We start from the raw sequence: 72,089 nt of genomic DNA on the forward strand, positions 1-72,089 counted from the left end.
GCCATGCCCTCCTCCAGGGGATCTTCCCAACCCAAGGATCGAACCCAGGTCTCCCGCATTCCTTGCAGATTCTTTACCATCTGAGCCACCAGGGAAGCCCATATATGTGTTGCTGCTACTGCTGCTGCTGCTAAGTCGCTTCAGTCGTGTCCAACTCTGTGTGACCCCATAGACTGAAGCCCACCAGGCTCCCCTGTCCCTGGGATTCTCCAGGCAAGAACACTGGAGTGGGTTGCCATTTCCTTCTCCAAAGCATGAAAGTGAAAAAATAAAGTGAAGTCGCTCAGTCGTGTCCGATTCCTAGCGACCCCATGGACTGCAGCCCACCAGGCCCCTCCTTCCATGGGAATTTTCAGGCAAGAGTACTGGAGTGGGGTGCCATTGCCTTCTCCGATCTATATGTTACTCTATGTTATACACATATATGGGTGTATGTGTGTGTGTGTGTATACATATATACATATATATATATATAATCTATATTATAATCTCAAATCCTGAAACACAACTCATCCTAATCCTGGTTGATTCTGTCTTCTTTATTTTACAAAAGTGAAAATGAGGTTAGAATAGTGAGGATGTCCTACTGACAGGTGTTGGACTTGGGATTCAAACCCGGTCCCACTGGCTCAGAGCCAGAGCTTCTGCACTATAGTGTACTGCTCCACTGTCTCCATCCAGGGGTCATCTCTTCATGATCCAAACCAAGGCAGAACTGGTGCCTGTTGCACCTCAGCTGAGAATGTGCACAACAGGGCAACTTTGCACATATCTGAGAATAACTAACCAGGAAAGCACAGAGAGTGTTGATTTGGGGGTTACAAACAATTTAGTGAGTAGGCGAATTCACAAACAAGGAACTCCCAAATAATGAGCACTGACTGTATATATACACAACATCACGGTTCAAAAGCATCAATTCTTCAGCGCTTAGCTTTCTTTATAGTCCAACTCTCACATCCATACTTGACTACTGGAGAAACCATGTGAGAGTTAGACTATAAAGAAAGTTGAGTGCCGAAGAATTGATGCTTTTGAACTGTGGTGTTGGAGGAGACTCTTCAGAGTCCCTTAGACTGCAAGGAGATCCAACCAGTCCATTCTAAAGGAGATCAGTCCTGGGTGTTCATTGGAAGGACTGATGTTGAAGCTGAAACTCCAATGCTTTGGGCACCTGATGCGAAGAGCTGACTCATTTGAAAAGACCCTGACATTGGGAAAGATTGAGGGCAGGAGGAGAAGGGGACGACAGAGGATGAGATGGTTGGATGGCATCACCGTCTCAATGGACATGAGTTTGGGTAGACTCCTGGAGTTGGTGATGAACAGGGAGGCCTGGCATGCTGCAGTTCATGGGATCATCAAGAGTCGGACACGACTGAGCAACTGAACTGAACTGATACTCTTTTATATGTTTTTGTAAAATATCAGCTTTTATTCATAAACATGTATGTAAAAGTATGTCTATATATGTATATATACTTTTGGAAGTATATTTTTGGAAGTATCAATAGAACCCCCATTCTCTGGAGAAAATAACAACAGGATCCAGACTAACAACAGAGGATTTAGCTGGTGCAATCCAAGCTGAATAAGTAATGAGGAACATTCAAAAAGGACTGTCAAATTGATACTCCAAGATTTTTGAAACATCAGTAGCAATTTCTTCATGATTAAACAAGTGATTCATTCAGAAATTCAGAAATTCATTGCATGTACAATGAGTTGGGCTTCCTGGGTGGCACAGTGGTAAAGAATCTGCCGGCCAGTGCATATTCCTGCACAGGGTTCAATCCTTGCATCGGGAAGATGCAACCCACTCCCATATGGCAACCCACTCCAGTATTCTTGCCTGGAAAATTCCATAGACAGAGAAGACAAGTGAGTGGGCTATAGAGCAAAGAGTCGGACATGACTGAACTAGAGAACATGCAAATGAGATAAATTGTCTCCCTAACCAATTTTTACAACTTTCTCTAACATTAATTTACTTTTACTGTTTTTGATTTGCCTTGTAACTATTTTTGCTTTATTAGAACTAAAATTGGAAGTGCATACCATCTTTTGTGTTGGCTTCTGTGAAATGACAATCAATCAATTTTCAATACAATTGGCATTCAGCTATAGGCAGAAGTGTCATTGCCCGTGAAGTGTGATTTAAGGGGCACAACTAGACCCCACCTTCTCCAAAACGTCTCTCTCAGCCTCTGATGTTCCCGCTGAAATGAGAGGTACTCATAGATTAGCAAGCCTGGCAAGGCTGTTTTAGAAGGATCTTCCCCCGCTTTCTTTATTCCTGGCCATCTCTTAAATGAGACAGTTGTGAAGTCTCAGTGTCCAGGAGGCCATCATGAAAACTCTCCACCCAAAACTCAGCCTTGGGATAGGTGTCTGACGCAGGTCCCCCTGCTTTGCAGCAGCCCCTTCTTGTCACTCTCCATGAGCTTATCATTGTGTATGGTTCCTATCTGTTCACAGTAAATCTCTCTTTCCAGACCCTGAGCTTTCCTAGAATGGAGACTGCGTCTCTCATAACAGTGAGCCCTGAACTTAGCACAGTGCTGTAGACCTACCTCGGCTGCTTATAAATGTTCTGTGTCTCTCTCCAAACCATCTCTCTCTTTCCATTTTTTAAGATTCTATATACAAGTGATATCATATGATATTTGCTTTCTCTGATTTACTTCACTTAGTATAATAAGCTCTAGGTCCATCCAAGTTGTTGCAAATGGCATGATTTCATTTTTTATGGCTGAGTAATATTTGCGTGTGTGTGTGTGTGTGTGTGTATACCACTTCTTTATCCATTCATTCTTGCATCCAGTGCAAAGGAACACAGTTACCTGGGACTGTCGTGCCAAAGTAATTCTGGAAAAGACCTAATTCCATGGGTTCAACCAAGGTTCAACCCTAATTCCATGCCTTGGTTAAGACTAAAGCCCTCCTCCAATTTTCTGCCAATTCCTGGAGGAGTATGGGAAAGAATGACATTCTCAAGATCTTCACTGTGTCCTGGCTCTGTTTACATGGATGCAGTTTCCCAAGTCACGTCAGCCTAAACTGAAACTGATCTCCAAAAATATTCCCAGAAATCCTATCTGTTGAAAATATCCTAGTGCCGTTGACATTTCTGAGGACTTGGGCGCCACTGAAAGGGTTCATATCACACACCAGAGCGCAACCAACTTTAAAGTACAAAATGGCAATTTCTGCTTTGAAAAGTGTCTCAGTCTCCCTGCTTGTGGGGCTTTCCATGTGGCGATAGTGGAAATGAAAAAGTGGTAGCCACTCAGTTGTGTCCAACTTTTTGTGACCCCATGGACTGTTGACTGTCAGGCTCCTCTATCCATGGAATTCTCCAGGCAAGAATATTGGAGTGGGTGGCCATCCCCTTCTCCAGGGTATCTTCCCAACCCAGGGATCGAACCTGGGTCTCCTGCATTCCATGCACATTCTTTACAGTCTGAGCCACCAGGGAACCACCTGCCAAAGCCAGAGATGTAAGAGACGTGGGTTCAATCCCTGGGTTAGGAAGATGCCCTGGAGGAGGGCATGGCAATCCACTCTAGTATGCTTGCTTGGAGAATCCCATTGGTCAGCAGAGCCTGCTGGGCTACAGTCCATAGGTTGCAAGGAATCAGACACAACTGAAGTGACTTAGCATGCACCCCGCTTTTAAGTGTTGCCTTTAAACCCATATTATGTCCTAGCTTCTCCCAGCTCACACTCTCCTCCTCCTAAGGGAAATAAAAAGTAAAATAAAATAATAATTCTTCCTCTTCTTGACATATACAAGGCTTTCAGGTATCCACATTTGTTACCTTGGTTACTGCCCACACCAAATCCTCAGCCTTTCATTGACACAGCATGTAGTCTTACCAAAATATTTCCTTGAACAATGACAGTAAATCCTAAAACCAGCAGTTAAAATATTCCATTATATTCTTATCACATTATTCTTATAATAGTTTATAAAGCACTTTCACATCAATTATCTCATTCAACCTTAACAGCCTTGTGTGGTAGGCTGGGTGTCATCATTAGCCTCACTCTACAAATTGAGGCTCAAACAGATTAGGTCAGAAAAATGCATGACTCAAATCTGCATGTTTGGATGATGTAGCGGGTTTCATCGTGCTCCATGAAAATGCATGTCTACCCAGAATCTCACAGTGTGGGCTTATTTGGAAATAGAGTCTTTGCAGATGTAATTAGTTAAAGAATTTGAAATGAAGTCATACCAAATTTAGGGTGAACCCCGGATCTAACAACTGGTGTCTTTATCAGAGAAAGGAGAAGGGGATTTGGACATAGAGGCACTGGGAAGAAAGTTTGTGAAGACAGGAGCAAATTTGTCCAGCCACAAGCCAAGAAATGCCTAGCGTTACCAGAAACTGAGAGAGGCGAGGAAGGCTTCCCCCTAGAAGGAAGTGTGGCCTTAAGGGCGTCTTGATTTTATCTGTTCCCCAGGGCTGTGGGACAATAAATTTCTTCTGTTTAAAGCTTATGGTTTCTGGGACTTCCCTGGTGGTCCGGTGGTTGAGACTTCTCCTTCCAATTCAGGGGGTGTGAGTTCAACCCGTGGTTGAGGAGTTAAGATCCCACATGCCTCACAATCGAAAAACTCAAATATAAAACAGAAGCAATGTTGTAGCAAATTCAATAAAGACTTTTACAAATGGTCCACATAAAAAAAAAAAATCTTTAGAAAAATAAATAAAATTAACTAATAGTTCCCAAAGGTTAAGGGGGTAGAGGAGGGATAAACTAACACTTTGAGACTGATAGGTACACATCGTGTGCGTGCTAAGTCACTTCAGTTGTGTCCGACTCTCTGTCACACTATGGACTGCAGCCTGCCAGGCTCCTCTGTCCATGGAATTTTTCAGGCAATACTGGAGTGGGTTGTCGTGCCCTCCTGCAGGGGCCCAACCCAGGGATCAAACCCACGTCTCTTATGTCCACCTGCATTGACAGGTAGGTTCTTTACTACTAGCGCCACCTGGGAAGCCCAAGTGCATATTATTACATATAAAATAGATAAACAATAAGGACCTACAGGGAACTATAGTCAGTATTTTTTAATAACCTATAATGGAAAAGAAATCTGAATCACTTTGCTGTACATCTGAAACTAACACAATATTGTAAAATGACTGTGCTATGGCTGTGTTAAGTTACTTCAGTTGTGTCCAGCTCTTTGTGACCCTAAGGACCACAGCCCACCAGGCTCCTTTGTCCATGGGATTTATACTTCAATAAAAAGTAATAATAATTTCTGTTGTTTTAAGGCACCAAATTTGTCGTAATTTGTTGTAACAGCCACAGGAAAATACACAGATGTCATAAATGGAGATTTTCCTTTACACATTGATTCCTCCCTATAGGAATGGTGGCCATAGCTCAGAGATGTTCTAAATAACCACTGCCATGAAGAATGAGGCACAGACTCCAGCTGTGGCTTCTCCAGCTTTGGAAGAAATCACTTCTACTGTCCCAGCCACAGATAATGGGGCCGATCTGCTGAGGCTTCTCTAGAAAACACACCAATGCCACCTCAGCCTCTGGTTAAATGGACAAGAGTTGCAACCTTGCCCAAGAATTCTTACACCTACATGGTTGACACTTTTGAGAAACTTTCATTGGCCAAGAAACGACATTTTCTTCAGTATTCTTTTCATAGTACTACATCTACAGTGACCAGAATTTTCATAACTCTATGAGCAGAAAAATGCCCTACAAGAGCAGTTTGGTGTTGAAGCTGGGACCACACTGAGGGCACAGATGCAGGCTGGGGCTTAGTTGGTGTAGACTGAACATGGAACCCTGTTCAGTGGAATTACCAACTTTGAGAAAAGTTTAATGTGTGTAATTCTCACTGCAAGGTGTGAAGAAATCTTGTAGTTCTCAAGCAGGAAACACATGTTTTCTGAGCCAGTGGCTATAAAATTGACTCATGTCTGCATCTTAATGCATTTTACACATTCTGTTCTTCAGTTCAGTTCAGTCGCTCAGTCGTGTCCAACTCTTTGCGACCCCATGAATCGCAGCATGCCAGGCCTCCCTGTCCATCACCAACTCCTGGAGTTCACTCAGACTCACGTCCATCGAGTCAGTGATGCCATCCAGCCATCTCATCCTCTGTCGTCCCCTTCTCCTCCTGCCCCCAATCCCTCCCAGCATCAGGGTCTTTTCCAATGAGTCAACTCTTTGCATGAGGTGGCCAAAGTACCGGAATTTCAGCTTTAGCATCATTCCTTCCAAAGAACACCCAGGGCTGATCTCCTTTAGAATGGACTGGTTGGATCTCCTTGCAGTCCAAGGGACTCTCAGGAGTCTTCTCCAGCACCACAGTTCAAAAGCATCAATTCTTCGGCGCTCAGCTTTCTTCACAGTCCAACTCTCACATCCATATGTGACCACTGGAAAAACCATAGCCTTGACTAGACGGACCTTTGTTGGCAAAGTAATATCTCTGCTTTTCAATATGCTATCTAGGTTGGTCATAATTCTGTGCTTAACTGCTTATTAATATCAAGGCACAAGATGAATATGATTTGAGAGGCTCCCAGAGTCCTTGCTTGGAAGATTTCTTTTTGAGGAGTCTTCATCCAGCTCTCCACAGCCCTTGGGGCTGGTTTTCTTTGCACATTCTGATGTTAAGTAGAAAATACAATGCTTCCCACTGGACTTTCTGATAATATTGATGTCAGGTGGCCTCATGCAGCAATAGCTTGAAGCAGGACTTCAATTCCTTGGCCAGATATTGAAGTCCAGTCATGGCGGTGAGAGCACAAAATACTAACTGCTAGAGCAGTGGTCAGTGCCCTGGCCCTTCAGCTTTGCAGAAAAAGAATTCCCTCCAAGATGGAAATTAGTGAAACAAGTAAAGTGTTTATTAGGAGGGGAAAAAGTACAATACGTGTGAATAGACTCAGAGAGAGTCGAGCCCTTGCGGCAGCTTAAATTACTCATAATGGGACATTTCTTCCAGGTTTCCTTTGGCCAATCATTTTGATTTGCCTGGTTTACAGCCCATATTTAGTATATCTCGGGATCCTCACATGTGTGTTATGCATCTCTTAGCCAAGATGGATTCCACTGAAGAGACCTACGGGTAGTGAACTCTGATTAGCATAACTCCCCTTTTGACCCCCAAGGAACCTTTCTGCACGTGTGTAGTCAGAGACGTCTCCTGACTTAGAGAATGAGAAATATGTGATCTCTTATCTTCTACCTGGGCAGAGTCCAGCCTCCCCTGTCAATTGTCCTGCTGTTCTAGTCTTGGAGTATCAGCGCACAGGGGATGAATTTCCAATTGCCTTTACCTGGGGGTGGGGGGGCACCTACCTCCTGCCTTAATATGGTGAGCTTTCCCCCTACCTCATCCCTGCCTGCCTATGTACATGAAAGCCGTAGCATGGCTACATCCACCACAGAGGATGGAAACTAGAAGGGGAATTTGCCCCTCCCCCATCTAGATACACAACATGCCAACACGGAAACTTAGGAAAGATAAATTAGAGGGTAGGCATTTGCTTTGCACAAGGAGTCTCCAGCAGATCTATCTAAGGAATAAGCTTCCTGCAACAACTTATGACCCCAACTATGCAGAGTTGGGCCAAATTTCTTGAGTGAAGGGCACAGTCCTCCACAAGACTACCCTTGCTTCTGACACCAGCTGCCAGTTTGGGGCCCTCAGTTTTGCTCTCCCTTCTGATCAGCTGGCTATAAATTCAGGGATTCCAATGAGTCCCTTTAGGTTCAATAATTCGTTACAGTGATTCACAGAACTCAGGAAACTGCTGTACTCACAATTACAATCTTACAATAGCGAAAGGATACCAATCAGAACCAGCCAGAGAGAGAAACACACAGAGTTCTGAAAGAGTCCCAGACACGAAGCTTCCAGTCATCCTCTCTCCATGGAGTCCTGGACAGCACTGCCTTCTCCTGGCTATGACAATATTCAAGAAACCAACCAGGGAAGCTCATCTAATCTGTTGTGCACAGAGTTTTATTGGAGTTTCATTACTAAGGCATGATTGATAGAATGACTGGCTGGGCAAAAGAACTCAATCTTCAGCCCTCTTCCCTCCATGAAGGTTGGGTTGATATCACAGGGCTTGAAGCCCCAACCCTCTAATCACAGGGTTGGTCTTTCTGGCTGGCCAGCCCCCTGGCATCATCTCATCAGCACATGCTGTCTAGGGGCCACCATGAGTCGCCTCACTGGTAGGCACATGGTAGGCAGCCCACCATGAGTAACAAAGACACTCCTATCACTCAGGGCAACTCCAAGGGTTTAGAAATTTCCTCCCAGAAATGGTGGACAAAGGCCAGTCAAATTATTTATTATGTACTCAGATTCTTGCCTGGGAAATCCCATGGACAGAGAAGGCTGGTAGGCTACAGTCCCTGGGGTTGCAAAGAGTCAGACACGACTGAGCACACACTTATGCATACCCAGAAAACTCACCTCTAAATGTGAATAATAGTGTCTCTTGCAAGGGTTTTTTTTTTTTTTTAAATAAGGATTAAATAAAAAATAAATATGCTTCTAGTGTACAGCACTCATTCAGTGAAAGTTAGCTACTTTACCAAATTTGTCACCACTGACCTTCTAAAAATACATCCACTGCTAACTCTGTTTTAAGTTCCCTGAGGGTAGGGGAAATACTTGACTCACTTTGATATGCTTCACAGTAACTAGTTGTGTCTTGCACAAAAGGTTTCCAATCCATATTTACAGATTTAATATAAAAACCTACCTTTCTTTAAGATATTTTCTTTCCTAAGGCTATCTACCTTTCTTCAAGATTAATATTTATTTGAACTTATTTGCTTTAAATACCAGAATTCAGTCATAGGAGGGATCAGAGGAGCAGCAGAAACTGCACTGAAACAAAACAGTAGGCGTCTCCCAGGGTCACTGCAAACATCGTTGAGTGCATCTGACTTCTGGGTGAAAGGGACATTTATGGATATTTCTCCTCATTCTCTCAAAGCTGTCAGGGAAGAGAAATTTCCCCCTTTCCCTTTTGGTTCTTTTCAGCTGGTCGAAGAATGAAATTGACCCAGGACAGATTAACAGGAGAAAAACAAATTTAATTTATTATACATACAGAAACTCATAGAAATATGAGAACCAAAGAAGTAACCAAAGCACTTTTATACCTTTTAGACAAAGAAACAATACATTTGTGAAGAACTGACAAGACAGAAATTTACGCTTGGGTACTAATTTGAAGAATTGATGCTTTTGAACTGTGGTCTTGGAGAAGACTCTTGGGAGTCCCTTGGACTGCAAGGAGATTCAACCAGTCAATCCTAAAGGAAATCAGTCCTGAATGTTCACTGGAAGGACTGATGCTGAAGCTAAAACTCTAATACTTTGGCCACCTGATGCAAAAAACTGACTAATTTGAAAAGACCCTGATGCTGGTAAAGTTTGAAGGCAGGAAGAGAAGGGGATGACAAAGGATGAGATGGTTGGATGGCATCACCGACTTAATGGTGTTAAGACATGAGTTTGAGTAAGATCCAGGAGTTGGTGATGGCCAGGGAAGCCTAGTGTGCTGCAGTCCATGGGGTAGCAAAGAGTTGGACACGACTGAGTGACTGAACTGAACTGAACTGATTAGAAGAATCTAAGCAAAGCTATTGTTTACACAAACTCCTCAGCCCTGAATTCCCTCTCTCTGGAAGTAAGGATGTCTCTTTATCTGTTTGTGTGGGGCAAAGGAGTACCTTTCACAAGGAAGATTTATTTCCTGCTCTTAGGAGGGCAAAAGAAGGTCAGAGTGCCCCTCTTAGACTGATTGTTCTTAAGGAATTTTGATTCAAAATAATCAAGATGGCAATGTGGCATATTTGGGGCAGTCTGCCCTGAACCCCATCAAAGCTTTTTTCTCAGCACTGAAAAGAGAAAGTCTTCTTCACATAGGAAACTTCTGTCATGAAAAAGGTTTTTTTTAAATACGATGCTTTTCTATACACCTGTATTCAACAATTGCAAAGTAACTTCATAATGGTAACAAAATTATAAAATATTTTGAATAAGGTTATCAAGATATGAAAGACCCTTTTAGAGAAAACTATAAAATATTCAGAAAAGCATATCTGGTTGTGAACCAGAAAATTCCACTTAATACTCCACAAATTAATCTGTAAATTTAATGCAATCATGATAAAAAAGATCTCCCAATTACTTTTTATATAATTTGGAAAGAGCGTACTAAAATTCGTGTGAACAGTTCAATGAAAAGCAGCCATCAAGGTAACTTTGTAAGTGAAGAACAAATTCTGGGACTTTTCATTTCTTATATCAAGTTTTAAACAAACTATAGGAACTTACCAGGTGGCACTAGCAGTAAAGAACTCGCCTGCCAATGCAGGAGGCGCAAGAGATGCAGGTTCGGTCCCTGGGTCGGGAAGATCCCCTGAAGAAGGAAACAGCAACCCACTCCAGTACCCTTGCTTGGAAAATCCCATGGACAGAAGAGCCTGGTGGACTACAGTCAACAGGGTTGCAAAGAGTCGGACACAACGGAAGTGACTTGGCACACACACCACAGCAACTTAAGAGACACAGGAAGTCCCTTAGATATGAACCTTCGAGTTGGAACTTTCACAGATGTGAATGTGCATTTGCATGTTGAATCACGTAAGTTAGTTCATGTGTCTGGAGTACACTGTCATGTGCATCCATCCCTGTCATTTTGCTTTTGTGTACTTCACTGTACAGTACTGTATAGCATACAGTAGTACAATATCTTTATTTCAAGCTCAGGATGTGAGTGAGTGAAACTGAAGCTTGCCCTCTGTCTCCTATTGCTGATGATCCTTCATCTCTACCATCTCTGATCTCCTCTCTCTCCTCCAGTCAGTAACTCTTCTTGCCCCTTCACTCGATGCCAGCCCCTGTATGCCAACTGCTGTACTGTACTGCTGCACTTTTCAACCAGTCGTGTCCGACTCTTTGTGACCCCATGAACTATAGCTCACCAGGCTCCTCTGTCTATGGGATTTTCCAGGCAAGGATACTGGAATGGGTTGCCATTTCCTTCTCCAGGAGATCTTCCCAACCCAAGGATCAAACCCAAGTCTCCTGCATTGCAGGCGAATGCTTTACAGTCTGAGCTATTTATTTGTGTGAAAGCATTATAAACCTATTACAGTACAGTACTACATAACCAATTGTGTTCCTGGGATACCTATACCAACTTTGTTGGTCTTCTGCACAAATTGTACTGTGCTCTCAGAACAGAACTCGTTCATATGTAGGGGACTTACTGTATAGTATTGAAACAAGAGTAAAGTGGTCTTTGGACTAGAATAGAAATTCCACATATAAATTCCATAATACTTGGAAATTAAGTATATGCTAAAGTAACATTTCAAATCAGTGGGTCAATATCAATATGCCAGCAAATTTGGAAGACTCAGCAGTGGCCACAGGACTGGAAAATGGCAGTTTTCATTCCAATCCCAAAGATAAGCAATGCCAAAGAACATTCAAACTACCACACAATTGTACTCATTTCACACGCTAGTAAAGTAATGCTCAGAATTCTCCAAGCTAAGCTTTAACGTACATGAACTGAGAACTTCCAGATGACCAAGCTGGATTTAGAAAAGACAGAGGAGCCAGAGATCAAATTGCCAACATCCATTGGATCATAGAAAATGCAAGAGTTCGAGAAAAATATCTACTTCTGCTTCATTGACTAAAGCCTTTGACTGTATGGATTACAATAAATTGTGGGAAATTCTTACAGAGATGTGACTACCAGACCACCTTACCTGCCTCCTGAGAAACCTGTATGCAAGTCAAGAAACCAGAGTTAGAACTGGACATAGAACAACGGACTGGTTCCAAACTGGGAAAGGAGTATGTCAAGCCTGTGTATTGTCACCCTGCTTATTTAACTTATATGCAGAGTACGTCATGTGAAAGGCTGGGCTGGATGAAGCACAAGCTGGAATCAAGATTGCCAGAAAAATATCAATAACCTCAGATATGCAGATGATACCACCCTTGTGGCAGAAAGCGAAAAGGAACTAAAGAGCCTACTGATAAGAGTGAAAGAGGAGAGTGAAAAAGCTGGATTAAAACTCAACATTCAGAAAACTAAGATCATGGCATCTGGTCTCATCACTTCATGGCAAATAGATAGGAAACAGTGGAAACAGTGACAGACTTTATTTTCTTGGGCTCCAAAATCATTGCAGATGGTGACTACAGCCACGAAATTAAAAGATGCTTGCTTCTTAGAAGAAAAGCTATGACAAACTTATACAGCATATTAAAAAGCAGAGATATTACTTTGCCAACAAAGGTCCATCTAGTCAAAGCTATGGTTTTTCCAGTAGTCATGTATGAATGTGAGAGTTGGACCATAAAGAAGACTGAGGGCCAAGAAATTGATGATTTTGAACTGTGGTGTTGGACAAGACTCTTGAGAATCCCTTGGACTGCAAGGAGATGAAACCAGTCAATGCTAAAGGAAATCAGTCCTGAATGTTCATTGGAAGGACTGGTGCTGAAGCTAAAGCTCCAGTACTTTGGCCACCTGATGCAAAGAGCTGACTAATCGGAAAAGACCCAGATACTGGGAAAGACTGAAGGCAAGAGGAGAAGGGGATGACAGAGGATGAGATGGTTGGATGGCATCACTGACTTGATGGACATGAGTTTGAACAAGCTCTGGGAGATGGTGAAGGACAGGGAAGCCTGGCATGCTGCAATCCATGGGATCGCAGAGTCGCACGGTACTGAGTGACTGAACAACAACAACAAAGTCACATTTCAAATCAGTGGGTAGATTATTTAATAAATGGTATTAGGTTAACTAGATATCAACTGGTAAAAAATAAGACACATGTTAATTTCATGCTGGTTACAAGATAAACTCCAATTTTACTAAAATGCTAAAGATAAGATAAATCCCATGGATGGAGGAGCCTGGTAGGCTGCAGTATATGGGGTCGCGAAGAGTCTGACACGACTGAGCAACTTCACTTTCGCTTTTCACTTTCACGCATTGGAGAAGGAAATGGCAACCCACTCCAGTGTTCTTGCCTGGAGAATCCCAGGGACGGGGGAGCCTGGTGGGCTGCAGTCTATGGGGTCACACAGAGTCGGGCACGACTGAAGCGACTTAGCAGCAGCAGCAAGATAAAAATCATTAAAATATTCAAAATAAATAAATGAAAATGCATGCATGACCTTGGGTGGGTAGGGCCTTCTTGTTGCTGTTCAGTTGTTAAGTCATATCCTTTGCAACATTTCGCATCAGGTGGCCAAAGTATTGGAGCTTCAGCTTCAGCACCAGTCCTTCCAAAGAATATTCAGGGTTGATTTCCTTTAGGATTGACTGGTCTGATCTCCTTGCAGTCCAAGGAACTCTCAAGAGTCTTCTCCAACCACAGTTCAAAAGCATCAGTTCTTTGGCACTCAGCCTTCTTTATGGTCCAGCTCTCACATTCATACATGACTACTGGAAATTCATAGCTTTGACTACATAGACTTTTGCAAAGTGATGCCTCTGCTTCTTAATACACTGTTTAGGTTTGTTATAGCTATTCTTCCAAGGAGCAAGTGTCTTTTAATTTCATGGCTGTAGTCTCTGTATCCAGTGATGTTGGAGCCCAAGAAAATGAAATCTGACACTGCTTCTGCATTTCCCCCATCTATTTGCCATGAAATGATAGGACTGGATGCCATGCTCTTCATTTTTTGAATGTTGAGTTTTAAGCCAGCTTTCTCACTCTCCTCTTTCACCTCAGGTACTTCAAGATTAAAACCTTTATATGACAAATTATACCATGCAGAAAAAGTTTTTTTTTTAATGATGTAGTAGGAGAAAGATACTTCAACACATGTGAAGATAAAAGATTGCTTTCTGGAATACAAAAGGAAAAATGTCTAAAAATGGGAGTACAAGCAATCCATTGTAAAAACACCTGCCCCACCATTTCCGCCCCCGCACCCCCACCACCAAAATGCAACAGGCAATTCACAGAAGCAAAATATAAACAGGGCATCAAGCACCGGAAAACCAATGCTCAATTCCATTAAAAATCAAGAAAATAAAAACAATGAAATACCATTTTTAACCCATCAAACTGACAAAAAAGTAAATGTTTGATGATATCAACTCTAAGTAGTAGAGTGTAGGTAAATATGAGCTCTGATCTCTAGCTAACAGAATTTATGTATTCATATATTTTGGTTGTACTGGTCTTCATCGCTGCATGGACTTTTCTCTAGTTGCTGAGAGAGGGAACTACTCTGTAGTTGCGGTGCGCTGGCTTCTCACTTCCGTGGCTTCTCTCGTTGCGGTCACGGGCTACTGGGGGCACAGGCTTCAGTAGTTGCAGCTTGTGGGCTCAGTAGTTGTGGCACATGGGCTTAGCAGCTCCACCGCATGTGGGATCCTCCCAGACCAGGAATTGAACCCTTGTCTCCTTCACTGGCAGGCAGATTCTTTACCACTGAGCCACCAGGGGAGCCCCTCTAGCTAACAGAATTCTAAATGGTACATGTCTTATGTCCCAGTAAATTTTTTAATATCTTCCCTAAAGTAACAATTTTCACATATGACCAAGAAAGCATATTCAAGATACCTGAGAGTAAAATTGAAAATACCATAAATGTCCTTCAGTAGGGCAATGGTCAAATAACCTAAGCCTGTCTTCACTGTGGTATATTATGCCTCAGTTAAAAAACAAAAACAGCTGAGACTTATGCCTGCAATTTGAGATGTGTACTATCTGAAATAACGTTGGACATATTGTGTTGTTAATGGGGAAAAAAGTTGCCAAACTACACATATAGAATTTATCATTTTTTCTTTTAAAAGATATGCTTACCAAAACAATAATATATATTTTCTCCAGGTAACAAAAGAATATACACAAAACTATGCTGAGCACAGAGGATGTGGGTAGTAGGACAAGAACTTAACCTCTGCTTCCCAGGTGGTGCTAGCAGTAAAGAATCCACCTGCCAATGCAGGATACGTAAAAGACAAGATTCGATCCCTAGGTTGGGAAGATTCCCTGGAGAAGGACATGGCAACCGACTCCAGTATTCTTGCCTGGAGAATCCCATGGACAGGGGAACCCAGTGGGCTACAGCCCATAGGGTCACACAGAGTCGGACATGACTGACACGACTTAGCACGCACACACTCACATAACATTTTTAATTTTTATGAGGTGGAGGATTAACCTATTACATCTGTGAAAGCAATAATTGGAAAAAATTTATCCAAACTCCTCCCTAGACTTTAGGGCTTTGTTTTCAGCATCCTTGGTTCATTGAATCTTAAATATTTAAGCACTCTATGAACTCAGTTCTACAATTCTCCTTTACTGATAACCGGATATTGGATTATATTAGGCTTCACTTTTCCCAATTCCATTCTCTCTCCATCACACTAAGATATTCCATAAGGGATTGTGTATCTATCACTCTGTTTTAGGAAGAAAGAATAACAGAAGTTTTTAATGCCTAATTTTTTCCTCAGCTTGAGTTCACCTGAATTATTCTCTCTCTCTCTCTTGTGTTGCAATCCTAATGGATTTATCTTGAGAAATATAATCTTGAGGAAAAAGAAAATATTATCTGCATTTCAAGAGACTTCAGCAGAAGGATCATTGTTTTGCTGTTTTCTCTCATGCTTATATTTGTACCTCAAATATTTCACAGCTGTCTTCAGAAACACTGTGTACCTTAAGGACTTAGAAAATACATTCTTTTAAAAAAAAAAATTAGAGTCATCAACCAGTTTGCTTCCACTCTAGACACAGGTGAAATCTTTCTATGCTGATGTTCTAGAAATTGGGACCCTTCTGGTGAAGATATAATTTCTCCATTAGTTTTCTTTTTCATTCCTCATGTTTACTTTCCTGCTTTTGTTGCTGTAGAGAGCTGTCTTGAATCAGAGAAAGCTCCATTTTTTATATATCTGAAAAAGACAGGCATATAATTGAACTCTACTGACAGGTTCAGAAAAAAATAAACCCACAAATTTAAGCATATCTGGGAAAAGGATGGGAAATGGGTGTTTCTCCTTATTTTAAGAAATAAAGCTTTAAGCAGCATGTGAAACTGATCTGAGAGGTGATGTACTAATACATGTAGACCGATAGCCAGTGGGAACTTGCTGTATGACTCAGGCAACTCAAACTGAGGCTCTGTAATAACCTAGAGGAGTAAAAATGGGTGGGAAGTGGGAGGGAGATTCAAGGGGGATGGGACGTATGTACACCTGTGGTTAATGCATGTTGAATATGATAGAAATCAAACCAATGTTGTAAACCAATCATCAATCAATTAAAAATAAATATTAAAAAAGAATGAAGACCTTCCAGCTCAAAAGGTCTTCCTCACCTCCCTGCCATGGAGCTAAAAAAAAAAAGAAGAAAAGAAAATGAGGAGAGGGAGATAGATAGATAAGGTCTGAATCATCCCCAAGGCCATTTACCTCCGGGGGCAGGCTGCACACATCTCCGGACTCTGCCCCTCCACGTAGGGGCTATGAGAAGATGACTGTTCACCCACCGGGAAACAGCACCACGAGCACCAAGTGCCCACCGACACTCTATGATGGTGGATCTTCTGTCCTCCTTCCCCACCAGGGCCCTAATGCTTTGAACCCTAACAGAGTGCTGGGCTTGTACACCTTAATCCTACTCACAGGCTTCTTCACAGCCACCTCAGCATCTGTCACCCACCAATGTTCTTTGTATTCTGTTACAAGGATGACTGGATGCAGTGGTAAAATGCCTTTCTCCCTCTCAGTGTGACCCAGGGTCTCAGATCTGTTCACGTTCTATGTCAAAATGGAAATGGGGGCGGGGAAAGGAATTTGGACAAAAGATAGAGGCCACAATAGCAGAAATTCTCCTTAAGCAGGAAACCTCCAAATGAACTCACCACCCTCCAAACATGCCTTGGAGTTCACTTCTTCCAAGCCTAGGCTTCATTGGAGTCAGAAATATACAGTTCTGTCATCCTGTACCCTTGGCTAAAGCAGGCATCACCAATTGATTGCAGCACACTCTTTCCCTTGTCAAAGTGGCTGGTGCTCCCTCTAACTTAATACTAGAACAATTCCTCTGCCCAAATGCTCTGTCCCAGCTCCACCTACCTGTTCCACTGCTTTAACCTGCCACTATTCTACCTCCTATTGAAAAATCCAAACAACCCCAAGAATGATATTGAGCTTCTGTTCACCTTTAATGAGTTTTATAGCCATGAAGGAGTTAGTCTCTAAGAGGGCAGTTAAAGAGCACTGCTCCCCTTCCTGCCAGGACCCAGGAAGTACAAGCCTACCTGGGTTCAGTAAAGAACCCCACATGGTCATGACACTGGAAGGAGACTGGTACTGGAGAGATCTGGCAAGGTGAGGGAGCAAGGGGGAGAAGTGAAGAGAGGAAAGGATGAGAGTGCTGAAGAAGGCATACAGTTTGGGCCAAGATTAGCCCAGTAAAAGAACAGAGAGAGGTCCTCCCACAGGAAAGGAGTTTTGGGAGGTTATGTCCAAGAGGCACTGCAGAGCTTTAAAGTCAGACAGTGCTGGGTTTAGTTCCAACTCAGTCTCTTACTAGCTCATTAACTCTATAGACTGCAACCCTGTAAAAAATAATAACTCTCCCCACCTCTGGGAGCAGTGAGGAAGACTGAAAAGTGGACAAGGGGGCTGGTACAAGGTCCAGTTCAGTTCAGTTGCTCAGTGGTGTCTGACTCTTTGGGACCCCATGGACTGCAGCACACCAGGCTTCCCTGGCCATCACCAACCCTGGAGCTTGCTCAAACTCATGTTCATCGAGTCAGTGACATCATCCAGCCATCTCATCCTCTGTTGTCCCTTTCTCCTCCTGCCTTCAATCTTTCCCAGCATCAGGGTCTTTTCAAATGAGTCATTTCTTCCCATCAGGTGGCCAAAATATTGGAGCTTCAGCTTCAGCATTAATCCTTCCAATGATTATTCAAGACTGATTTCCTTTAGGATTGACTGGTTTTATCTCCTCGGTCCAGTCCTCAGTAAAATCCTTATCACTACTGACACCTTAGAGTATTTCTACTGTGATGAGAGAAAGAGATTTCAGAGGGTCTCGCTGAAAGATGGAGCCAACATAAATGACCTTACCAGATTCCCCATATCTTCTCATTTGTGTGCTAACAAACTTGATCATTTTAGGTCAGCTTATCCTTGAGAATCTTTTAAATCAGTAGCACATTATCAGACTTTAAACATTGTATTATGGGAGCTTGCTTCAATCAATACACAGAGAATCTTTATTAATAGCAACACATTCTTTGTAACTTAAAAGGAGCATTCTGATCTTAAATACAGATAGTAGTTTAAGCAAGGACTGTTCTCTATTCCAGTTTCTGAGAAAACCATCATCTTTTCATGAATTAGGCCAGGGAGTGACTCATCTTTCAGCACATTTCTGCAAACAAGAGAAAAGAAAGGTCATGGGAAACAGTTACAGAGCACTATTTGTGGTAATAAAATATTAATGATGGCTGGATACATGACTGTAGTGGCTGGATACATGACTGAAGTTGCTGAAGAATCTTTGAAAAGATAGGGTAGAGAAAAGGGAGAGAAGGACAAGGAAAACATTGTAAGGACAGAGGAAATTTGTTGAGGATGGAATGTTTATATCCCTCCAATTTGGTTGGAAACAAATAGTAATGAGACCTTTTGGGGATCACTGGCCAAGAGGTTTTGAATCTACTATGTTGAATTAAAGTCTTGGTACATGTTTTTCACATAAAATGAATGTAATACTAATGAATACACAGATTCTTATAACAGCATCTTCATATACATTTATTCTTATCTCACAACAGTCTTATGATGCTCATTTTACAGAGAAGGAAACTGAGGCTCAGAAATTTTAAATGACATGGTGAAAGTATGTGAATGTCTTTCTGTCTTATAACACTACATAGTGCTCTACAAGTGACTTAAGTATGCAGCTTGTTATGTAAATAGAGTTGTTAGGCTGCGAGGCTGTCATCAAGTTGTCAAAAGAGTCTAAAGATATTCCCAGAATGCTTTGCTCTAAGACAGAAGCTCATAACAGAATCAGTAATGAAATTCAACCTCTGTTAGCTTTATGGCCTTGTGTTGTCATTTTTTTCTATCATGTCTGTTTCTAAAGAATTGATTTAGCAAAAAAACAGTGAACATTTTGTACATTTGTATAACACATTACAATATGCAGACAAGTGGGCTCTGCAGTGCTCAGGTCTCTGTTTGTGGGTGCTGTATGGATCTAGAAACTTTCGTAATCTCATGCTTTGGGATCCTACTATAATTCTTCTGAAGAGAAGAGGCCTTTATCTTTCATGTGTGTTTGTGCATGCGTACTCAGTCACGTCCGACTCTGAAACACTATGGACTATAATCCACCAGGCTCCTCTGTCTGTGGAATTTTCCAGGCAAGAATAGTGGAGTGGGTTGCCATTGCATTCTCCAGGGTATCTTCGCAACTCAGAGATCATATTCTGGTATTAACCAAGGTTTCATTACTGTAGACACATCATTCCCTGCTATGGCTAAAATCCTACACATAAAAACTAAAAACAATGGGAAATTATTTTAAATAGTAGAAAGCAGAATATGATGGAATTCAACATGAAAGTAGCCTAATAATTACACCTTTTCTTTTGAACTTCAAAGCCTACAAATGACATACAAAATAAGAGCAAAGCTATCCCTTCTCCAAAATAGGATACTAAAATATAAAGAAGCCCTTACAGATTGTTTTGTTTTAGCTCTTTATTTGGGAGGCAGTATAGCACCTTTGAGAAGGCAATGGCACCCCACTCCACTACTCTTGCCTGGAAAATCCCATGGACGGAGGAGCCTGGTAGGCTGCAGTCCATGGGGTCGCTAAGAGTAGGACACGACTGAGCGACTTCACTTTCACTTTTCACTTTCATGCATTGGAGACGGAAATGGCAACCCACTCCAGTGTTCTTGCCTGGAGAATCCCAGGGCCAGGGGAGCCTGGTGGGCTGCCGTCTCTGGGGTCGCACAGAGTCGGACACGACTGAAGTGACTTAGCAGCAGCAGCAGCAGCATAGCACCTTAGTCAAGAATGTAGAGGAGGAGGTCCTAACATGGCAGAGGAATAGGATGGGGAGACCACTTTCTCCCCCACAAATTCATCAAAAGAACATTTGAACGCTGAGCAAATTCCACAAAACAACTTCTGAATGCTGGCAGAGCACATCAGGCACCCAGAAAGGTAGCCCATTGTCTTCAAAAGGAGATAGGACAAAATATAAAAGATAAAAAGAGAGACAAAAGAGGTAGGGATGGAGATCTGTCCCGGGAAGGGAGTCTTAAAAGAGAAGTTTCCAAACACCAGGAAACACTCTCTCTGGTGGGTCTGTGGCAAGCCTTGGAATCTCAAAGGGCAAAATAACTAGGAAGAAAAATAAATAAATAATTTAACCCCACAGATTACGTGCCCAACAGTAACTCCCAATGGAGAAGCAGCATAAACGACTGCATCTGCCACTAGCAAGTGGGGGCTGGACAGGGAGGCGTGGGCTGCATTGCTTAGAGTAAGGACTGGGCCTGAATGCCCCGAGGGCAATCTGAGGGAACTAGCTTGAGATAGCAACCCAGACTGTGGGATAGCTATCCTGGGAAAAGCCCTAACCTAAGACACTGCCAGGCCTGCTCACAGAACAAAGGACTGAGCAGAACTAACCAGCTGCAGACCAGCCCATCCCCCGCCAGAGACAGGCAGGCGAGGGCAGCCAGAGCCGGAAGGGGACAATCATGGCCCCAGACAGGCATCTTGTACCAAACTGCAAGCAGAGTTCATTGCTAACCAAGACTTCTTGGGATTCTGGACAGTCAACATCCACCAGGAAGGTCGCAGCCAGAGATCAGCTCCCCAGAAGAGACACACAGCACACCTGAGAAGGCGTGCCCGTTGTACACCCAGAAAACCAAGCGGCTGGGGCAGGGGAGGTGATAAGTCACAGCCTTCAACTGGGTGTGACCGTGCTCACCAAGCACCTGGTCACCTGAGCTGCTCAGACCTGGGACAGGCACAACCAAGCCTGCACCTTCATAGAGTACCTAAGAACCTGAACCTGAGCGGCTTAGACCTGGGGAGTGCAAGCAACCCAGGGCCAGCATCAGACAGTTCCCGGCAGAGCAACCTAGAGCCTGAACCGTGCAGACTGGGAAAGCACATACACTGTAAGTGGGGGCAAACCCAGTGTGGCTGAATCACTGTGAGCACACACCAGTGGTATTTGTTTGCAGTGTTCCTCCCTCCCCACAGCACGACTGAACAAGTGAGCCTAAAAAAAGTGACCACCACCACTCCCCTTTTGTCAGGGCAGAAATTAGACACTGAAGAGACCAGCAAACAGAAGAAGCTAAAATAAACAGAGGGAACCACTTTGGAAGTGACAGGTGCAATAGATTAAAACCCTGTACTTAGCACCGACTACATAGGAAGGGGCCTACAGATCTTGAGAAGTACAAGCTGGACCAAGGAACTATTTGAAAATGAACTGACCTCATACTGTCCACAATAGCTCCAGAGAAAGTCTTAGACATACTTTTACTATTATCATTTTTTAAATTAAAAAAAATTTTTTTTCAAGTCCCCTATTACTCTTTTAATATTCATTTTAATAACCTACTATTACCTTGCAAGGTAACTAAAATGGACTGGAATGGGTGAATTTAACTCAGATGACCATTATATCTACTACTGTGGGCAGGAATCCCTCAGAAGAAATGGAGTGGCCATCATGGTCAAAAAAGAGTCCAAAATGCAGTACTTGGATGCAATCTCATAAATGACAGAATGATCTCTGTTAGTTTCCAAAGCAAACCATTCAATATCACAGTAATCCAAGTCTATGCCCCAACCAGTAATGCTGAAGAAGCTGTAGTTGAATGGTTCTATAAAGACCTACAAGACCTTTTAGAACTAACACTCATAAAAGATGTCCTTTTCATTATAGGGGACTGGAATGCAAAAGTAGGAAGTCAAGAAACACCTGGAGTAACAGGCAAATTTGGCCTTGGAATATGGAATGAAGCAGGGCAAAGACTAATAGAGTTTTGCCAAGAGAATGCACTGGTCATAGCAAACACCCTCTTCCAACAACACAAGAGAAGACTCTACACATGGACATGATAAATGGTCAACACCGAAATCAGATTGATTATATTCTTTGCAGCCAAAGATGGAGAAGCTCTATACAATCAACAAAAACAAGACCAGGAGCTGACTGTGGCTCAGACCATGAACTTCTTATTGCCAAATTCAGACTTAAATTGAAGAAAGTAGGGAAAACCACTAGACCTTTCAGGTATGACCTAAATCAAATCCCTTATGACTATACAGTGGAAGTGAGAAATAGATTTAAGAGCCTAGATCTGATAGATAGAGTGCCTGATGAACTATGGACTGAGGTTCGTGACATTGTACATGAGACAGGGATCAAGACCATCCCCATGGAAAATAAATGCAAAAAAAGCAAAATGTCTGTCTGAGGAGACCTTCGGAGAAGGCAATGGCAAGCCATTCAAGTACTCTTGCCTAGAAAATCCCATGGATGGAGGAGCCTGGTGGGCTACAGTCCATGGGGTCGCTATGAGTGGTCGCGACTGAGTGACTTCACTTTCACTTTTCACTTTCACGCAATGGAGAAGGAAATGGCAACCCACTCCAATGTTCTTGCCTGGAGAATCCCAGGGATGGCAGAGCCTGGCGGGCTGCTGTCTATGGGGTCGCACAGACTCGGACACGACTGAAGTGACTTAGCAGCAGCAGCACCAGAGGAGACCTTACAAAAAGCTGTGAAAAGAAGAGAAGCGAAAAGCAAAGGAGAAAAGGAAAGATATAAACATCTGAATGCAGAGTTCCAAAGAATAGCAAGGAGAGATAAGAAAGCCTTCCTCAGCGACCAATGCAAAGAAATAGAGAAAAACAACAGAATGGGAAAGACTAGAGATCTCTTCAAGAAAATTAGAGATACCAATGGAACATTTCATGCAAAGATGGGCTCGATAAAGGACAAGAATGGTATGGACCTAACAGAAGCAGAAGATATTAAGAAGAGGTGGCAGGAATACACAGAAGAACTGTACAAAAAAGATCTTCATGACCCAGATAATCACGATGGTATGATCACTCAACTAGAGCCAGACATCCGGGACTGTGAAGTCAAGTGGGCGTTAGAAAGCATCACTACGAACAAAGCTAGTGGAGGTGATGGAATTCCAGTTGAGCTATTTCAAATCCTGAAAGATGATGCTGTGAAAGTGCTGCACTCAATATGCCAGCAAGCTTGGAAAACTCAGCAGTGGCCACAGGACTGGAAAAGGTCAGTTTTCATTCCAATCTCAAAGAAAGGGAAAGCCAAAGGATGCTCAAACTACTGCACAATTGCACTCATCTCACACACTAGTAAAGTAATGCTCAAAATTCTCCAAGCCAGGCTTCAGCAGTACATGAACCGTGAACTTCCTGATGTTCAAGCTTGTTTTAGAAAAGGCAGAGGAACCAGAGATCAAATTGCCAACATCCGCTGGATCATCAAAAAAGCAAGAGAGTTCCAGAAAAACATCTATTTCTGCTTTATTGACTATGTCAAAGCCTTTGACTGTGTGGATGACAACAAACTGTGGAAAATTCTGAAAGAGATGGGAATACCAGACCACCTGACCTGCCTCTTGAGAAACCTGTATGCAGGTCAGGAAGCAACAGTTAGAACTGGACGTGGAACAACAGACTGGTTCCAAATAGGAAAAGGAGTACGTCAAGGCTGTATATTGTCACCCTGCTTATTTAACTTCTATGCAGAGTATATCATGAGAAATGCTGGGCTGGAAGAAGCACAAGCTGGAATCAAGATTGCTGGGAGAAATATCAATAACCTCAGATATGCAGATGATACCACCCTTGTGGCAGAAAGTAAAGAGGAACTAAAAAGTCTCTTGATGAAAGTGAAAGCAGAGAGTGAAAAAGTTGGCTTATATCAACATTCAGAAAACGAAGATCATGGCATCTGGTCCCATCACTTCTTGGGAAATAGATGGGGAAACAGTGGAAACAGTGTCACACTTAATTTTGGGGGGCTCCAAAATCACTGCAGATGGTGACTGCAGCCATGAAATTAAAAGACGCTTACTCCTTGGAAGAAAAGTTATGACCAACCTAGACAGCATATTGAAAAGCAGAGACATTACTTTGCCAACAAAGGTTCGTCTAGTCAAGGCTATGGTTTTTCCAGTGGTCATGTATGGATGTGAGAGTTGGACTGTGAAGAAAGCTGAGCACTGAAGAATTGATGCTTTTGAAGTGTGATGTTGGATAAGACCCTCGAGAGTCCCTTGGACTGCAAGGAGATCCAACCAGTCCATTCTGAAGGAGATCAACCCTGGGATTTCTTTGGAAGGAATGATGCTAAAGCTGAAACTCAAGTACTTTGACCACCTCATGCGAAGAGTTGACTCATTGGAAAAGACTCTGATGCTGGGAGGGATTGGGGGCAGGAGGAGAAGGGGAGGACAGAGGATGATATGGCTGGATGGCATCACTGACTTGATGGACGTGAGTCTGAGTGAACTCCGGGAGTTGGTGATGGACAGGGAGGCCTGGCATGCTGTGATTCACGGGGTTGCAAAGAGTTGGACATGACTGAACGACTGAACTGAACTGAACTGATTACCTTGCAAAAAAAAGACCCTATTTTTAAAGCAAATTTCATATATATATATTTTATAATTTTTGTGACTTTTTTTTTAATATTGTATTTTTGAGAATCTAACCTCTACTCTTAGAGAAGGCAATGTGTCTATAAACAGGCTGCCCAAAGTCACACCAAACCCACTAACCTCTCAAAACTCATTATCGGACACTTCATTACACTCCAGAGAGAAGAAATCCAGCTCCACCCACCAGAACACCAACACAAGCTTCCCTAACCAGGAAACATTGACAAGCCACCCGTGCAACCCCACCCACAGTGAGGAACCCCCACAATAAAGAGGAGCCACAAACTGCCAGAATACAGAAAGGCCACCCCAAACACAGCAATATAAACAAGACGAAAAGGCAGAGAAATAGTCTCCCACTATTAGTCTCCCAGAAATAGTCTCCCACTCCCAGAAATAGTCTCCCACTAGGTAAAGGAACAGGATAAATGCCCACCAAACCAAACAAAAGAGGAAGAGATAGGGAATCTACCTGATAAAGAACTCCAAATAATGATAGTGTAAATGATCCAAAACCTTGAAAACAAATTGGAGTTACAGATAAATACCTGTAGACAAGGATCAAGAAGATGCAAGAAAGGTTTAACAAGGACCTAGAAGAAATTAAAAAAGAGTCAATATATAATGAATAATGCAATAAATGAGATCAAAAACACTCTGGAGGGAACCAACAGTAGAATAACAGAGGCAGAAGATAGGATAAGTGAGGTAGAAGATAGAATGGTTGAAATAAATGAAACAGAGAGGAAAAAAGAAAAAGGAATTAAAAGAAATGAGGACAACCTCAGAGACCTCTGGGACAATTTTAAATGTCCAAACATTCGAATCATAGGAGTACCAGAAGAAGACAAAAAGAAAGACCATGAGAAAATACTTGAGGAGATAATAGTTGAAAACTTCCCTAAAATGGGGAAGGAAATAATCACCCAAGTTCAAGAAACCCAGACAGTCCCAAACAGGATAAACCCAAGGCCAAACACCACAAGACATATATTAATCAAATTAACAAAGATCCAACACAAAGAACAAATATTAAAAGCAGCAAGGGAAAAACAACAAATAACACACAAGGGTATTCCCATAAGGAATAGCTGATCTTTCAATAGAAACTCTTCAGGCCAGGAGGGAATGGTAGGACATACTTAAAGTGATGAAAGAAAATAACCTACAGCCCAGATTACTGTACCCAGCAAGGATCTCATTCAGATATGAAGGGGAAATCAAAAGCTTTACAGACAAGCAAAAGCTGATAGAATTCAGCTCCACCAAACCAGCTCTCCAACAAATGCTAAAGGATCTTCTCTAGACAGGAAACACAGAAAGGGTGTATAAACTCGAACCCAAAACAACATAGTAAATGGCAATGGGATCATACGTATCAATAATTACCTTAAACGTAAATGGGTTGAATGCCCCAACCAAAAGACAAAGACTAGCTGAATGGATACAAAAACAAGACCCCTGTATATGTTGTCTACAAGAGACCCACCTCAAAACAGGGGACACATACAGACTGAAAGTGAAGGGCTGGAAAAAGATATTCCATGCAAATAGAGACCAAAAGAAAGCAGGAGTAGCAATACTCATATCAGATAAAATAGACTTTAAAACAAAGACTATGAAAAGAGACAAAGATGGATACTACATGATGATCAAAGGATCAATCCAAGAAGAAGATATAACAATCATAAATATATATGCACCCAACATAGGAGCAGCACAATATGTAAGATGAATGCTAACAAGTATGAAAGGGGAAATTAACAATAACACAATAATAGTGGGAGACTTTAATACCCCACTCACACCTATGGATAGATCAACTAAACAGAAAATTAACAAGAAAACACAAACTTTAAATGATACAACAGACCAGTTAGACCTAATTGATATCTATAGGACATTTCACCCCAAAACAATGAATTTCACCTTTTTCTCAAGTGCACACAGAACCTTCTCCAGGATAGATCACATCCTGGGCCATAAATCTAGCCTTGGTAAATTCAAAAAAATTGAAATCATTCCAAGCATCTTTTCTGACCACAATGCAATAAGATTAGATCTCAATTACAGGAGAAAAACTATTAAAAATCCCAACATATGGAGGCTGAACAATACGCTGCTAAATAACCAACAAATCACAGAAGAAATCAAAAAAGAAATTAAAATGAGCATAGAAACAAATGAAAATGAAAACGCAACAACCCCAAACCTGTGGGACACTGTAAAAGCAGTGCTAAGGGGAAGGTTCATAGCAATACAGGCTTACCTCAAGAAACAAGAAAAAAGTCAAATAAATAACCTAACTCTACACCTAAAGCAACTAAAAAAGGAAGAAATGAAGAACCCCAGGGTTAGTAGAAGGAAAGAAATCTTAAAAATTAAGGCAGAAATAAATGCAAAAGAAACAAAAGAGACCATAGCAAAAATCAACAAAGCTAAAAGCTGGTTCTTTGAGAAGATAAATAAAATTGACAAACCATTAGCCAGACTCATCAAGAAACAAAGGGAGAAAAATCAAATCAACAAAATTAGAAATGAAAATGGAGATATCAACACAGAAATACAAAGGATCATAAGAGACTATTATCAGCAACTACATGCAAATAAAATGGACAACTTGGAAGAAATGGACAAATTCTTAGAAAAGTACAACTTTCCAAAACTGAACCAGGAAGAAATAGAAAATCTTAACAGACCCATCACATGCACAGAAATTGAAACTGTAATCAGAAATCTTCCAACAAACAAAAGCCCCGGACCAGACAGCTTCACAGCTGAATTCTACCAAAAATTTAGAGAAGAGGTAACACCTATCCTACTCAAACTCTCCCAGAAAATTATAGAGGAAGGCAAACTTCCAAACTCATTCTATGAGGCCACTATCACCCTAATACCAAAACCTGACAAAGATGCCACAAAAAAAGAAAACTACAGGCCAATATCACTGATGAACATAGATGCAAAAATCCTTAACAAAATTCTAGCAAACAGAATTCACAACATACTAAAAAGATTATACATCATGACCAAGTGGGCTTTATCCCAGGGATGCAAGGATTCTTCAGTATCCACAAATCAATCAATGTAATACACCACATTAACAAATTGAAAAATAAAAACCATATGATTATCTCAATAGATGCAGAGAAAGCCTTTGACAAAATTCAACATCCATTTATGATAAAAACCCTCCAGAAAGCAGGAATAGAAAGAATATACCTCAACATAATAAAAACTATATATGACAAACCCACAGAAAACATTATCCTCGTGGTGAAAAATTGAAAGCATTTCCCCTAAAGTCAGGAACAAGACAAGGGTGCCCACTCTCACCACTACTATTCAACATAGTTTTGGAAGTTTTGGCCACAGCAATCAGAGCAGAAAAAGAAATAAAAGGAATCCAAATTGGAAAAGAAGAAGTAAAACTCTCACTGCTTGCAGATGACATGATCCTCTACGTAGAAAACCCTAAAGACTCCACCAGAAAATTACTAGAGCTAATCAATGACTATAGTAAATTTGCAGGATATAAAATCAACACACAGAAATTCCTTGCATTCCTATACACTAACAATGAGAAAACAGAGAAATTAAGGAAACAATTCCATTCACCATTGCAATGAAAATAATAAAATAGTTAAGAATATATCTACCTAAAGAAACAAAAGACCTATATATAGAAAACTATAAACACTGGTGAAAGAAATCAAAGAGGACACTAATAGATAGAGAAATATACCGTGTTCCTGGATCAGAAGAATCATTATAGTGAAAATGAGTATACTTCCCAAAGCAATCTATAGATTCAATGCAATCCCTATCAAGCTACCAACCGTATTTTTCAGAGAACTAGAATAAATAATTTCACAATTTGTATGGAAATACAAAAAACCTCGAATAACCAAAGCAATCTTGAGAAAGAAGAATGGAACTGGAGGAATCAACCTGCCTGACTTCAGTCTCTACTACGAAGCCACAGTCATCAAGACAGTCATCAAAGACAGAAGTATAGATCAATGGAACAAAATAGAAAGCCCAAAGATAAATCCACACACCTATAGACACCTTATCTTTGAAAAAGGAGGCAAGAATATACAATGGAGAAAAGACAATCTCTTTAACAAGTGGTGCTGGGAAAACTGGTCAACCCCTTGTAAAAGACTGAAACTAGAACCCTTTCTAACACCATACACAAAAATAAACTCAAAAGGGATTAAAGATCTAAACATAAGACCAGAAACTATTAAACTCCTAGAGGGAAACATAGGCAAAACACTCTCCGACATAAACCACAGCAGGATCCTCTATGACCCACCTCCCAGAATATTGGAAATAAAAGCAAAAATAAACAAATTGGACCTAATTAAAATTAAAAGCTTCTGCACAACAAAGAAAACTATAAGCAAGGTGAAAAGACAGCCTTCAGAATGGGAGAAAATAATAGCAAACGAAGCACCAGACAAAGAATTAATCTCAAAAATATATAAGCAACTCCTGCAGCTCAATTCCAGAAAGATAAACGACCCAATCAAAAAGTGGGCCAAAGGACTAAACAGACATTTCTCCAAAGAAGACATACAGATGGCTAACAAACATATGAAAAGATGCTCAACATCATTCATTATCAGAGAAATGCAAATCAAAATCACAATGAGGTACCATTTCACGCCAGTCAGAATGACTGCTCTCCAAAAGTCTACAAGCAATAAGTGCTGGAGAGGGTGTGGAGAAAAGGGAACCCTCTTACACTGTTGGTGGGAATGCAAACTAGTACAGCCACTATGGAGAACGGTGTGGAGATTCCTTAAAAAAACTGGAAATAGAACTGCCATACGAACCAGCAATCCCACTGCTGGGCACACACACCAAGGAAACCAGAATTGAAAGAGACACGTGTACCCCAATGTTCATCGCAGCACTGTTTATAATAGCCAGGACATGGAAGCAACCTAGATGTCCATCAGCAGATGAATGGATAAGAAAGCTGTGTACATATACACAATGGAATATTACTCAGCCATTAAAAAGAATACATTTGAATCAGTTCTAATGAGGTGGATGAAACTGGAGCCTATTATATAGAGTGAAGTAAGCCAGAAAGAAAAACACCAATACAGTATACTGACGCATATATACATGAAATTTAGAAAGATGGTAACGATAACCCTGTATGTGAGACAGCAAAAGAGACACAGATGTACAGAACAGTTTTTTTGGACTCTGTGGGAGAGGGTGAGGGCAGAATGATATGGGAGAATGGCATTGAAACATGTAAATTATCACATGTGAAACGAATCGCCAGTCCAGGTTTGATGCATGATACAGGGTGCTGGGGGTGGTGCACTGGGATGACCCAGAGGGATGGGGTGGGGAAGGAGGTGGGAGGGGGGGTTCAGGATGGGGAACACATGTATACCCATGGCAGATTCATGTCAATGTATGGCGAAACCAATACAATATTATAAAGTAAAAATAAATAAATAAATAAAACTGAGATTAAAAAAAAAGAATGTAGACCCTTGGTTAAGAATCTAAGCTGCCTGGATTCAAATTGCAGCTTTACCATTTAAATATCCACCTGGGCAAGTTATTTCAGCCATTTAAATCCAGTTTATTCATCTGTAGCATGAGCATCAAGGCAGTGTTCTCCTCATAGAGTCACATGCAGAATTTTAAAACTTCATCTGTGAAGAGATATTGACTTACTTCCTGGACTGTGTAGGTTCTGTTCATGTCATTGTGTGTTGAAGCATTTAAGCAATCAAAAAGAAATTTGGGAAGAAAGAATCATATTAGCTGAGCAGGAAGTTGTAAACCTGTCCTTTTCTTGCACGTCACAGACTTTTATCTCTGTGTTGCTTTCTAGAGAAGGAGGAAAGAAGCTGTTCCTGCCTTTCCATAAGTGGATGTAGTTTATTTAACTTAATGAACTTGCCAGTGTGATTCTTGTTTGTTTGTTTTCCCTAGATTCAGCCAGGAAGAATAAGTCTTCTTAATTCTTGCCTGAAATGTTCTATAGAAGTTGTGTAGAACATTCTTCCTTAGAGCACAGAGCCTGAATGTGTGCTTAGTTGCTCAGTCGTGTCTGACTCTTCATGACCCCATGAACTGTAGCCCATCAGGCTCCTCTGTCCATGGGATTTTCCAGGCAAGAATACTGGAATGGGTTGCCATGTCCTCCTCCAGGGGATCTTCCTCATTCAGGGACTGAACCTGAGTCTCTTATGTCTCCTGCATTGGCAAGTGGGTTCTTTACCGCTAGCGCCACCTGGGAAGCCCCTAATGCACAGTAGGCTTTCTGTCAGATGTGCATGAAAATGAGATTTTTAATATCTTGATTTTATTATATACAAAATCAGTTTGATTTTTCAATATATAACAAAACATTTCAAAATGTAGAGGCTTAAAAATAATTATGTATTAGTTCAAAATTCTGTAAGTCAGCATTTGGGTTGGACTTGTTTAAGTGGTTTCTCCACTGGTCTTACGTAGGCTCACTCATGTGGTTGCTGTCTCTTATGTGGTGGACTAGCTGGGGGCTAGCTGGTGCTTGATGGCTCGCTTGCATATCTGGTGGTTGGCTGGGGCAACAGAGTAGCTGGGTCACATGTCTCCAGTGTCCACCAGGCTACTCTGGGCTTTTTCACACGGTAGCTGGGTTCCAAAAACAGCAAGACAGAGGACAACTCCTGGTGAACAAGCATTTGTCAAGCCTCTGCTTATGCCATGCTTGCTACTGTCCTGTTGGCCAAAATAAATCATATGACCAAACCAAGATTCAAAGCATGGAGAAATAGACTCCATCTCTTGATGGTAAAAACTGCAAAATAATGTTGCCATTTTTTCCTTAGTATTGAATTATAATCCTCCTCAGGAAAAACTAAATCCACTTGATTGCAAATAGCATGGAACATAAAAATTGAACTATAAAGACTGAAATTATTACCTGTAATTTTTGACTAAAGTGAAGAGACTCATATAAGATATGAGATAAGGATAGAGAGTGGAATCAGTCAATGGTTATGCATGTTGTACCTACCAAGCTAGGGTAGTATACATAATTTAATAGTAGAGGAAAGGGCTTTGTTCAGTTCACATAAGTCATATTCCCCTCACTCAAGGATATTGTAGTCAGCTGATTTCAGAGATGCAGAAGGCCACACCACAAGGTAGTTTGTGATAACATTATGGGAATGACGCAGCTAAGAAGTATTGAAGTTCCGTGGAATGTGCATTTAAGGGGTAGAAAATCTCCTAGGAGGAGGAAGTAAGGCTTCAGTTCAGTTCAGTCACTCAGTTGTGTCCGACTCTTTGTGACCCCATGGACTGCAGCATGCCAGGCCTCCCCCTCCATCACCAACTCCCAGAGTTTACTCAAACTCATGTGCATTGAATCGGTGATGCCATCCAAATATCTCATCCTCTGTCGTCCCCTTCTCCTTCCACCTTCAATCTTTCCCAGCATCAGGGTCTTTTACAATGAGTCAGTTCTTTGCATCAGGTGGCCAAAGTATTGGAGTTTCAGCTTCAGCATCAGTTCTACCAATGAATATTCAGGACTGATTTCCTTTAGGATGGACTGGTTGGATCTCCTTTCTGTCCAAGGGACAGTTTAAACACCACAGTTTAAAAGTATCAATTCTTTGGTGCTCAGCTTTCTTTATAGTCCAACTCTCGCAACCATATATGACTACTGGAAAAAACATAGCTTTGATTAGATGGACCTTTATTGGCAAAGTAATGTCTCTGCTTTTTAATATGCTGTCTAGGTTGGTCATAACTTTTCTTCTAAGGAACAAGCGTCTTTTAATTTCATGGCTGCAGTCATGCCAAGTGAGGCTTAAACAAAGCTAAAGATATGTTCGAATTTGCAAATAAAACAATAATGCCTTCCAAGGAATAACTGTCAAGAAATGGGTGCTAGCATGGGAATGAATTCTGCATATTAAAACAGTAAGGATCTCTAAAGGGCTGGAAGAGATGATACAGCAACTTGGATTTATAATACATAGTAGGTCAATTGCTTTCCATGCCAAAATTGAATCTAGCACTGAAATTAAGGATTTCAGGTCTCTAAAGGCCAGATTTGTCTTCCTAAAATACTGTTCCCACCCCCATTCCTCTTTTGCTCATTGCAAATCTTTGATGGCTACCCTTGGTACATAAGAATGAGTTTGTACTGCAGAGCTTAGCATTAAACAAACTCTTGCAATATGCCTCAAATCACATTTTCAGTCTTCTCTCTCACTCCTCCTCTATTACATTTTAAATTTTTCTCTGGATCTGTAACCATTAAATATTGTATGAAATCTCTCTTTACCCAGCTTAAAAATTCTTAGGCTTTTTAGATTTTCAAACTTAATGTTGGGTTTTGAATAATAACAATAGTGAATTCTAGGCCCTTACAAGCAGAATTTGAAACGAAATTACAAATGTTCTTTAAGAATAGTAATCACAGGAATCTCTACCATGTAGCTTTTAGTTTAAATTTCAGGTATTTTCCTAAAATATTTCTTTTACTACATAGGTTCTAGCAAAGGATGGTTACCATCAATCAATATTATTTCCCACTGAGTACCCAGCACAGTCAGGAGCTATTTTAAAATCCTATCTATCTCCTATTTGGGTCGTGAAGATCTTTTTTGTACAGTTCTTCTGTGTTTTCTTGCCACCTCTTCTTAATATCTTCTGCTTCTGTTAGGTTCATACCATTTCTGTCCTTTATTGAGCCCATCTTTGCATGAAATGTTCCCTTGGTATGTCTAATTTTCTTGAAGAGATCTCTGCTGCTGCTAAGTCACTTCAGTAGTGTCCGACTCTGTGTGACCCCATAGACAGCAGCCCACCAGGCTCCCCCATCCCTGGGATTCTCCAGGCAAGAACACTGGAGTGGGTTGCCATTTCCTTCTCCAAAAGAGATCTCTAGTCTCTCCCATTCTGTTGTTTTCCTCTATTTCTTTGCATTGATCGCTGAGGAAGGCTTTCTTATCTCTCCTTGCTATTCTTTGGAACTCTGCATTCAGATGCTTATATCTTTCCTTTTCTCCTTTGCTTTTCGCTTCTCTTCTTTTCACAGCTATTTGTAAGGCCTCCCCAGACAGCCATTTTGCTTTTTTGCATTTCTTTTCCATGGGGATGGTCTTGATCCCTGTCTCCTGTACAATGTCACGAACCTCAGTCCATAGTTCATCAGGCACTCTGTCTATCAGATCTAGTCCCTTAAATCTATTTCTCATTTCCACTCTATAATCATAAGGGATTTGATTCAGGTCATACCTGAATGGTCTAGTGGTTTTCCCCACTTTCTTCAATTTAAGTCTGAATTTGGCAATAAGGAGTTCATGATCTGAGCCACAGTCAGCTCCCGGTCTTGTTTCTGCTGCCTGTATAGAGCTTCTCCATCTTTGGCTGCAAAAAATATAATCAATCTGATTTCGGTGTTGACCATCCAGTGATGTCCATGTATAGAGTCTTCTCTTGTGTTGTTGGAAGAGAGTGTTTGCTATGACCAGTGCGTTTTCTTGTCAAAACTCTATTAGCCTTAGCCTTGCTTCATTCCGTATTCCAAGGCCAAATTTGCCTGTTACTCCAAGTGTTTCTTGAGTTCCTACTTTTGCATTCCAGTCCCCTATAATGAAAATGACATCTTTTTTGGGTGTTAGTTCTAAAAGGTCTTGTAGGTCTTCATAGAACCGTTCAACTTCAGCTTCTTCAGCATTACTGGTTGGGGCATAGGCTTGGAATACCATGGTATTAAATGGTTTGCCTTGGAAACGAACAGAGATCATTCTGTTGCTTTTGAGATTGCATCCAAGTACTGCATTTCAGAGTCTTTTGTTGACCATGATGGCTACTCCATTTCTTCTAAGGGATTCCTGCCCACAGTAGTAGATATAATGGTCATCTGAGTTAAATTCACCCATTCTAGTCCATTTTAGTTCGCTGATTCCTAGAATGTCGACGTTCACTCTTGCCATCTCCTGTATGACCACTTCCAATTTGCCTTGATTCATGGACATTCCAGGTTCCTATGCAATACTGCTCTTTACAGCATTGGACCTTGCTTCCATCACCAGTCACATCCACAACTGGGTATTGTTTATGCTTTGGCTCCATCCCTTCATTCTTTCTGGAGTTATTTCTCCACTGATCTCCAGTAGTATATTGGGCACCTACTGACCCGGCGAGTTCCCCTTTCAGTATCCTATCATTTTGCCTTTTCATACTGTTACTCCTTGGAAGGAAAGTTATGACCAACCTAGATAGCATATTGAAAAGCAGAGACATTACTTTGCCAACAAAGGTCCGTCTAGTCAAGGCTATGGTTTTTCCAGTGGTCACGTATGGATGTGAGAGTTGGACTGTGAAGAAAGCTGAGTGCCGAAGAATTGATGCTTTTGAACTGTGATGTTGGAGAAGACTCTTGAGAGTCCCTTGGACTTCAAGGAGATCCAACCAGTCCATCCGAAAGGAGATCAGTCCTGGGTGTTCATTGGAAGGACTGATGCTGAAGCTGAAACTCCAGTACTTTGGCCACCTCATGCGAAGAGTTGACTCATTGGAAAAGACCCTGATGCTGGGAGGGATTGGGGGCAGGAGAAGAAGGGTACGACAGAGGATGAGATGGCTGGATGGCATCACCGACTCGATGGACATGAGTTTGAGTGAACTCCAGGAGCTGGTGATGGACAGGGAGGCCTGGCGTGCTGTGATCCATGGGGTCGAAAAGAGTTGGACATGACTGAGCAACTGAACTGAACTGAACTGATCTCCTATTTGGCCTGGACTATCTAAACCTTTTATTGCATTTTTTTTTTTTTTAAGAAGAAGTGTATCTTTCACTGTTCCAGAGATATACCCCATGAACCAAATATGAGTTTTGTGTACTTACCTTAGTATTTAGGCTGTGAGTGGCAGGACATATCTCCTTCACTATATACTTTCTAAACCAAGCAGTAAAGCAAAAGGAATTTTTTTTAATGTTCAGATTTGTGAGATATTTCAAGATGGACAATGTTCAATTTTAAAAAATAACAAAATCATCTTTACCCATGATGGAAAGCAAAGTTTGATAAAGCAGTTTCTCAAACTGTCTAGGAATTTGGTAGTGAAATTTTTTGGTGTAAAATCATTAAAATAATGTAATTTATTTTTGATGACTTCTCAAAATTCTTGAAAGGGATAGCTTTAATGTAATTTTAGATTCCCTCACTATTTTTGACCAAAACACATCAGCACAAATCAAGAACCATCTTCTGGATTTCCCTGATGGTACAGTGGATAAGAATCTGCCTGCTAATGCAGGGGACACAGATTCAAATCTTGATCCAGAAAGATCCCACGTGCCATGGAGCAGCTAAGCCTGTGCATCGCAACTATTGAGCCTGGGCTCTGGAGCCCAAGAGACACAGCTAGTGACGCCCAAGTGCTGCAACTATTGAAGCCCACAAGCCTAGAGCCTGTACTCCACAACAAGAGAAGCCACACAGTGAGAAGCCCCCACCTACTGCAACTAGTCCGAACAAAGCAACAAAGCCCAGGATAGCCAGAAATTAATTTTTTTTTTTTTTTTTAAGAACGATTTTCGGCCCAGGACGGGGCGGGGCCTCCTGAAAGGTCCTGCTCCTGTCTTCTTGAGAAGACTAAGGCTTAAAGGAGATTCTGGGTTTCTCTGGTAAGGTAGGACATCTGTCCCTATTAGGTATAATACTGCCTGCCGCACCCCGAGGATTCCCTCTGTGTAAAAGGCAGATGGTCTAGCCCAACGGCGGAGATTGCCGCGGGCTTCCCGCAGAGAAGCCTGTGGCGGGAAGGGCAGATGGCGCACGCACGCGCAGAGGCTCAGCTTGGGGGTGCGAGCCGCTGAGCTGCGTCTGAGATCATTGCTAGGGAAGAACTCGGGGTACCATAAGGAACACAACGTATGTGATGATGGCTCAGATCTTAAGACCTCATCTGAGAAGTGCTTCAGTGATTCCTAATCGAATGAAAATGGGTCCATATCTTGGTGTCATAAGAACTAGAATGATGTCAACTCATAAATCCAAAAGGAATATAAGAGAATATTATGGGCTGCTGAATCTGGATGAAGGCTGTTCTGCCGATGATGTCAGGGAATCTTTTCGTAAGCTTACCAAACAATACCATCCAGACGGTGGCTCTAGTACTGCTGATTCTACAACGATTATAAGGATTGAATAAGCTTACAGGAAGGTACTTTCCCACGTGATAGAACAGACAAATCCCAGACAGAGTAAAGTTGAAGACATAGAAGAAGAAGAAGAACAATTCAAATATAAAACACCCCAACACCGGCCTTACTTAGGTTTTGAGGGTATTTGTTTGGGGACTCCGAGTCAACGAGAGAAGCAGTACAGGCAGTTTAGAGCAGACCGTGCAACTGAACAAGTGATGGAATACCAAAAGCAGAAACTACAAAGCCAGTATTTCACTGATAGTGTCACTGTTAAAGATGTAAGACACAGTAAGGAACAAAGATAACTCAGGCAATAGAGCGTTTGGTGGAGGATCTCATTCAGGAATCAATGGCAAAAGGAGACTTTGACAATCTCAGCGGGAAAGGAGAACCTCTGAAAAAATTTTCTGGCTGTTCATATATTGATCCTATGACTCACAACCTGAACAGAATATTGATAGATAATGGATACCAACCAGAATGGATCCTAATGCAAAAGGAAATAAAGGATACCACTGATCAACTCAGAGAGGCAGTTTTAGTGTCGAGGAAAAAAACTTGGGAATCCAATGACATCAGCGGAACAGAAACAGTGGGACCAAGTTTGTGAGCAGTTTCAAGAAAACATTAAAAAGCTAAATAAGCGAATTAATGATTTTAATTTAATTGTTCCCCTCCTGACTAGGCAGAAGGTCCATTTTGATGCACAGAAAGAAATTGCCAGAACCCAGGAAATAAACACAACCCGTATAAAAAACAAAAGAAATCACAGATAAAAACCCAAAAAACACTGATCCGGGAGAAGGAGAGAAAACACCTGGAGTTAAGACAGTTTTCTTTAACTGGATGAATGTGTGGAAATGTATTAAAATATAACCATCCCAATGTTCACAGTACTGCCCCAAATAATTTTGAGTAATATTAACACCACACATAGAGGCTGAGGTTTCTTTCCTTAACACAAGAGTTTGAGAACTGTGCATCTCTGTGCTTTTCACAAAACAACCCACATCTCCAGTGATGTGTGAGTGAGTAAGAGAACTGTAAGAAACTGAGTCTGAGAAATATTCAACCAGCTTTGTTCTGAGGACATAGCAAGACAAGAGGAAACAATTTAATATTGACACTTGAGTTTATTAAAGCACAAAACTAGTCTAAGACTTTTGGGACCTTCTCTATATGGTTGGAAATGTTAGGACAGGAAATTAGTGTAATGGAGTTCCGGCAGTCTTCTTTTCTTTTTTTTTTTAATAAGGGCCTTCTCTGTGGATACTGAATAAAGAAACCACCAAACATCTAGGTTGTACTTTGCCCTGTTTAACTTCATGAGCCAATGGCAGCAAAGATCCATCAGCCAAACTAACTAATTTAGCTATTCTAGAAATAGACTCCAATGTCCACTTTAAAGAGTTTATTTTCTGACCTCTCAGAGGTGGGTTCAATGGAAACAAAGTTTCACTTATGGCTTCATCTCTAATCAGAGTCAAAATGTTGGTTTTACATAAACCTATCTGAAGCCTCTTGAAGAATTTTCCACAGTTTATTGTGATCCACACAGTCAAAGCCTTTGGCATAGTCAATAAAGCAGAAATAGATATTTTTCTGGAACTCTCTTGCTTTTTCTATGATCCAGCAGATGTTGGCAATTTGATCTCTGGTTCCTCTGCCTTTTCTAAAACCAGCTTGAACATCAGGAAGTACACGGTTCACATATTGCTGAAGCCTGGCTTGGAGAATTTTGAGCATTACTTTACTAGTGTGTGAGATGAGTGCAATTGTGCGGTAGTTTGAGCATTCTTTGGCATTGCCTTTCTTTGGGATTGGAATGAAAACTGACCTTTTCCAGTCGTGTGGCCACTGCTGACTTTTGCAAATTTGCTGGCATATTGAGTGCAGCACTTTCACAGCATCATCTTTCAGGATTTGGAATAGCTCAACTGGAATTCCATCACCTCCACTAGCTTTGTTCGTAGTGATGCTTTCTAAGGCCCACTTGACTTCACATTCCAGGATGTCTGGCTCTAGGTCAGTGATCACACCATCGTGATTATCTGGGTCGTGAAGATCTTTTTTGTACAGTTCTGTGTATTCTTGCCATCTCTTCTTAATATCTTCTGCTTCTGTTAGGTCCATACCATTTCTGTCCTTTATAGAGCTCATCTTTGCATGAAATGTTCCTTTGGTATCTCTGACTTTCTTGAAGAGATCCCTAGTCTTTCCCATTCTGTTGTTTTCCTCTATTTCTTTGCATTGATCGCTGAAGAAGGCTTTCTTATCTCTTCTTGCTATTCTTTGGAACTCTGCATTCAGATGTTTATATCTTTCCTTTTCTCCTTTGCTTTTCGCTTCTCTTCTTTTCACAGCTATTTGTAAGGCCTCCCCAGACAGCCATTTTGCTTTTTTGCATTTCTTTTCTCCGGAATTCTTCAAGAGATGGGAATACCATACCACCTGATCTGCCTCTTGAGAAATTTGTATGCAGGTCAAGAAGCAACAGTTAGAACTGGACATGGAACAACAGACTGGTTCCAAATAGGAAAAGGAGTTCATCAAGGCTGTATATTGTCACCCTGTTTATTTAACTTATATGCAGAGTACATCATGAGAAACGCTGGACTGGAAGAAACACAAGATGGAATCAAGATTGCCGGGAGAAATATCAATAATCTCAGATATGCAGATGACACCACCCTTATGGCAGAAAATGAAGAGGAACTCAAAAGCCTCTTGATGAAAGTGAAAGTGGAGAGTGAAAAAGTTGGCTTAAAGCTCAACATTCAGAAAACGAAGATCATGGCATCTGGTCCCATCACTTCATGGGAAATAGATGGGGAAACAGTGGAAACAGTGTCAGACTTTATTTTTCTGGGTTCCAAAATCACTACAGATGGTGACTGCAGCCATGAAATTAAAAGATGCTTACTTCTTGGAAGGAAAGTTATGACCAACCTCGACAGCATGTTAAAAAGCAGAGACTTTGCCAACAAAGGTCTATCTAGTGAAGGCTATGGTTTTTCCTGTGGTCATGTATGGATGTGAGAGTTGGACTGTGAAGAAAGCTGAGCGCCGAAGAATTGATGCTTTTGAATTGTGGTGTTGGAGAAGACTGTTGAGAGTCCCTTGGACTGCAAGGAGATCCAACCAGTCCATTCTGAAGGAGATCAACCCTGGGATTTCTTTGGAGGGAATGATGTTAAAGCTGAAACTCTAGTACTTTGGCCACCTCATGTGAAGAGTTGACTCATTGGAAAAGACTCTGATGCTGGGAGGGATTGGGGTCAGGAGGAGAAGGGGACGACAGAGGATGAGATGGCTGGATGGCATCACTGACTCAATGGACGTGAGTCTCAATGAACTCCAGGAGTTGGTGATGGACAGGGAGGCCTGGCGTGCTGCGATTCATGGGGTCGCAAATAGTGGGACACAACTGAGCGACTGATCTGATCTGATCTGATCTGAAGCCTCTCTCTCTTATGTATCACACTTCTCAGAGGCTTTTTCAATGAGAGGAATATATCAGTTTATAGTCTTAGGGATCCAATTTCCTGTCTTAGAAACCCTTTAATAAGCAACTACAAGATGTCAGAATTTTATGCTAACTTGCACCTTTGGCAAATGAGAAGAGATTGACATCCATGAGACTGTGTCCCATCCACTCTCAGAATGATGTGACTTTTTAAGGTCTGTATAATTGCCTTATTCACAGAATTGGGCAACTAGAAGGATATGGAGAGTTGTCAAAAGGAGCTGGTCTGTTTCCTTATTTATTCAGAGTGCTGTACTATGGAAGTGCCTCAGAAGCATGTCACTCTGATTTTGGAAGAACAAGTTATTTTGTAAAGTGTGTGATAGATAAGTAAAATTACATCTTCAGAAGGAAATTTCAGACCTTTCTGCTTAGATGATGGGGCATTAATGGGTATAATATGTGATTATTTTGTTGAATGAGTTATCACTAGCTTCTGCAGTGATCTATTACTCTATATACAATTGTGACCACTGTGAAATAAGAGCTTTATAATAAAAACTATTGCTCCAAAACATTAAAAAAATAATAATAAAATAAAAAATAAAAGAACCATTTTCTAAGAATCAAAAGCCCCAAACCTTCACATGTGCCTACAGTATGCGTTTATCTCCTCTCAGAAATCAACTGACTACAATGTCTTGAGTGAAGGAACTATGACTTTGTCATGAATTAAACACAACCCTGACCAGATAGTGTAGAGTTACATACTCCAAGGAATACAATCCAATTACTGTCCTTTTAACATAAAAATCCCTGTCATTTCTGCGAATTTTATTCTAAACTTCCCTGGAAATTGAATTCACTGCATCTAAAAAGAAAATCAGTTTGATGACCCAGCCCTTTGGAAAAGTTCAGCTATATCCAGTATCATGTTTTGGAACCAATATAAAAGAAGCTGAAAAGGCCATTAGTATGGGTTTCTATCAGCTGGCAAACTGAATCTCCAAAGTGCACAGTGTTTAACAGGAAGCTTAAAATCATTACACCAAAAATGTCACCCAAGGGAGCTTCAGTTCATGTAACTGGTTCTGAAACAATATTCTTTTTTGCTTAAATGCCATTCTGTTTAATCATTCTTTTCTCCACTGATCAGTTTAACCATCATTTACCTTTTTGCTGTAAACCTTTGATATTAATGGCAAAAAGGGCTCCCGGTTCTGAGTTCCATTTAAGCCAAATCTTGAACAAATATTTCAGTGTAATATTTGTTCTTCTTCTTTGATATGATAGGCTATGTATGGTAACATAATTGTTTGCTGTTTTTGTTTGTTTGTTTGAGGTGGGAAGAGAAGGAGACTTCTAGAAGATGGTAAACAAAGCCTTAATAGTTTTTTATATTAAGCCATGACTATAGTATTCAAGACTTGTCATTTGCTCCAGAGTGTATATGTATTTTTCTCACAGTCTGGTCATGTCTTTACAAGTTACAGTGACTCGTTCTGTGCTTAAAAGGGATTTTATGTGTTTTTTAAAAATAAATATTTGCAAGATTTTAAAAAATTGATTAATTAATTTATTTTTGGCTGCACTGGGTCGTCACTGCTGTGTGCGGACTTTCTCCAGTTGCAGTGAGCTGGGGCTACTCTGTTTTCAGTGCACTAACATGACTTAGCGACAAAACCACCACCCGCCACCCAAAACAAAGACTATAGACAGGTGATTTTAAGGAACCAGACAATAATTCTAAACATCTCTGTCACTAACCACATTCTAAACAAACTCAGGGGAAAGAGGCCCATATTTCGGCATAGCCTGTGGAAAATACAGAATACAAGGATAAAGGGGAGGGGAAAACACATTTCCCAAGTGCCCAAAGAAAAGAATAATAGAAATCAAGCTGACTTTAGATCTGTTCTCTATACTGAACCTGTCACATTAGAATACTAGGGAGTTGTGTTTTTTTTAAATTCAGATACATTCATGCCTATTTGTGTTGGGAATCTGAAACATTAAAAACTTCTTCTGATTTATCAAAAAAAAAAGGTACTAAACATCTCTGAATGTAAGGTATGAGCATTCATTTGCAGAAAATTAAGACAAATATTTTATTTTGAACAACAAAGTTGTGTAAATAATGAAGAGTGTGTCAATTATTTCTTCTCCTCATATCCTCAGCCCAAGGAAAAAGAGGGGTGGAAGGTAGAAATGTATTTGGATGCTTGTGTTAATTATCATTATTCTTTTTTTTTGAATTTTAGGAGTTTTATTGATCATTCTTATTACAACTGAATTTCAATTTACCTAATTTATACCTCTAGAGGAAAGTAAATTTTATTTATTATTTAAAATTTTAGGAATTTTTTAGCTCTTTTCTTTTTTCTTAATTTATTTTTTGATTGAAGGATAATTGCTTTACAGAATTTTGTTGTTTTCTGTCAAACCTCAACATGAATCAGCCATAGGTATATATATGCTGCTGCTGCTGCTGAGTCGCTTCAGTCGTGTCCGACTCTGTGCGACCCCATAGACGGAAGCCCACCAGGCTCCCCTGTCCCTGGGATTCTCCAGGCAAGAACACTGGAGTGGGTTGCCATTTCCTGCTCCAATGCATGAAAGTGAAAAGTGAAAGTGAAGTTGCTCAGTCGTGTCCGACTCAGCAAACCCTTGGACTGCAGCCTACCAGGCTCCTCCAGCCATGGGATTTTCCAGGCAAGAGTACTGGAGTGGGTTGCCATTACCTTTTCCCCTCCCTTTTGAACATCCCTCCCATCTCCCTCCCCATCTCACCCCTCTAGGCTGATACATACCCCGGGGTTTTGAGTTTCCTGAGCCATACAGCAAATTCCCATTGCCTATCTATTTTATATATGGTAATGTAAGTTTCCATGTTACTCTCTCCATACATTTCACCCTCTCCTCCCCTCTCCCCATGTCCATAAGTCTATTCTCTATGGATGTTTCTCCATTGCTGCCCTGTAAATAGATTCTTCAGTATCATCTTTCTGGATTCCATATATATGTGTTAGAATACAGTATTTATCTTTCTCATTCTGACTTACTTCACTCTGTATAATAGGCTCTAGGTTCATCAACTTCATTAGAACTGACTCAAATGCATTCCTTTTTATGACTGTAATATTCCATTGTGTATATGTACCACAACTTCTTTATCCATTCATCTGTTGATGGACATCTAGGTTGCTTCCATGTTTTAGCTATTGTAAACTGTGCTGCAATGAAAAATGGGATACATGACTCTTTTTCAATTTTGGTTTCTTCAGGGTACATGCCTAGGAATGGGATTGCTGGGTCATATGGTGGTTTTATTCCTAGTTTTTTAAGGAATCTCCATACCTTCTTCCATAGCTGCTGTATCAATTTACATTCCCACCAAGAGTGTAAGAGTGTTCCCTTTTCTCCACACCCTCTTCAGCATTTATTGTTTGTAGACTTTTTGATGAGGGCTATTTTGACTGGTGTGAGGTGATATCTCATTGTAGTTTTGATTTGCAGTTCTCTAATAATGAGCGATGTTGAACATCTTTACATGTGTTTCTTAGCTATCTGTATGTCTTCTTTGGAGAAATGTGTGTTTGGGTCTTTTTCCCACTTTTTGATTGGATTGTTTGTTTTTCTGGCATTGAGTTGTATGAGCTGCTTATATATTTTGGAAATTAATCCTTTGTCAGTTGTTTCATTTGCTATTATTTTCTCCCATTCCAAGAGTTGTCTTTTCACCTTGCTTATAATTTCCTTTTCTGTGCAAAAGCTTTTAAGTTTAATCAGGTCCCACTTGTTTACTTTTGTTTTTATTTCCATTACTCTAGGAGGTGGGTCACAGAGAATCTTGCTTTGATTTATGTCATCGAGTGTTCTGCCTATGTTTTCCTCTAAGAGTTTTATAGTTTCTGGTCTTACATTTAGATCTTTAATCCATTTTGAGGTTATCTTTGTGTATGGTGTTAGGAAGTGTTCTAATTTCATTCTTTTACATGTCACAGTCTGGTTTTTCCCAGCACCATTTATTGAAGAGGCTGTCTTTGCCCCATTGTATATTCTTGCTTTCCTTGTCAAAAATAAGTTACCCATAGGTTCATGGGTTTATTTCTGGGCTTTCTATCTTATTCCATTGATCTATACTTCTGTTTTTGTGCCAGTACCAGACTGTCTTGATGACTGTAGCTTTGTAGTATAATCTGTAGTGTAAGTCAGGAAGTTTGATTCCTTCAGCTCCATTCTTCTTTCTCAAGACTGTTTTGGCTATTTGGGGTCTTTTGTGTTTCCATATGAATTGTGAAATTTTTTGTTCTCGTTCTGTGAAAAATGCCATTGGTAATTTGATAGGGATCACATTGAATCTGTAGATTTCATTTGGTAGTATGGTCATTTTCACAATATTGATTCTCCCTACCCAGGCACATGGAATATCTCTCCATCTGTTTATGTTGTCTTCAATTTCTTTCATTAGTGTCTTATAATTTTCTGCGTACAGTTCTTTTTTCTCCTTAGGTAAGTTTATTCCTAGATATTTAATTATTTTTGTTGCAATGGTGAATGGGATTGATTCCTTAATTTTTATTTCTGAATTTTCATTGTTAGTATATAGAAACACAAGTGATTTCTGTGTATTGATTTTGTATCCTATAACTTTGCTAAATTCACTGATTAGCTCTAGTAATTTTCTGATACTATCTTCAAGGTTTTCTATATATAGTATCATGTCATCTGCAAACAATGAGAGCTTACTTCTTCTTTTACAATCTGGATTCCTTTTATTTCTTTTTCTTCTCTGATTACTGTAGCTAGGACTTCCAGAACTATGTCAAAAATAGTGGTAAAAGTGGACACTCTTGTCTTGTTCCTAATCTTAGGGGGAATGCTTTCAGTTTTTCACCATTGAGAATAATGTTTGTTGTAAGCTTATCATATATGGCCCTTACTATGTTGAAGTAGGTTCCTTCTATGCCCATTTTTTGAAGAGTTTTAATCATAAATGGGTGCTGAATTTTGTCAAAGGCTTTTTCTGTATCTATTGAGATTATCATATGGTTTTTATCTTTCAATTTGTTAATATGGTGTATCACATTGATTGATTTGCATATATTAATAGAATACTTGCATCCCTGGAATAAACCCAACTTGATCATGATGTATGACTTTTTTAATGTGTTGCTGAATTCTGTTTCCTAAAATTTTGTTGAAGATCTTTGCATCTATGTTCATCATAGTTTTCTTTTTTTGTATTGTCTTTGTCTGGTTTTGGTATCAAGGTAATGGTGGCTTCATAGAATGAGTTTGGAAGTTTTCCTTCCTCTGCAATTTTTCAATTTTAGAAGGATAGGCATTAGCTCTTCTCTAAATGTTTGATAGAATTCTCCTGTGAAGTCATCTGGCCCTGGGCTTTTGATTTTTGGGAGATTTTGGCCACAGCTTCAATTTCAGTGCTTGTAATTGGGTTGCAAAAAAGCAAAATGGCTGTCTGAGGAGGCTTTAGAAATAGCTGTGAAAAGAAGAGAAGAGAAAAGCAAAGGAGAAAAGGAAAGATATAAACATCTGAATGCAGAGTTCCAAAGAATAGCAAGAAGAGATAAAAAAGCCTTCCTCAGTGACCAATGCAAAGAAATAGAGGAAAACAACAGAATGGGAAAGACTAGAGATCTCTTCAAGAAAATTAGAGATACCAAGGGAACATTTCATGCAAAGATGGGCTCAATAAAGGACAGAAATGGTATGGACCTAACAGAAGCAGAAGATATTAAGAGGTGGCAAGAATACACAGAAGAACTGTACAAAAGAGATCTTCATGACCAAGATAATCACAATGGTGTGATCACTCACCTAGAGGCAGACATCCTGGAATGTGAAGTCAAGTGGGCATTAGAAAGCATCCCTATGAACAAAGCTAGTGGAGGTGATGGAATTCCAGTTGAGCTATTTCAAATCCTAAAAGATGATGCTATGAAAGTGCTGCACTCAATATGCCAGCAAATTTGGAAAACTCAGCAGTGGCCACACGACTGGAAAAGGTCAGTTTTCATTCCAATCCCAAAGAAAGGCAAAGCCAAAGAATGCTCAAACTACCGCACAATTGCACTCATCTCACACGCTAGTAAAGTAATGCTCAAAATTCTCCAAGCCAGGCTTCAGCAATATGTGAACCATGAACTTCCAGATGTTCAAGCTGGTTTTAGAAAAGGCAGAGGAACCAGAGATCAAATTGCAAACATCCGCTGGATCATGGAAAAAGCAAGAGAGTTCCAGAAAAGTATCTATTTCTGCTTTATTGACTATGCCAAAGCCTTTGACTGTGTGGATCACAATAAACTGTGGAAAATTCTGAAAGAAATGGGAATATCAGACCACCTGACCTGCCTCTTGAGAAACCTATATGCAGGTCAGGAAGCAACAGTTAGAACTGGACATGGAACAACAGACTGGTTCCGAATAGGAACCAGGAGTATGTCAAGGCTGTATATTGTCACCCTGCTTATTTAACTTATATGCAGAATACATCATGAGAAACGCTGGGCTGGATGAAGCACAAGCTGGAATCAAGATTGCCAGGAGAAATATAAATAACCTCAGATATGCAGATGACACCACCCTTATGGCAGAAAGTGAGGAGGAACTAAAAAGCCTCTTGATGAAAGTGAAAGTGGAGAGTGAAAAAGTTGGCTTAAAGCTCAACATTCAGAAAACAAAGATCATGGCATCTGGTCCCATCATTTCATGGGAAATAGACGAGGAAACAGTGTCAGACTTTATTTTGGGGGGCTCCAAAATCACTGCAGATGGTGATTGCAGCCATGAAATTAAAAGACACTTACTCCTTGGAAGAAAAGTTATGACCAACCTAGACAGCATATTCAAAAGCAGAGACATTACTTTGTCAACAAAGGTCCGTCTAGTCAAGGCTATGGTTTTTCCAATAGTCACGTATGGATGTGAAAGTTGGACTATAAAGAAACCTGAGCGCCAAAGAATTGATGCTTTTGAACTGTGATATTGGAGAAGACTCTTGAGAGTCCCTTGACCTGCAAGGAGATCCAACCAGTCCATTCTAAAGGAAATCAGTCCTGGGTGTTCATTGAAAGGACTGATGTTGAAGCTGAAACTCCAATATTTTGGCCATCTGATGCAAAGAACTGACTCATTTGAAAATACCCTGATGCTGGGAGGGACTGGGGCGGGAGGAGAAGGGGAGACAGAGGATGAGATGGTTGGATGGCATTACTGACTCAATGGACATGAGTTTGAGCAAGCTCCGGGAGTTGGTGATGGACAGGGAGTCCTGGCATGCTGCGGTTCATGGGGTCGCAGGGAGTCGGACATGACTGAGCAACTGAACTGAACTGAACTGATTGGTCAGGTACTCCTGTCCACTCTCGGCTGGTGTTCTGCATGCACTTCTGTGTCTGAAGGTGTATTCCTGATGTATCCATGGAGAGAGAAGTGCTCCATGTCCACCTACCCCTCCATCATCTTGTTCTGTCATTATTCTTCATAGGGAAGGGATGGCATTGACTGATATCTGACTTAAAGCTTAAGAATAATGTTCGGGTAAAATATGCTGAATGTTTATATTTTGGGAGATTCAGCCTTCCTGCAGGTTGAAGCTGAAGGTATATACTAACAGAACTCTATTGAAAACAATCCTTGATTTAGAGAAAATGGATGTGATAATGTGGGTAAATGTGATTTACCCACATTATCACAGTTTCATTTCATGGTAAAATCAGTTTTATTGTTTCATTAAAAAATTTTGTTCAAATAATATAACCAAGGAAAAAGAGCCTAGCTTCAAGTTTACAATGTATAAGCAGGAAAGAACTGATCAAATTTTTTCTTAATTGTCATACATAGGACCTTTAAAGAGTTCATTAGTTTCTAGAGAGTACCACTATGCTGTTTGTGCCAAAAATTTCATGAGAGATCCTCGAACATCAAGTTTTGAGGTTTTGGATTTGATCGGCTAGTCAACTGTATGTAATATTGGTTCTTCAACAAACAGCTTCATTTCCTTTACATAGTTCTTTTCATCTAGGGTGAGAGGGTAATAAGTCCCTCTGGGAAATGTCATGTCCACTTTCACCATACAAATCTGAATCAATCGGTCCTCTTTATCCCTTAAAATACCCACTTCCATCAAAGATACATTGAATTTCATCATCCAAGTGTAGATGTTCTTGATAAGTTATCTTAATCCTTGTCTTAAAGCTTCTGTTTCTTGGGCAGCCATTTCTCTGTGCCTAGAAGAATATTTGCTTCATACTTTGGCAGTTTATATTTGCACATGGTTATTATGTCAATCCAGGCATGTTTTCTCTCTTTTCAGATATTTTTCCTAATTTTGGATCATTCTCATATTTGTCACATTCAGTTTTCACTAAAAGACACCATGTCAACTCAGTTGCTCCAGACTAACTGTGCATCTGGCTTTCATTAAAGAGTTTCCTCTAGTCCGAGTAATTGGTCATATACTGTGACTCCATGTTTACGTGAAATAGGCAGGCTGTTTCCCCTACAGAAATTCCTGCTAACAGTATCATAAAATATACTCAATCAAAAAAAAAAAAGAAAAACAGGTTGAAGCTGAACATATATACTAACAGAAGTCTCCTGAACACAATTCTTGATTTGTGGCAAGAAATCAAGGTGGCATGGCTCAAGCCTCTGTCTTAAGTATCATTCTTTTTTCATTTTTAACCTATTTGTCATTATATTTGAAGTGGTTCTTATAAGCAGCATATTAGTTGACTCTTGCTTTCTCATCCAACCTGACAATTGCTGTCTTAAATTGTGATATTTACACCACTTACCTGGTGGCTCAGATGGTAAAGAATCTGCCTAAAATGCAGGAGACCCATCTTTGATTCAAGGTTCGGGACGATTCCTTGGAGAAGGGAGTGGCTACCCATTCCAGTATTCTTGCCTGGAGAATTCTATGGATGGAGGAGCCTGGCAGGTTACAGTCCATAGGGTCACAAAGAGTCAGACACGATGAGCAATGAACACTTTCACTTTCACACTATTTACATTTTTTGTGATGACCGATCAGTTGGGTTTATACCCACCATCTTGCAATTTGTTTTCTGTTTGTTCCATCTATTCTTTGTTTTCTGTTTGTTCCATCTATTCTTGTTTTCTGTTTGTTCCATCTATTCTTTGTTTTCTGTTTCCCTTTTTTTTTTTTTTTTTTTTTTGCCTTCTTTTGGAATATTTGAGTATTTTTTATGATACTGTTTAATTTACTTTATTGACTTACTAGTTATTACATTTTATGGTTATTTTCAGTGGTTGCTTTAAGATTTACATATTTTTAATGTAATGCAGTCCACCTTCAAAAAAAATTACATCACTTCCACATATAGTAAAGGCCTTCCCTGGTGGCTCAGACTGCCTGCAATGCAGATGACCTGGGTTCAGTCTCTAGGTCAGGAAGATCCCCTGGAGAAGGGAATGGCAACCCAGTCCAGTATTCTTGCCTGGAGAATTCCATGGACAGAGGAACCTGGTGGGCTACAGTCCGTGGGGTCAGACATGACCCCATGTCTGACCTGTCTAAGCAACTAACACTTTCCACATACTGTAAAGTCAGACATGACTAAGTAACTAACACTTTCCACATGCAGTACAAGAATCTTAGGGTAATACACTTCCACTTTTCCCTTTCCAATCTTTATGCTGTTGTTGCCACATATTTTAGTTCTTCATAAATTATAAACCCCACAATACATTGCTATTAATTTTGCATTAAAAAGCCCATTATCTTTCAAGAAACTTAATAAGGAAGAAGTATTTTATATTTACCCATATAATTACCATTCTATTAATCTTCATCCTTTGGTTGATCCAGATTGCCATCTGATATCATTCTTCTTCTTTCTAAAGGATTTTCCTTTAACGTTTCTTGTACTGCAGGTCTGCTGTGATGAATTTTCTCAGCTTCTGTATATCTCCATTTTAAAAAATATTTTTATTGGATGTAGAATTGTAGGTTGAATTTTTTTTTTCTTTTAGAACTTTAAAGATGTTTCTCCACTGTTTTCTGGCATGTTTTATTTCCACTGAGAAGATGCTGTCTTTCTTGTCTTCAAGGTTTTGTACTTAATGTGTCTTCTATGCATGGCTACTTTTGAGATTTTCTCCTTATCACTTTTTGTAAGCAAGTAGATCACAATGTAGCTCAAGGTAGTTTTCTTGATATGCTTTGTGTATGGAGTTTGTTGACCTTCTTGGATTTGTGGGTTATAGTGTTTATTGAATTGGGGAGTTTTGAGGCCTTTTTTTAAAGATAATTATTCTACTCCTTTCCTTTGGTGATTCCACGTACCTAATAGTGCAAGCATGCTCAATCACTTCAGTCATGTCTAACTTTTTGTGACCCTATGGTCTGTAGCCCACCAGGCTCTTCTGTCCATGGGATTTCCCAGGCAAGAATACTGGAGTGGTTTGTCATTTCCATCTCCAGGAGCTCTTCCCAACCCAGGGGTCCAACCTGCATCTCTTGCATTGGCAGGTGGATTCTTTACTTCTGAGACACTACTACTACTACTACTACTACTACTAAGTCACTTCAGTCGTGTCCGACTCTGTGCGACCCCACAAGAACACTGGAGTGGGGTGCCATTTCCTTCTCCAATGCATGAAAGTGAAAAGTGAAAGTGAAGTCACTCAGTCGTGTCCGACTCTAGCGACCCCATGGACTGCAGCCTACCAGGCTCCTCTGTCCATGGGATTTTCCAGGCAAAAGCACTGGAGTAGGGTGCCATTGCCTTCTGTGCTGAGACACTAAGGAAGCCCCAAAGATATAAACAACAAAGATACACAACTTTTAGGCAATGTGATAAAACTCTTATCTCAATTTCTCCTCTGAAATAAATGCAACTAAAAGTATTGAGAGAGAAAGAGAGATTTTGACCATTTCACTCTCTACTCGAATCTTAGAAAACAGACTCTATCAATTAGGTCACTATGTAGAAAGAAACAGAAAACATAACTCAAAATGGCTTAAACAATAAAAGGAATAGACTGTCTCACATAACTAAACAATCCAAAGAGGTCAGGTGCAACTTCATCTAGACCCAAGACTCTCTCTCTTTCTCTCTCTCTCCCTGTGTAAGTGTGTGTTCCTGGTGTTGATGCCATTCTTAACCAGGTTCTGCCCTCCTGATTCTAAAATGACTGTAACAGCACCTATGCTAAACCCTTCCTCATACACATCTAGTGAAGAAGGAAGATCATGAGAGCAAAAAGCCACTGCAAAAATAGCGAGACCAGAATTACCAGAAAATGTCTCCTCTTCTCTCCTTGTCTGTGATTGGCTATGTTGAGCTCTCTTCTGAGCCTGGGCTCCCCTGGTAGCTCAGTCGGTAAAAGAATCTGCCTGCAGTGCTGGAGACCCAGGTTCAATCCCTGGGTTGGGAAGACCCCCTGGAGAAGGGAATGGCAACCCACTCCAGTATTCTTACCTGGAGAATTTCACGGACAGAGGGGCCTGGCGGGCTATAGTCCATGGGGTCACAAAGAGTTGGACACAACTGAGTGACTAACACACACATCCTGAGTCAATTACCAGAGCCAGGGGTACAGGCACTATTTATTGGCTTAAGTTCACCCCTAGAACTAAGGGTAAAAACTATCTTAACCTCCTGACTGATCACAGAGAAGGAGTGACTACCCCCAAAGGATATCACGGTAGTGCTGACAGGTATGGGGACAACAAGCAGATGTCACACAGAGAGGTACACTTGGCTGAGAGATTTTGCAGGAGGCTGAACATGGCTGCCAGTGCCTACCCTGGACTGTCCTGCTGGTGGTCCCAGATGCCACTGCTGACCTGAAACAAATAGACTGCCAAATATTTCTCCTGCAAAGATAGGTTTTGGGGGGGCGGTGAGCAGAGTATGACAACTCAGGGTCTGCAACCATGGTAAGCCATATGCAAATCCTGTGGCAAGGGAAGGAGGCCACTTTATGGAAAAGGAAAGGAAGCGGGGTGGGGTGGTGTGCTTTTCCTTTGCATCTTGAGGGAATAATGTTTTGTTTGACAACTTTAAATTCTCTTTTACAATTCTGCTTAATTTTCTAAAAATTCCTTATAAAGTTTAATATAGTTTCACAGGTCTGGGTGGTGGTGCCATGGAGGTATGTGAGACTACAACTGGAGATGGGATTAAGAGGAAAAGCTGTGGATTACTGAACACTTAACCATGTGCCAAGGCTGCTCTTTGCACTGCACTTGTATTAACTCATGACAACACTACCAAAGTAGGCTATATTTCTAGCATTATCTTCCTCATTGTACAAATGGGGAAAATGAAATACAAAGAGAGTTAACAATATGTCCAGCTCCAGAATTTACACTCTTAATCACTGTGGCGTGCTGCCTTGAGGTGACATAGGTCAGACCCACCTCCATCCACCTCTCCAAGGAACTCAGCCCATGGAGTCCAGGCCATGTCAGGTGGGCAAACCAACTTTCTGCCTACACAACTCTTAGAGCAAATGCCTCTGAGCCTTGTTTCCTAGCTGCCTCACTTGTGTCACCCTGGTCCTGGCCCTCTGGCAGCTAAAGTGGCCCATGGAGAACAGAGAGTGGTAGTGCCAACACATGACTCAGGATCAGCTGGCACGGGATAACACTGGGATGAGCCTATCACAAATCTCCCTTTTTCCCCAAATATGCCAAAGGAAGCAGTTATTTAAAGCTAAATGGGGATGCTTTACCAAGTGCAGAAAGTCAGACAGAGAAAGACAAATACCACAGGATATCACTTATAGATGAAATCTTTAAAAATGAATTCATTTACAAAACAGAAACAGATTCACGTCCACAGAAAGAAAAATTTATGTTTACCACAGGGGATAGCAAAGGGGTGAAGACAGATAAATTAGGAGCTTGAAATTAACATATACACACTAATATATATATAATAGGTAAACAGCGAGGACCTACTATATAGAACAGGGAAGTCTACTTAACCTATAATGGAAAAGAATCTGAATGACTGAATAACTTTGCTGTACACTTGAAACTAACACAATGTAAATTAACTACAGCTCTATAAAATAAGTAAAATGGGATGATAATAATAGCATCAGTTTCAAAATGCATTAAATGAGGTAATATTTGTACATAGAATAGTGTGTGAATATGGTTAAGTGTTTAATAAATGTTAACTTGTGGAATTATTATTTTACTATTATTAAATAAATGTAAAAAATTTTTTTAAACATTCTTAGATCTAAAAATTGACAAATCCATTAAAAACTAACACTGCATGACCAGCTTCATTGTTATTTAAGCACCCTGGGGCATTTGGTTACCATCCAAGAGGCCCTTCTATCTTCAGTGCAGTTCAGTTGCTCAGTCATGTCTGACTCTTTGTGACCCCATGAACCGCAGCACACCAGGCCTCCCTGTCCATCACCAACTCCCAGAGTTTACCCAAACTCATGTCCATTGAGTCAGTGATGCCATCCAAACATCTCATCCTCTGTTGTCCCTTTTTCCTCCTGCCCTCAATCTTTCCCAACATCAGGGTCTTTTCAAATGAGTCAGCTCTTCGCATTGGGTGGACAAAGTATTGGAGTTTCAGCTTCAACATCAGTCCTTCCAAGGAACACTCAGGACTGATCTCCTTTAGGATGGACTGGTTGGATCTCCTTGCAGGCCAAGGGACTCTCAAGAGTCTTCTCCAATACCACAATTCAAAAGCATCATTTCTTCTAAGCCCAGCTTTCTTTAAAGTCCAACTCTCACATCCATACATGACTACTGGAAAAACCATAGCCTTTGACTGGACAGACCTTTGTTGACAAAATAATGTCTCTGCTTTTGAATATGCTATTTAGGTTGGTCATAAATTTCCTTCCAAGGAGTAAGCGTCTTTTAATTTCATGGCTGCAATCACAATCTGCAGTGATTTTGGAGCCCAAAAAAATAAAGTCAGCCACTGTTTCCACTGTTTCCCCATCTATTTGCCATGAAGTGATGGGACCAGATGCCATGATCTTAGTTTTCTGAATGTTGAGCTTTAAGCCAACTTTTTCACTCTCCTCTTTCACTTTCATCAAGAGGCTTTTTAGTTCTTCTTCACTTTCTGCCATAATGGTGGTATCATCTGCATATCTGAGGTTATTGATATTTCTCCCAGGCAGTCTTGACTCCAGCTTGTGCTTCCTCCAGCCTAGCGTTTCTCATGATGTACTGTGATAAGCATGCTGACAATATACAGCCTTGACGTACTCCTTTTCCTATTTGGAACCAGTCTGTTGTTCCATGTCCAGTTCTAACTGTTGCTTCCTGACCTGCATACAGGTTTCTCAAGAGGCAGATCAGGTGGTCTGGTATTCCCATCTCTTTCAGAATTTTCCACAGTTTATTGTGATCCACACAGTCAAGGCTGTGGCATAGTCCATAAAGCAGAAATGAATGTTTTTCTGTAACTCTCTTGCTTTTTCAATGATCCAACAAATGTTGGCAATTTGATCTCTTGTTCCCCTGCCTTTTCTAAAACTAGCTTCAACATCTGGAAGTTCACAGTTCACATATTGCTGAAGGCTGGCTTGGAGAATTTTGAGCATTACTTTACCAGTGTGTGAGATGAGTGCAACTGTGCGGTAGTTTGAGCATTCTTTGGCATTGCCTTTCTTTGGAATTGGAATGAAAACTGACCTTTTCCAGTCCTGTGGACTAACATAAAACCACCAGACCCTTTGCGAGTTTTGGATCTTTTGCCTTTATTTCCCTTTTGCCTGTAGTTGCCTTTAGTTCCCTTTTGCTGTGTGCTTGGCATAAATGCTCATTATCAAAGTTTTTCTTAGCCCAGTTTACTAGTAATTTATCTATACAGCCTGACTCAGTACTACAAAGCATATTATAAAAAGATTTTTACAGATCCTCAACTAACTTTCTGGATTTGTTTTAGTGGCAGGAGGCTACTACCTAATTTTGCAAATATTCTCAATTTCTCAGATTATTTACTGCAGATTTGACTAGAATGAAAGACTAGAAATAGCCTAAATGTCATGCCTAAATAGATGATGGTACATACAGTGGAGTTTGTCGTTGTTGTTATTCTTTAGTTGCTAAGTCATGTCCAACTCTTTGGGGCCTCATGTACTGTAGGCCTGCCAGGGTCCTCCATCCATGGAACTTCCCAGGCACGAATACTGGGATGGATTGCCATTTTCTTCTCCAGAGGATATTCCTGACCCAGAGATGGAACCTGGATCTCCTGCATTGGCAGGCAGATTCTTTACCACTGAGCCACTGGCAAAGCCCAATACTATAAATAACAATATTGCATAGGAACCTGGAAAGTTAGGTCCATGAATCAAGGCAAATTGGAATTGGTTAAAACAGGAGATGGCAAGACTGAACATCAACATTTTAGGAATCAGTAAACTAAAATGGACCAGAATAGGAAAATTTAATTCAGATGACCATTATATCTACTATTGTGGGCAAGAATCACCTCATAGGCAACAAAAGAGTCCTAAATGCAGAGCATGGGTGCAATCTCAAAAACAACAGAATGATCTCTGTTCATTTCCAAGGCAAACCATTCAATATCACAGTAATCCAAGTCTTACCCCAACCACTAATGCCATAAAAGCTGAAGTTGAATGGTTCTATGAAGATCTACAAGACCTTCTAGGACTAACACCAAAAAAAAAAAGATGTCCTTTTCATCATAGGGGACTGGAATGCAAAAGTAGGAAGTCAAGAGATACCTGGAGTACAGGAAAATCTGGCCTTGGAGTACAAAATGAAGTAGGGCATAGGCTAACAGATTTTTGTCAAGAGAATGCACTGGTCATAGCAAACACCCTCTTTAAACAACACAAGAGACAACTCTACACATGGACATCACCAGATGGTCAATACCAAAACCAGATTAATTATATTCTTTGCAGCCGAAGATAAGAAAGCTCTATACAGCAGCAAAAACAAGACCAGAAGCTGACTGTGGCTCAGATTATAAACTCCTTATTGCAAAATCCAGACTTAAATTGAAGAAAGTAGGGAAAACCACTAGTCCATTCACATATGACCTAAATCAAATCCCTTACAATTATACAGTGGAAGTGACAAATACATTCAAGGGATTAGATCTAAAGACAGAGTGCCTGAGGAACATGGAGGTTCGTGATATTGTACAGGAGGCAGTGATCAAAACCATCCCAAAGAAAAAGAAATTCAAAAAGGCAAAATGGTTGTCTGGGGAGGCCTTACAAATAGCTGGGAAAAGAAGAGAAGCTAAAGGCAAAGGAGAAAAGAAAAGATAAAGCCATTTGAATGCAGAGTTCCAAAGAACAGCAAGAAGAGATGAGAAAGCCTTCCTCAGTGATCAATGCAAAGAAATATAGGAAAACAATAGAATGAGAAAGACTAAAGATCTCTTCAAGAAAATTAGAGATACCAAGGGAATATTTCATGCAAAGACAGGCACAACAAAGGACAGAAATGGTATGGACCTAAGAGAAGCAAAAGGCATTAAGAGGAGGTGACAAGAATACACAGAAGAACTATACCAAAAAGGTCTTAATGACCCATATAACCACGATGGTGTGACCACTCACCTAGAACCAGACATCTTGGAGTGCAAAGTCAAGCAGGCCTGAGGAAGCACCATACAAACAAAGCTAGTGGAGGTGATGGAATTCCAGTTGAGCTATTTCACATCCTGAAAGATGATTTTGTGAAAGTGTTGCACTCAATGTGTCAGCAAATTTGGAAAACTCAGCAGTGGCCACAGGACTGGAAAAGGTCAGTTTTCATTCCAATCCCAAAGAAAGGCAATGCCAAAGAATGCTCAAGCTACCTCACAATTGCACTCATCTCACACACTAGCAAAGTAATGCTTAAAATTCTCCAAGCTAGGCTTCAACAGTATGTACACTGAGAACTTTCAGATGTTCAAGCTGGATTTAGAAAAAGCAGAGGAGCAAGAGTTCAAATTGCCATCATCCTCTGGATCATAGAAAAAGCAAGAGAGTTCCAGAAATACATCTATTCTGCTTCACTGACTACACTAAAGCCTTTGACTGTGTGGATCACAACAAACTCTGGAAAATTCTTAAAGAGATGAGAATACCAGAACACCTTACCAGCTTCTTGCAAAGCCTGTATGCAGGTCAAGAAACAACAGTTAGAACCGGACATGAAACAACAGACTGGTTCCAAATTGGGAAAGGAGTACGTCAAGGCTGTATATTGTCACCCTGCTTATTTAACTTAAATGCAGAGTACATCACCGGAGAAGGCGATGGCATCCCACTCCAGTACTCTTGCCTGGAGGATCCCATGGACAGAGGAGCCTGGTAGGCTGCAGTCCATGGGGTCGCTAAGAGTCAGACATGACTGAGCGACTTCACTTTCACTTTTCACTTTCATGCATTGGAGAAGGAAATGGCAACCCACTCCAGTGTTCTTGCCTGGGGAATCCCAGGGAAGGGGGAGCCTGGTGGGCTGCTGTCTATGGGGTCGCACAGAGTCAGACACGACTGAAGCGACTTAGCAAGCAAGCAAGAGCACATCATAAGAAATGCCAGGCTGGATGAACCACAAGCTGGAATCAAGATTGCCAGAAGAAATATCAATAACCTGAGATATGTAGATGGCACCACATTTATGACAGAAAGCGAAGAAGCACTAAAGAGCCTCTTGATGAAGGTGAAAGAGGAGAGTGAAAAAGCTGGCTTAAAACTTAACATTCATAAAATGAAGATCATGGCATCTGGTCCCATCACTTCATGGCAAATAGATGGGGAAACAATGGAAACAGTGACAGACTTTATTTTGGGGGGCTCCAAAATCACTGCAGATGGTAACTGCAGCCATGAAATTAAAAGACACTTGTTCCTTAGAAGAAAAGCTATGACCAACCTAGACAGCATATTAAAAAGCAGAGACATTACTTTGCCGACAAAGGTCTGTCTAGTCAAAGCTATGGTTTTTCCAGTAGTCATGTATGGGTGTGAGAGTTGGACCATAAAGTAGGTTGAAAACCAAAGAATTGATACTTTTGAAATGTGATGTTGGAGAAGACTCTGGAGAGTCCCTTGGACTGAAAGGGGATAAGGCCAGTCAATCCTAAAGGAAATCATTCCTAAATATTTATTAGAAGGACTGATGCTGAAACTGAAGTTCCAAAACTCTGACTACCTGATGCGAAGAGCTTACTCGTTAGAAAAGACCCTTATGCTATGAAAGATTGAAACCGGAAGGAGAAGGAGACGGCAGAGGACAAGATGGTTGGATAGCATCACTGACTCAACGGACCTGAGTTTGAGCAAGTTCTGGGAAATGGTGAAGGACAGGGAAGCCTGGTGTGCTGCAGTCCATGGGATCGCAGCCTCATATGTGACTGAGGGACTTAACAACAACACAGACAATGGGATTTATTATTGTTGTTCTTTAGTTGCTAAGTCATGTCCAACTCTTTGGTACCCCATGGACTATAGCCCACCAGGTTCCTCCATCCATGGGACTTTCCAGGCAGGAATACTGGGATGGGTTGCTGTTTCCTTCTCCAGAGGATCTTCCTGACCCAGAAATGGAAACTGCAACTCCTGCATTGGCAGGCATTCTTTACCACAGCACCTCTTAGGAAGCCCACAATGGAATACAATGCAGCTATTAAAACAAATGAGGACCTCTCTATGTACATATAATGCACTATTACCAAAATGTATTTTTAAGTGCAAGGAGCATAACAATGTGTATCTGTACCCATCCCCTTTGGGAAGAATGGCAAGGGGTAACACACACACACAATATATATATATATACATATACATATACATACTGGGGGACAGAGTTGGCAGAGAGTACATCTCATATCAAACTCTTTTGGCTTTTGAATTTTGTGCTATGTGAATGTATTACCTATTTTTAAAAGCATTAGTAAAATGAATAAAAGTTAGTATATTATTTTGACATTAAAGAAGTAAAATAGAAAATTTCCAGAGGGGATTATATATCACAGATAATGACATATGGGCTCAGATATAAGCTCCAGAATCATGTCACTAATCAACAGCCATGATAAATATCCCTCATCCAAAAAGTTAGATAAAGATCATTCTTAATGTACACACAAGTAACTGCCTGAGAAGCTGGCCACAGAGGCATTCAAAGGCCTTTCTCTCCTTTCCTTTTTTTTCCAGCATAGAGCAAAACAGTCAGTGGAGGGAGGAGGGACTGACCCAGACTGGGTCTCCAAGGATGCTCCAAGGCTTCTCTGACTTGAAGACTGGATCTTCAGGGCTCTGAAGGTATGAAGGGAGATTCCAGGCTGAGGAATAAATCTCTCTCCTCTATTGAACTTCTAGGAAACTTTAATACTTGAATGGTCACTTTGAACTCCAAAAAGAGGATATGCTATGTAGTATTTCCCCAAAACTTGACCACAAAAAGCAGACTGCCTCATTTGCTTAGGGATTTCAGACTTTACAATGGAACCCTGGTCCACTCAGGGTCATGCTGCCAAAGACACACGGAGAAAGTGCCTGATCTTATATATATACATATAAGAAACAGATCCTGGCACCTAAGGGAATCACTTCCTCCCTGGGGGCCTCCACTTCAACATCTGCCAAAGGTGGACAGAGATTCACCACAAAGTCTGTTTTCCTCATGCTTTGAAAGAATATAGTATTTAATTTATATTTAAGATGCAATGTTTTTCTTCTGCCTTGTGTTACATTTACCTGTATCCTTGTCCTATTGAACTCCATTGGGCTGTAAACTCCTTGAGTACAAAGATTTTGCCTTTGTTTGCAAAGCATTCTAACATGCTTAGTGGATGAAATGGTCTAATTGTGTGACATAGACAAAAAAATAGAAAAGGGTTAAAGAAGGAAATGGACAGTGGAGTCTGGTAGTTTTCCTGGAAGCAGAAACAGGAAAGATGGAGGGAGCAGAGAAAAGTGGGGACACCTGAGTGGATGACACCAAGCAGAACTTCTGCAGTGAGCATAATACCGATGTGCAGTATTTCATCATTTTTATTTATTTAAAAATTTTATCTATTTATTTGGCTGCATAGAGTTTTAGTTGCACCATGTGGGATCTCCATTGCATCATGGAGGATCTTTCAGTTGTGGCATAGGGACTCTCTAGCTGTGGCTCCAGGCTTACTTAGCTGTACCCAGGCAAGTGGGGTCTTAGTTTTCCTATCAGGGAAGGAACCCTTCCATTGTCTTTACCATTGCAAGATGGATTCTTAACCGCTGGACCTCCAGAGAAGTCACCCATTATTTTTAAATCCTTAAAATACTGGTACTTCAGTATTAAAAAATCTTTTATCTTAGTCATTTACACACAGATGTCCCCAGAGAGTTAGAGGCAATTTTTTTCAAACTATTCTCACCACAATCCTCCTTTGGTTTAAACCCTTTCAAGGTATTTTATTGTACTAATGATTAGTATAACTGTTATTTCTTGGATTTCTATTGAGGTCGAGAACATTTTCTTCAGTTTACTTGTCATTTCCTCCCCAGACAAATTTGGACCCCAGCCTGCCTTCATAGGTTCTGGGGTGTCATCTGGGAATGGGGGTGGGGCGGGTGGAGTCGGGGTACTACTCCTTAGCAGAGGTTCACAAAATGTGGCCCCCTCCTTTGAATAAGAACTATTTTTAATGGCCCTCAAATGGATTTCTGAGCTATGACTGGGGAGATTCTATATCTCACATCTTTCAGGGTGTCCCAGGGATTCCTACCAGCAAATACAACCCAGTGCAAACATATGACAGCCAGGTTCATGGCTGCTGTGCGCGTCTCCTGGGGCCAGAGAGCGGAGCCAAGACACGGTGCACAGGATCCTGCGCATTGCGCAGGCGCACTCAGCCCCAGCCTGAGGCGCTCATCTGGACGCCCTCTCCCGCCCTATCTGCTTCAGTTTTTCCCTTCTAATTAAGGAAACTCTCCTGCCTCAGTTCCTTCTTAATAAGTTAACTGCAGCTATAGATTAATGTACTTGACCTGCCAAGAGTCCTATTTACATTTTAATATGATAGAAACGGCTTAACCCAAAGGAATTATTTCAATGGTAATAGTGTAGTTCAGTTGCCCAGTTGTGTCCAATTCGGGGACCCCATGGAGTGCAGCATGCCAGGCTTCCCTATCCTTCACTATCTTCCGGAGCTTGATCATTGAGTCGGTGATACCTTCCAGTCATTTCATCTTCTGTCATCACTTTCTCCTCCTGCCTTCAGTCTTTCCCAGCATCAGGGTTTTTCCAATGAGTAGGCTCTTCATCAGGTGGCCAAAGTATTGGAGCTTCAGCTTCAGCATCAGTCCTTCCAATGAATATTCAGGATTGATTTCCTTTAGGATTGACCGGTTTGATCTCCTTGCAGTCCAAGGGACTCTCAAGAGTCTTCTCCAAAACCACAGTTCAAAAGCATCAATTCGTCAGTGCTCAGCTTTCTTCACAGTCCAACTCTCACATCCACACATGACCACTGGAAAAACCATAGCTTTGACTAGATGGACCTTTGTCAGCAAAGTAATGTCTCTGCTTTTTAATATGCTGTCTAGGTTGGTCATAGCTTTTCTTCCAAGGAACAAGCGTCTTTTAATTTCATGGCTACAGTCACCATCTGCAGTAATTTTGGAGCCAAAGAAAATAAAGTCTGTCATTGTTTCCATTGTTTCCCCATCTAGTAGTGCTTAACATACGCTAAGTACTTTAAAGACATTATTTAAATCACATGAAGCCCTGGAGTTAGGTTATAATTTTCTCAGTTTTCTACTTGAAGAAGATGAAAAGTAGAGAGCCAAGTTATTTGCCCAAGGTCACACAGTTAGTGCACTAACTGTCACCGTTTGGGGTCCTCTGTGCCTGAAATTGTGCCATTTCACTGCATCCTAGTCAACTGCAGGAGGTGAAAGAGGGAAAAGCTTCCTACAACCCAAAGAAATACAACACTTGGAATTAGAAAATCTGAATTCTAATCTTTGCATCTGCCCATATTTCTTTTAAAATCTTGGCTAGATTTCAATTTCTCTGGCCTTGATTTCCTCTTCTGGAAATTTGGATAGCAGCATCTATTTACAACTTTAAGAATTGGAGATACTCCAGTGAGATGAGAAGTAAGAGCAACTTGTTAGCTGTCAAATTTTACAGGAAGGTCAGATGTTTTTCTTCTGGGGGCAAAGCTTGTAGGACCAGTGCTGGTCAACCATTTAATTTACCAAGTCTCTGAGCTCAAGATGCTGATCTTTGAGGGAAAAGCATTTGTGATCTGATTTCCAATTTCTTGTACTTTTCCCCTTTTTACATTCGTAAGTAGGACACTTGATATTACAGCATTTCTTCTAGTAGTGACAGCCCAGTTTATATGTTTTCCCTGAATTGTGCTCATAATACAGAAAAAACAAAGACATCAAATGAAAGTATTTCTTGTCTCTTTTTTTCTCCACTTCAACGGACCTCAAAACTTACATTTTTGTTCTGAGATGAATTCAGAAATTAAAGAGAAAGAGGAGAACAAAAATAGGTCCATAAATACAAATTTATTGGGATTGTAATTGCAAATAGAGATAAATCTCCCTCTCCTCTCCAAAAAAGCATTGAATTATCACCCTATCACTGGCACCTTGGTCTCTCTTTGGAAACAGCCATACAAGTAAGGCTGCTTCTGAACAAACATCTTGGGAATGGACCTAAAGCATTGAGAAGGCAACTCAGGTAAAATCTTTGGGCTGTTACTTCCTCTAATGTGATCCCTCTTGGTCACAGAGAATTAGATAAAATGGTGGCCTTTGATCCACAGTCAGACAAACAACAGGCTAGACAGGGTGCAAAGGGATGGATGTTGACTTCTTGGACCAATTAGATTTTCTCTCTTCAAAAGTTTGAAAATGATTCCATAGTGAGAGAGCTAGTAGTTGATGCTGTAAGAAAAAATAGAAAAATCACAGATGGATAGTGCTGATAGTAAGGATATGAGGAAGCAGAAGATTTGCGTCAAGAGAGGTGTCCGAGTGGCCAGATTGAACGAGTGTCCACCCCACTGATTATTGTGCGGGCGAGTGTTGTGAGTAGGAAACAAACTTGTGATGCTGCACCGCTGAGTTTCTACATTTGTTTTTATTACAGAATAACCTGGTCTGATACAATTCTTTTATCTCCTTTTACTCACAAACTACAAATGGCCCCAAAGTGTTGTCCTTTTATTCTTTTTTATTCTTTCTCTATATTTATTCTCAAGTGTGATCATCCTTTCATGGCTTTTAAGTACCATTTTTAAAGGAATGCCTCCCCAAAGAAGCCATATTTCCTGATGCCCATAGCTTCACTCAAATTTCCGGCCACCACCTTAAACTCTACTCAGTTTGATTCAATGAATAGTCACAGAGTATTCACTAAGCACCTGGCTTTGTGCTGGATGCTGAAGATGCTGAGGTTAATGACAAAAAAGTCTCCTGTCCTCCTGGCACTTACAGCCGATCAGGGAAGGTTTTAAATAGGTAGGTAGTTCAGTCGCTCAGTCGTGTCCAACTCTTTGTGTACTCATGAACCGCATCACGCCAAGCTTCCCCGTCCATCACCAGCTCCCAGAGTCCACCCAAACCCATGTTCATTGAGTCAGCAAAGCCATCCAACCATCTCATCCTCTGTCATCCCCTTCTCCTCCTGCCTTCAGTCTTTCCCAGCACAAGGTCTTTTCAAATGAGTCAGCTCTTCACATTAGGTGGCCAAAGTACTGGAGTTTCAGCTTCAACATCAGGCCCTCCAATGAACACCCAGGGCTGATCTCCTTTAGGATGGACTGGTTGGATCTCCTTGCAGTCCAAGGGACTCTCAAGAGTCTTCTCCAACACCACAGTTCAAAAGCATCAATTCTTTGGTGCTCAGCTTTCTTTATAGTCCAACTCTCACATCCATACATGACTACTGGAAAAACCATAGCCTTGACTAGATGGACCTTTGTTGACAAACTAATGTCTCTGCTTTTGAATATGCTGTCTAGGTTGGTCATAACTTTCCTTCCAAGGAGTAAGCGTCTTTGAATTTCATGGCTGAAATCACCATCTGCAGTGATTTTGGAGCCCCCCAAAATAAAGTCTGACACTGTTTCCACTGTTTCCCCATCTATTTCCCACGAAGTGATTGGACCAGATGTCATGATCTTCGTTTTCTGAATGTCGAGCTTTAAGCCAACTTTTTCACTCTCCTCTTTCACTTTCATTAAGAGGCTCTTTAGTTCTTCTTCACTTTCTGCCACAAGGGTGGTGTCATCTGCATATCTGAGGTTATTGATACTTCTCCTGGCAATCTTGACTCCAGCTTGTGCTTCCTCCAGCCCAGCGTTTCTCATGATGTACTGTGATAAGCACACTGACAATATACAGCCTTGACATACTCCTTTTCCTATTTGGAACCAGTCTGTTGTTCCATGTCCAGTTCTAACTGTTGCTTCCTCATCTGTATACAGGTTTTCCAAGAGGTAGATCAGGTGGTCTGGTATTCCCATCTCTTTCAGAATTTTCCACAGTTTATTGTGATCCACACAGTCAAAGGCTTTGGCATAGTCAATAAAGCAGAAACAGATGTTTTTCTAGAACTCTCTTGCTTTTTCTTTTATCCAGCGGATGTTGGCAGTTTGATCTCTGGTTCCTCTGCCAGAGAGGAAGGCCAAATTTGTCTGTTACTCCAGGTGTTTCTTGACTTCCTACTTTTGCATTCCAGTCCCCTATAATGGAAAGGACATCTTTTTGGGTGTTAGTTGTAGAAGGTCTTGTAGGTCTTCATAGAACAGTTCAACTTCAGTTTCTTCAGTGTTACTGGTCAGGGCATAGACTTGGATTACCATTTATTGAATGGGTTGCCTTGGAAACGAACAGAGATCATCCTGTCGCTTTTGAGATTGCATCCACGTATTGCATTTTTTACTCTTTTGTTGACTATGATACCTACTCCATTTCTTCTAAGGGATTCCTGCCCACAGTAGTAGATATAATGGTCATCTGAGTTAAATTCACCCATTCCAGTCCATCTTAGTTCGCTGATTCCTAGAATGTCGATGTTCACAATCACAGACAACTCACCAATCTGATCACATGGATCACAGCCTTGTATAACTCAATGAAACTAAGCCATGTGGTGTGGGGCCACCCAAGACGGACGGGGCATGGTGGAGAGGTCTGACAGAATGTGGTCCACTGGAGAAGGGAATGGCAAACCACTTCAGTATTCTTGCCTTGAGAACCCCATGAACAGTATGAAAAGGAAAAAAGATAGGACACTGAAAGATGAACTCCCCAGGTCGGTAAGTGCCGAATATGCTACTGGGATCAGTGGAGAAATAACTCCAGAAAGAATGAAGGGATGGAGCCAAAGCAAAACAACACCCAGTTGCAGATGGGACTGGTGATAGAAGCAAGATTCGATGCTGTAAAGAGCAAATAGGTGGTTAAGTAGGGCACTTTAGGCTCAATAGCTTCAAAGAAAACTCATCATACCTACTCCACAAATAGATGTGTTGTTCTTTGGTCGCTAAGCAGTGTCTGACTCTTTTCGACCCCATGGATTGTAGCCCACCAGGCTGCTCTGTCCATGGGATTTCCCTGGCAAGCATATTGGAGTAGGTTGCCATTTCCTTCTCCAAGATCTCCAGGGGATCTTCCTGACCCAGGAATCAAACCTGTATCTTCTGCATTGCAGGTGAATTGTTTACTGCTGAGCCACTGGGGAAGCCCACACAAATAGATGCGTTTATCTAAATACCAGATTGCTACCATGGACAGTTCTTTTTCCACATCCCAGGTTAGTGAATGTGAGATAACAGTGTTGGCTAGCTTCTCATCCTCACTCCCTAAATCAAAATGGATACCAAGTCTCTTTGTTTTGTCTGAGGAAATGCTACTCAGAGAGCCCCTTTTCTCTCTTTCCTTCAGACACAGCTTGAGACCCTCTTCCTCACACCACTTCTAGCTGGCTTCTCTGCTTCTCACTTCTACCTGGCTGAGGTCTTACCCGAACTAGACTAGGATTTCTAAAACACCACTGCCATAATATCACCCATTCAAGCACATTAAATGACTTACTTAATGTTCCAAAGACTTCCCTGGTGGCTCAGCAATAAAGAATCCACTTGCCAATGCAGGAGACATGGGTTCAATCTCTGGGTCAGGAAGATCTCCTGGAGTAGGAAATGGCAACCCACTCCAGTATTCTTGCCTGGAGAATCCCATGGACAGAGGAGCCTGGTGGGCTACAGCCCATGGGGTCACAAAGAGTCAGACATGACTGAACAACTAAACAAGAACAAATTTTCCAAATCCCATTACATCTAAACCCTCATTGCAGCTTTCATAGTGTACCCCAAGTATATTTTTCTACTTCTCTAAACAACTATAGTCATGTTAGGGAAATTTGTTAAGTATTTACCCGCTATCTGACACTATACTCTTTTTTTTCACTCTTTCAATGAATCCTTAATAAAGTTCCTTGAAACAGAAGGACTGTTATTGCCAGAAACTGGCAAGGAAACTAAGACTCGGAGCAAACCAGGTTTAAATAGTAACTGATTTTGAACTTAGATCCTAAATCATGTTCCTTTCTGTAACATGGGAACAGCGATCATACTTCATACTTGCTGTAAAACTACGGTTTTGAGCACAATGCTAGGAAAATATTATGTTTGTAGTAGCTAGTGATCAATTGACATTCTGTCTCTAATCTATTCTGGTAAAGAATAAGGTAATCTTAGAAACATGTCTGAGGTCACTTCTGTACAGAATACAGTTTCAAAGCAATCTGTGTTGATTTTTTTTTCCTGAAAGGGGCAAGACCCACGAGAGATTAGAAGGAAGAATGGGTCTGAGTCAGTAGCCTGAAAGGGGGAAAAAAAAAAAGACAACATCATAATAAAAGAGCCAGAGTTAGTTTTATTCTCTCAACCTTTTTTTTTTTTAAATGCTAAGCAATTTTATAAATCAGAACCTGTCTTGGAGAATTCCAAAGGGGAACTGAGGAGGGTTGGAGGATTGGTTGACAGAGGTGGGGGCAGCCGGAAGGTGAGGTGCAGTCCTGCTTGTGAGCAAAGCTGAGGGGCCCAAGAGCCTAGGTGTGATTCTTGGCTTTATCCATACTCCAGCAGCTGCCTGCACCCTGACCACACTTCCTCATAAACGTCTAAAAAATTCTAATGAAGCACTTGCAGTGTGGGGGAACAGAGGATTTCCTTCCTGCCCAACAGAAGAGGTACTGTGAGTTCCACTGAGAAGAAATGGGAAATGGCCAGCAGGAAGGAAGGTGTGAGGAATCTTCCCAAGGTGCTTCCTGTGCAGACTGCAATGAGGCTGTGTGGTTAGGAAGGCTTGCCCGTGTACTTTATAAGAATTGCCAGTGTTCAGAAATTAGAACATGATGGAATAATCTAACACTCAACATGGTTTTACCTATTGGTCTCTTGGGTCATCACTAGAGACATCACCTGGGCTCCCCAAGTGGCTCAGTAGTTAAAGAACCCGCCTGCAATGTAGGAGACACAGGAGACTCGAGTTCGATCCCTGGATCAGGAAGATCCCTAGAGGAGGAAATGGCAGTCCACTCCAGTATTCTTGCCTGGAGAATCCCATGGACAGAGGAGCCTGGCGGGCTACAGTCCATAGGGTCGCAAAGAGTCAGACGTGGCTGAAGCGACTGAGCATGCACACACACACGCAGAGACAGCAGCTATCCTGGAACAAGTGAAATATGAAAACGCCAACTAATAGATTCCCATCTGATGGATGCTGAACAGAATAGTAAGGGCAGTTATGGAAAGTGATTGGACCCAGACAGGAGCACAGGGGTCACGTGTGCAGCTTGCTGGATGGCTCTATGCCTGTCACTCAGAGGTGTCATTTTCTACGTGTGAAAACAGGAAGGTTGGGCAGCCTCCAACATTTCTTCCAACTCAAAAAGTACATTAAGATATTTTAAAACATGTTTCTTTAAAAATTGAAGGGACTAGAATTAAGAATTAAACAGGTAGAGAACATTTTGATTTCCCTCCTTTCATTTCCCAAATTACCTGATGCCATTTGTGGAAGGATATCAAAACCTTTCAGCAAATTATGGGAATGACCTACAAATAACATTTCCCCAGGAAATACATTGTAAATAAAGTAGAGAGAAGAGGAATGGGAAGGTAAGGTACAAAAAGACTTGAGAGACATACCAATCAATTGCAGAGTATGGACCTTGTTTCCATCATGATTCAAACAAACTACAATAAATATTGGGAAAATATGTATACTGCCTGTATACTAGGTGATACTTAGGGTGTTTGTTAGACTCATTTATAATAATTTTGATTTTTAAACACTGCTACTTTCAAAGATATTGAAATATTTAATGATTTCATGGCATGTCTGAAATTTGTTTCAGAATAGTCCATTGAGGAAGGAGAGGGGAAAGTGGGGCTATAGATGAAACAGGATTGGCCATGAGTTGTTCATTGTTAAGGCTGGTATGCAAGTGTAGGGTACTACATTAGTATATGGTTAGAGTTTTCCCTCATAAAAAGCTTACATAGAGAAGATGGGATGAATTAAGAGAATAACATTGACATGCATACACTACCACATGTAAAATAGAGAGCTAGTGGGAAGCTGCTATATTGCACAGGGAGCTTGGTGCTCTGTGATCCTAGAGGGGTAGGATGCGGGGGGGTGAATGGGAGGCTCAAGAGGGAGGGGATATACGTTTACACCCTGCATGGGTGTGTGCTATGTCGCTTCAGTTGTGTCCGACTCTGTGCGACCCTATGGACTGTAGCCCACCAGGCTCCTCTGTCCATGGGATTCTCCAGGCAAGAATACTGGAGTGGGTTGCCATGCCCTCCTCCAGGGGATCTTCCCAACCCAGGGGTCAAACCTTAGTCACTTAAGTCTCCTGAACTGGCAGGCATGTTCTTTAACTCTTGCACCGCCTGGGAAGCCTCAGGTTTACACTCAGTTCAGTTCAGTTCAGTCGCTCAGTCGTGTCCGACTCTTCGTGACCCCATAAATCACAGCACGCCAGGCCTCCCTGTCCATCATCAACTCCCAGAGTTCACTCAGACTCACGTCCATTGAGTCAGTGATGCCATCCAGCCATCTCATCCTCTGTCGTCCCCTTCTCCTCCTGCCCCCAATCCCTCCCAGCATCAGAGTCTTTTCCAGTGAGTCAACTCTTCACATGAGGTAGCCAAAGTACTGGAGTTTCAGCATTAGCATCATTCCTTCCAAAGAAATCCCAGGGCTGATCTCCTTCAGAATGGACTGGTTTGATCTCCTTGCAGTCCAAGGGACTCTCAAGAGTCTTCTCCAACACCACAGTTCAAAAGCATCAATTCTTCAGCGCTCAGCCTTCTCCACAGTCCAACTATCACATCCATATATGACCACAGGAAAAACTATAGCCTTGACTAGACGGACCTTTGTTGGCAAAGTAATGTCTCTGCTTTTGACTACTTATAGCTAATTCACATTGTTATACAGCAGAAACTAACTACAACATTGAAAGCAAATTATACTCCAATTTTTTAAAGGAAGCTTAAATAAACATTGTTACTTTTACTAAAAGGACTTCCCAAGTGGCACAGTGGTAAAGATTTGACCTGCCAATGGAGGAGGCACAAGAGATGTGGGTTCAATCCCTCGGTCAGGATGATGCCCTGGAGTAAGAAATGGCAACCTGCTCCAGTATGCCTTACTGGAAAATTCAATGAACAGAGGAGCCTGGTGGGCTACAGTCCATGGGATCAGGAAAAGTCAGATGCAACTAAGCCCCCACACACACTTTTACTAAAATATGAGACATTAATATATTATTTGTGAGATATAGTGGGATGTGTGAGAGAGAGTTAGGAGGTAGAATGGGATTAGATGAGGTTTACAGATGGATTGGATTCGGGGCTGGGGAGTGGGAGGGGTCGAGGATGAGTCCCAGGCTTCCAACTTTCAGAACTGCCAAGTGGTGGTGCCACCTACTGATACAGAGATCAATACTTATGGACGCGGAGAACATCAGAAGGAACACAGAGAGAGGTTTGCATGGGAATCCTGACTCGGGTTTCGGATGTGTTGAACTTTAAATACCTCTGAAATGGCAAGGAAGTGCAATAAATGTCTGTTTAATGAATGAAGAAACTAGCCCAGGCAGTGCTGCAGGAATGTGAAATTCAACAGCAGCTCTTCTTACAGGTTTTTGGGTCATGAGTTCCCTTGTGAATATATTGAAAGCTGTAAGACTTTATTCTCACATAAGGACAAAGTTTCACACATAACTTCAGAGCCCCAAAGGGTATTCACAGACCAGATGTAGAACTTCTGTTGCCTTTCGTTATAACAATTATATCTCCTTTGTCTGAAAATTGATAGTTCTCTCTATAAAATGCAAATAACAAAATCTTGAATGCTTTTTGTTGCCTTTCTTGCTTTCTCATGCTCTAATACAACATAAATCCCAAAACCTAAGGGAGGGACTTCCCTGATGGTCCAGTGGCTAAAACTCTGCTCCCTATGCAGTAGGTTCAAGTGTGATCTCTGATCAGGGAACTAGATCCCACCTGGCACAGCTAAAATATCCCACGTACTGCAACTAAGATCCAGCACAGCCAAATAAATAAATAAAAGTAAATATTTAAAAAACAGGGGAATGTTAGTAAGCTCTTCAACATCAGTTTCAGCAATATTTATTTTGGATCTGTCTCCTCAGGCAAGGGCAACAAATGCGAAAATAAACAAATGGGACCCAATCAAACTCAAAAGATTTTGTCCAGAAAAGGAAACCAACAACAAAATAAAAAGGAAACCTGCTGAATGGAAGAGACATTTGCAAATGATACATCCCATAAGGTTAATATTCAAAATACACAAAGAACTTATACAACTCAATATCAAAAAAAAAAAAATCCAATGAAAAAGTGGGCAGAGAACATTAATTGACATCTTTCCAAAAAAACACATACAGAAGGCCAACAGATATATGAAAAGTGGCTCAACGTCACTAATTAATAAGGAAGTAAAGATCAAAGCCACAGTGAGCTATCACTTCACACCTGACAGAATGGCTATTGTCCAAAAGACAGCAAATTACAAGTGTTGGAGAGCATGTGAAGAAAAGGGAGCACTTGTGCACTGCTGGGAGTGGGGAACGTGAACTGTTGAAGCTACCATGGGAAACAGTATGGAGGGCCCTCAAAAACTTAAAAATAGAACTACCATACAATTCAGCAATTCCACTGCTGAGAATTCCATCCAAAGAAAATGAGAACACTACTTTGAAAAGATACATGCACTCCTATGTTCATTGCAGCAGTATTTACAATAGCCAAGATATGAAAGCAAAGTAAGTGCCCATCCACAGATGAATGGATGAAGAAGTGCTGTACATATTCAACGAACTGTTAGTCATAAAATAATGAAATCTTACCATTTGTGACAACACGGATGGACCTGGAAGGTATTATGCTTAGTGAATAAGTCAGAGAAAGACAAATACCATATGATTTCACTTAGATGAAGAATCTAAACAACAAACAAATATAGCAAAACAGAAACAGACTCACAGATGTAGAGAAAAAACTAGTGGTTGCCAGCGGGGACAGTGACCGGGGGAGGAGTGAAG

The 72,089-nt window shown here is 41.0% G+C and overlaps 1 pseudogene; it reads left to right on the forward strand.

Moving 5' to 3' along the window:
* Positions 1–6,779: 6,779 nt before the first annotated feature.
* On the forward strand, positions 6,780–37,872 carry LOC113893546 (annotated as a pseudogene).
* Positions 37,873–72,089: the final 34,217 nt, after the last annotated feature.

This window comes from Bos indicus x Bos taurus, chromosome 5 (assembly GCF_003369695.1).
Source record: "Bos indicus x Bos taurus breed Angus x Brahman F1 hybrid chromosome 5, Bos_hybrid_MaternalHap_v2.0, whole genome shotgun sequence".
Classification (NCBI taxonomy): Eukaryota; Metazoa; Chordata; class Mammalia; order Artiodactyla; family Bovidae; genus Bos; species Bos indicus x Bos taurus.